This window comes from Cryptomeria japonica, chromosome 2 (assembly GCF_030272615.1).
Source record: "Cryptomeria japonica chromosome 2, Sugi_1.0, whole genome shotgun sequence".
Taxonomy (NCBI): Eukaryota; Viridiplantae; Streptophyta; class Pinopsida; order Cupressales; family Cupressaceae; genus Cryptomeria; species Cryptomeria japonica.
This window is the reverse complement of record NC_081406.1, coordinates 48,194,815-48,266,903: the sequence shown is the minus strand read 5'-3', so window position 1 is coordinate 48,266,903 and position 72,089 is coordinate 48,194,815. Positions and strand designations below refer to the sequence as shown.

General features: G+C 36.0%; 2 protein-coding genes across 2 annotated transcripts; one reads left to right on the top strand and one right to left on the bottom strand.

Annotated features, from left to right (window-relative positions):
- Positions 1–13,742: 13,742 nt before the first annotated feature.
- On the top strand, positions 13,743–36,173 carry LOC131859081 (uncharacterized). Its single transcript, XM_059212609.1, has 5 exons — positions 13,743–13,764; positions 13,897–14,030; positions 34,938–35,308; positions 35,756–35,921; positions 35,979–36,173. The coding sequence occupies exons 1-5, from the start codon at positions 13,743–13,745 to the stop codon at positions 36,171–36,173; spliced, it is 888 nt and encodes a 295-aa protein (XP_059068592.1).
- Positions 36,174–47,630: 11,457 nt separating this feature from the next.
- LOC131046211 (ribulose bisphosphate carboxylase small subunit, chloroplastic) lies at positions 47,631–49,024 on the bottom strand. Its single transcript, XM_057979897.2, has 3 exons — positions 48,791–49,024; positions 48,326–48,457; positions 47,631–48,109 (listed from the first exon to the last, which is right to left on the bottom strand). The coding sequence occupies exons 1-3, from the start codon at positions 48,956–48,958 to the stop codon at positions 47,888–47,890; spliced, it is 522 nt and encodes a 173-aa protein (XP_057835880.2). The 5' UTR covers positions 48,959–49,024; the 3' UTR covers positions 47,631–47,887.
- Between the last annotated feature and the right edge of the window lie 23,065 nt (positions 49,025–72,089).

The following is a 72,089-nucleotide window of genomic DNA, read 5'->3' as shown; positions in this document are numbered from 1 at the left end:
TAGCCTTTGGGCTAATCAAATATCCTGTATCTCCTGTTAGTTTAATTATTACATGAAAAATGAAGGCATCATTGATCCTTTTCAAATGAGCCTTTGCATTGACTAGGGGGAGTTGGGAATAATATTCCCATACCTTCTTTTGTCCTTCTTTTCCCCCTAATCGACCCTCCACCTGTAAGCTTGGGAATTTTCCAGCTCTTGCGGCTACCCAGATGACATAAGACATGAAGAAGAATTTCTTGGTCTGGTGGACCTCCTTCATTTGCTTGCAGATGTTGTCTAAGAGGATCTGAGGCCAATCAAAATATTGTTTTCCCACCAAGATGGTAGTCATGAACTGAAACATCCACGAATGAAAGTGTTTACAATCGAGCTTGCCAAAGGCCCTGCTTAGCATGATAATCAAGTCTCTTTGAGGCTCCTTAAAGTTTTCTCTCAGGATTTATGTTGCCTTTAGGCTAGTTTCCTTTCTTCCTCCAACCAGTTCTCATTCATATGCCTTTTGTTTACAGTGACTTTGGCATTCCATACCTTTAAGTCTTCCTCTTTGGTTGAGAGGAATATCTCATCTCTGGTTGGGATACCAAACACAAATCCCAACATGTCAGGGGACAAATCTATGACTATTTTTCCCTATGCGTCGGTGCACTTTCTTGTGTCAGGGTCGTAAAATTAAGCAATTGTCATTATGAACTTAGGTGCCTGCACTGATTGTGGAAATATGGTCACCTCTACTAGGCCTGACCTTTTAATTCTCCTATGTGGGGCCTCCAATCTTGGCTTATCCAGCTGGGTTCTAATATCCTCAATTTCGACATGGCCAATTTCAGTGTCAGTGACCCATTTGACTTGATCGTCTAACTTTGAGGTGTAATCTTGTCCTTGATAGTGGTATTTCATAGTCGCTGGAAGTAGATCAATATCCTTGCCTCTCTTGCTGGAAGATGAGTCCATTTAACTGCTTGAATTTACAAGAACAAAAAAAAGTTTAAGTTCCTTATCTAAAACATTAAAAGTTCATTCACCCCGAGACTTCGGGGTTCCAGAGTTCCGAGGTAGGAAATTTTCTCTTTTGGAACAGAGATCTCGGAACTCCAGAGTTCTGGGATAGACAACTTTAAAACCGGATTCAGAACTCCGGGGTAAATCTAATCAGTATTCTCAATACTTTTCGTAATCGAATTTTGTCTAGATCTATTGGATTTACCTCCTTCATTCAATGTAATTTGGTTAATTGGGCTATTTGGTGGATTCACTTAGTGAAACCCTAATTCCCAATTTTCACCACATTACATGTTTCCATTACCACAAATAGATGATATGATGATTTTTTTTTGCATGGAGCTAAGCACTTCACAAAAAATAATTTTAAGAGTGGATGTCATCGAATAAGAATAAGAGGAGATGAATGGAATACAACTTTCAAAACAAAAGATGGTTTACATGAATAATTGGCAATAACATTCAGATTGACAAATGCCCCAACAAACTTTATGATATTAATGAATAAGTGTTGAATCCTTTTCTTGGTAAGTTCATGATAGTGTATCTAGATGATATTTTGGTTTTCAATAAGCTTGTTTTGCAAGGGATGAAAGAGGAGTTTAGTGAATTTGAAAAAAGTGTAGTTTCATGATGCAAAAGTTGGTATATTTGGGATTTGTTGGATTTGGAGATGGATTGAAAATGTACCTAAGGTCAAATAAATTATGTATCGACCTTCATAAAGGGGTGTATTTGAAGCTAGAAGTTTATTTGCGCTAGCAATCTTCTATAGAAAATTCATACAAAATTTTAATGGAATTAGTGCACCTATTACAAAGATCATGAATGATAATAGGAAGGGATTTACATGAAAAAATAAAATAAAAATAGCTTTCAATTGTTTAAAAAAAAGGCAATCAAATAGCAAGTGCTGGAATACCTAATTTTAAAAATATTTCAATTAGATTGTGAAGCAAGTGAGACAATGATTGGAGGATTTCTTAGTAAATATGGAAGATTGATAGCTTGCTTAAGCAGGAACTTAAATAAGAAAAAAAATAAAATTTAATGTACAATAAAGAGTTCTATACTATTTTATAGGCACAAATTAATGGGAAATTTATTTTCTAACTAAGGAGTTCATGTTGTATATAGATCATCAAGCACAAAAGTTCATAAAAAATCAAGGTAAGTTGAATCACACACACATGAAGTGTGTTAAATTTTTATAAGGTTATTCATTTGTTTTGAAACATAGAAGTAAAAAATTTAACTGAGTAGTTAATATATTAAGTTGAAGATGTTTGTTGTTAAGTGAATTAAGAGTGAATGTTGTTGGTTTTGATTGTATATAGAAGTGATGGGCATTATTGGCCTAGGATGAATACACATAAGAAAAAATATAGTGTACATCTGTAGAATCTTTTAGCATGCCAAAGGAGTAATACACAATACTTGATTATTGCCTATACTGTTAGAGTAATTAGGACATTATCTAATTAGGTTTTATATTAATTTTTTCACTTAATCTAACTGTTGAACACAAAATACCACTGAGAGGGGGGTAAATTAGTGGTTTCTAAGCTTTTTCTTTTTTTGATCTAACTTCAGAATATCAATTATTCACTTAACCACTAAACAGTCATACCAGTAATACAAGAAAGAAAGCCAAAGAGATCATTCACACATAAGTAAATCACAACACCAGATTTACGAGGAAAACCCAATATGGGAAAAACCTCGATGAGAAAAACTGTTGGAGACTACTGCTCCAATCCAGCCTCACAGGTAAAACACTGACTTACAAAGATTTTGGGCACCAACCCAAGGAGCACCAACCCGTGCACTTTTTAGGGTACCAACCCCTGCACCAAGCTTTAACTTGGCGATGTATATTGAAATACTATTTGAATATAATTAAGGCTTCTTGTTGCAAATGAATTCTACAACTCTTTGATCAAATAACTCTCTACAAGTTGATAGTCTTTTCTCCTCCGCTGAAACTCACACTGCCGGTAGAATCCTCTCACTGGTATGCTTGCTCATTCACACTACAACTTTCTTAGAACTGCTTCTTAAGTTCACTCCTCTGCTCAACCTTCCCAGCAAACTCTTCTTCTATCTTGAGCTCTCTTTTGTTATCTCATGATTTCCTACCAGAACGCCATTCAAAAACTTGAGCGGTAAGGGTTTTCTCTTTCCAACACAATCTTCATGAGATCCAATCCCCCTATCTTGGATCAATCTTCCGTCCTTGAAGGATGCACTTGCACATGGTTTCCATTATCCAATGCACATTTTCTGGAAAGTGGCAATCTCGAATCAGATCTTCTATCATGAAGTCAGTCGACACGTAAAGTGATTTAGAAGTTTCCTTTTTGAGAACATCCTGAATCAGATTTCCTATCCATTGATTTAGGCACCAACTGCTCCCTGATCTTCCTCTGTCATTCCTTCTTCCTCGAGCCACAATCAATCAGATACAATCCCATGATTTGTGGCTCCTTCATTAATGGCGATTATTTGTTCCATTGACCCTGTCGATGAGGCTTCACAAAACACAACATGCTTGCCACCTCTGCTCCATATGGCATCACAATGATCAAGACATGGCCGACCAACACACAATCGGTCTGACAAAACACATACTGGTGTAACTCTTTTGCCGGTAGATCTTTCTTCTTTTGTTAATCGGTAGAGCACTCTATACCAATAGTACATCTTCACCTCTGGTGGTGTGAGACAACTTTAATATTCTGCCTCTTCATCATAAACAAGCAACCATCCTTCAGATCGCTTTGTACTTTACCGGTAGACCTTCATTCTTTATGCTCACCCTTATGTGAATCTCCATCATGTTGGTTGACATCAATGACAACTTAGTGCCAAAATGCCAACAATATCCCCCTTTGGCATTGATGTCAACTTCTCATGATTTACTTCATACCGGTACATTTCTACCCCTTTGACACAATGACAAAGGGTACTATACACTCCTGCTTCGATTCATCCCAGGCCCCCCCTTTGACCATTATCAGCTCCCCCTGAGCTACATTAAAACTTGCCTAGGCAGATGACACAACTCCTAACTTGTGTCGGAGGCACTGAAAAGTGCTTACCGGTAATGGTTTGGTGAAAATTTTGGCTACTTGTTCACCATTAGGAACATAATCCATCCTTACCTCCTATCCTTCAACCTTCTCTCTTAGAAAGTGATACTTGATAGCAATGTGCTTTGTTTTGGAATGCATGACTGGATTCTTTGCTATGTTGATTGCACTTGAATTGTCACACCGGATAAGAATAGGATCAGTGATGTCCACCTGTATATCTTTGAGAGTCTGCTTCATCCAAATCACCTGAGAGCAACATGTAGCAACAACAATGTACTCAGCTTTAGCAGTAGATAGAGAGTCATAGTCCTGCTTCTTGCTATGCCAAGAGACCAACCGGTCACCCAGAAAGAATGCACCACCACTTGTGTTCTTTCTATCATCAATGCATCCTACCCAATCAACATCAGTGTATGCTTCCAAGATAAAATCTCCTTGTTTAGGATACCACAAACCATAGTTGAGCATTCCTTGTAGATACCTAAAATTTTTGCTAACAACATTCATGTGTGACTGCTTTGGTGCAGCTTGGAATCTGTCCACCATACATACTACCTGAACTATATCTGGTCTTGAAGCAGTTAGATACAATAGACTGCCTATCATGGATATGTACAGAGTCTGATCCACCATCGGTGATTCATCATTCTTGCTTAATTTGCTATTGGTCACCATGGGGGTACTTACCGGTTTACAATCTTCCAGTTGGAATTTCTTCAACATCTCCTTTGCATACTTGATTTGAGACATAAAGACTCCTTCATTTTGCTGTAATATCTGCCAGCCAAGGAAGTAAGTCAATTCACCAAGCATCGACATCTCAAATTCTGACTGCATCTGATCAACAAACTCTTTGTAGAGGGTATCCTTGTTTCCTCCAAAGATTATGTCATCTACATACACAACCACAATAATCATGTGATTCCCATCTTTCTTTATGTACAAATTGCTGTCAACACTTCCCTCCTTCAGATACTGATCTAATCTTGAGTACCATGCTCTAGGAGCTTTCTTTAGACCATACAAAGCCTTCTTTAACCGACACACAAATGTCTCATCATCATGTAGCATAAACCCTTCTAGTTTCTCCATGTATACTTCTTCCAAATTTCCATTTAGAAAAGTAGATTTTACATCCATTAGGTATACTTTATAACCCTTGTAGGCAGAGTAAGCTAGAGACATTCTAATTGCTTCTAGTCTAGCCATCGGTGCAAATGTTTCTTCAAAGTCAATCCCCTCTAATTGAGAGTATCCTTTGCACACTAGTCTATCTTTATGCATTACAATCTTTCCTTCTTCATTCATCTTGTTCCGATAGACCCATTTTGTGCCAATGATATTCTTGTCTTCCGGTCTAGGGACTAATTCCCAAGTCTCGTTCTTCTCAATCTGGTGCAATTCTTCTTCCATGGCATCCATCCATTCTTGCCTCTTGCTGGCCTCATTGAAAGTTTTGGGTTCAACTTCAGTCATGAGGTATAGGTTGACTTGTTCATCATTTCGGGCAAGTCTTCTTCTAGTCTGCACACCATCACTCTTATTTCCAAAAATTTGCTCTTCCAGGTGATTCCATTGTACATACCAGTTGGGAGCCTTCTTGGATGCTACCTCTAGTTTAGTATCAAACTGAACTTCATCATGTTCATCATCAGAGTCATCGTACTGATTAGTGTGTGGTTGACATCCTTTGCACATATCATCATCAACTCTTACATGCACACTTTCAACGACTCTTCTTACTCTTTTATTGTAGCATTTGTAGGCTTTTTGTTAGATGAGTAACCAAGGAATATTCCTTCATCACTCCTGGAGTCAAAGCTTCCTAGACCATCCATATCTTTCTTGATAAAGAACGTGCTTCCAAATACTTTAAAGTATTTGACTGAAGGCTTCCGGTCATACCATAACTCATAAAGTGTCATTTTTCTATTTGTTCTTAATTGAACCTGGTTCAAAGTGTATGCAATAGTATGAACAACTTCTTTCCAATAAGTGTTCGATAGACTGGCCTCATTTAACATGGTTCTGGCCATCTCCTTGACTGTCCTGTTCTTCCTTTCTACCACACCATTTTGCTGTGGTGTTCTAGGAGAAGAGTATTGCCTTCTAATTCCATGTATTTTACAAAAATCTTCAAATTCATTTGATGTGAACTCTCCACCACTGTCTGATCTTAGGCATTTTAATCTGTACCCACTTTCCATTTCCACCATCTTCTGAAAGATCTCGAATCTTTCAAATGCTTGTGATTTATCTTGCAGAAAGGTGACCCATGTCATCCTTGAGTAGTCATCAATAAATAGCATAAATTATCTTTCACCGGCAAGTGCTCTTGTTTGAGTTGGACCACACAGATCTGTATGCAAAATTTCAAGTGGTCTTAAGGTGTTGTGCTCCTTTGTCCTAAAACTCACTTTTGTTTGCTTACCTTTTACACATTCATCCAAAATGTGCTTACCAGTTTGATGATGGGTGGAATATTTCTCACACACCCCTTTTTGCTTACTATTACTAAGTTATCAAAATTTATGAGGCCTAATCTTCTGTGCCACAACCAACTTTCATCTACTTGTCCTAACTTACAATGGGACTCATCGCATTCCTTCAGATTATAAACATTTCCATTAGTTCTCTTTCCTTCTGCCACAACTTTACCGGTATTTTCTTTCTTTATTTGGCAACCGGTTGAGTTAAAGGTAAATTTGTAACCTTTGTCACACATCTGACTCACACTCAACAGATTATGCTTGAGGCCTTCCACATAATATACATCACGTGCCTTCAGTTTTCCATCAATGCTTAGAATTCCTTTTCCCTTTATTTTGATGGAGGAATTGTCTCCAAATCTTACTGATCCACCATTCCAATCTTCAAGTTTAATGAATTTCTTTTTGTCACCAATCATATGGTTTGAACAACCACTATCTACCACCCATAGATTTTTCCTTTCAACATGCAAGGTAGACTGTACTATGAGACTTGATTCTGGCTTTTCCTTTTCTTTCTCGACCCAAACTGGTTTTATTTACTTCTTCTTGTCGGCTCCTATAATTAGCTCAGGTTCAGTTACCAGCTCTTGATCTGGATTTACCTTTATCTGCTTGATCTTCCTATTTTTGCATAACTTTGCTATGTGTCCAAATTCTTGACAGTTATAGCATTTTACATTTTCATTTAAGGGGACGTCCTTAAAATTATTGTGAGATACCGGTTTATTCTTTCTACAATCAAAACTCTTATGTTCATATCCATTGCAATGACAACAAACAACATTCATATCCCAGAGTGCATTAAATGGATTTCTACTTTCATAATCCATAGAGGGCTTATTGTTTAACCTACAATCAGCTATTATGTGCCCAAATTTATTACACCGGTAACAGTAACCATAAAAGTTTGAAACATATTAGTTAGGCTATCTTGGTCCTAAATGAAACTGCCTCTTTAGGGGTCTTCCCTTCATGTTGTTAAATCTGGTGAATCCTTCACGGTCAATTCTGGCATTCCTCCTTGGGTCTGCATATTAGTGCAAGAAATGTGGCCTCCAGTTCATTTCTGCATACCAGTTTGAGTGACAATTTCCAACAGCATCTGCATATGTCTTTTTGCCGGTATCCTTGCCTACAGTGAATATCTTCTTTCCTTCACCTTCAATTGAAGAGGTGAATATTATTTCTTTGTTGGATTTATCTTTGTGGGTTGAACTTTGACCTTCTTCAAAGCCTAAACACCAGTGTCTTTGGATTGCTTTTGTTTGCTCAACATCTTATCTAAGGCCTCAGTGCTACCTTCATACTTGCTCCTTATTTTTATTTCTTCCTTGCTTTCTTCAAGCTCCTTTCTGAGCTTTATTATTTCTGCTTCCAACTCTTGATGCTCCTTTTCTTTCTTTGTCAGATTAGCTTTACTAATCTTCTTATTCTCTTCGAGCTATAGCTTCAAGTCAGATATGACTTGACCGGATTCTTCCAGAGACTGCTTCAAAAGATCTTGTTGATCTACTGCAACAAGCTTAACCCTCTTGAGTTCTCTTCTTGTTTTTCTCAATTCTTTAAGCGCACTGATAAGTTCGCTCTCCAAATCCACTTCACCCTCAATATCCTCTTCTTCCTCATCTTCATCAGCTGGTCTGTCAAGTGCCATTAAAAGATTGACTTTTCTGTTGTCCTCATGGTCATCACCTTCCGATGCATTTTCATCATCTGTTGTGTCATCCTCAATGGTATATAGGCCGTTCTAGTTTTGGTAGCCTCTCCTTCTCTGCCAGTAGTCATTTCTTTCTCTTTCTTTGCCGATAGATCTTCTGAACTCTCTTGACTCATCTCCACCGGTTTCTTTGTGAGGACAATTTGTAGCGAAGTGTTCTACCTTCCCACAATTGAATAATTTAAGTGGTAGCTTTCCTTTGTATCGTCTGGATCCTCTTTTGAGCTTCCTGACAAATTTTTCTACTTCTGCATGAGAGTCTTCACTGGATTCTTTATGAGTAACAACTTCTTTTCCCTTTTTAGTGATGTCGAATGCTGCTTCTTTCCTTGAGGAAGTATCATCAGTTATTCTCATTTCATAGGTTGTCAAAGAGTCAAATAGCTCATCCATTGTAAAAGTCTTCAGATCCTTGGCTTCTTCTATGGCTGACACCTTAGTATCATAATTGGGAGTACGAGATCTAAGTATCTTCTTGAAAAGAATCTCATTTGCAATCTCTTCTTTGAGTCCTCTAATGGTATTCACAATTTCATCAAATCTGTGAAGATAGGCTGCAATTTTTTCATCATCTTTCATTTTGATGCTTTCAAGTTGGCCCCTTAGTGTTTGCAACTTAGCTTCTTTGACTTTTGCATCTCCCTCAAACAACCTCTGCAATTTGTCCCATGTCTCCTTTGTTGAAACACAATGCATGACATTGACAAATTCATTAACGAATAGTCCACTCAAGAAAGCATGTTTTGCGTTTGCATTACTCTCATACTCCTTTTTTGCATCCAGATCAGAGGGAGGAGTATTAGGAATGACATACCCATTCTTGACCGACATCCACACATCAAAACCAAGAGACAAAATATAGGTCTCCATTCTTCTACTCCAGAAGGCATAGTTGGATCCATCAAACATGGGGGCTTTTGAGGAAGCAGACTCACTTCTTGCCATTGTGTTCAAAGTCCAGAATCTACCCAAGGTTTTAAAGATAACCGAGAACCTAGGCTCTGATACCAACTGTTGAACACAAAATACCACTGAGAGGGGGGTGAATCAGTGGTTTCTAAGCTTTTTCTTTTTCTGATCTAACTTCATAATATCAGTTATTCACTTAACCACTAAACAGTCATACCGGTAATACAAGAAAGAAAGCCAAACAGATCATTCATACATAAGTAACTCACAACACCGAATTTACGAGGAAAAACCAATATGGGAAAAACCTTGGTGAGAAAAACTACTGGAGATTACTGCTCCAATCCAACCTCACAGGTAAAACACTGACTTACAAAGATTCTGAGCACCAACCCAAGGAGCACCAACCCCTGCACCAAGCTTTAACTTGGTGATGTATATTGAAATACTATTTGAATACAATTAAGGCTTCTTGTTGCAAATGAATTCTGTAACTCTTTGATCAAATAACTCTCTACCAGTTGACAATCTTTTCTCCTTCCCTGAAAATCACACTACCGGTAGAATCCTCTCACCGGTATGCTTGTTGACTCACACTGTAACTTTCTTAGAACTGCTTCTTAAGTTCACTCCTTGCTCACTTTCACTTCTCTTCTTTGCTCAACCTTCCCAGCAACCTCTACTTCTATCTTGAGCTCTCTTTTGTTGTCTCATGATTTCCCGCCAGAATGCCATTCAAAAACCTGAGTAGTAAGGGTTTTCTCTTTCCAACACAATCTTCATGAGATCCAATCCCCCCTATCTTGGATCTATCACTTGTCCTTGAAGGATGCACTTGCACATAGTTTCCATTATCCAATGCACGTTTTCTAGAAAATGGCAATCTCGAATCAGATATTCTGTCATGAAGTCAGTCGACACGTAAAGTGCTTCAGAAGTTTCCTTTTTGAGAACATCCTGAATCATATTTCCTATGCATTGATTTAGGCACCAACTGCTCCTTGATATTCCTCTGTCATTTCGTCTTCCTCGAGCGGCAATCATTTAGATACAATCTCATGATTTATGGCTCCTTCATTAATGGTGATTATATGTTCCATCGGTCCTGTCGATGAGGCTTCACCAACCACAACACACTTGCCACCTTTGCTCCACATGACATCACAACGATCAAGACATGGCCCACCAACACACAATCGATTTGAGAAAACACATACCGGTGCAACTCTTTTGCTGGTAGAGCTTTCTTCTTCTGTTAATTGGTAGAGCACCCTATACTAGTAGTACATCTTCACCTCTGGTGGTGTGAGATAGCTTTAATATTCTGCCTCTTCATCATAAACAAGCAACCATCCTTCAGACCGATTTGTACTTTATCGGTAGACCTTCATTCTTTATGCTCAGCCTTATGTGAATCTCCATCATGCCAGTTGACATCAATGACAACTTAGTGCCAAAATGCCAACAATCTCCCCCTTTGGCATTGATGTCAACTTCTCATGATTCACTTCATACCGGTACATTTCTTCCCCTTTGACACAATGACAAAGGGTACTATACATTCCTGCTTCGATTCATCCTAGGCTCCCCCTTTTACCACTATCAGCTCCCCCTGAGCTACATAAAAACATGCCTAGGCAGATGATACAAGTCCTAACTTGTTTCAGAGGTACTCAAAAGTGCTTACCAGTAATGGTTTGGTGAAAATGTCGGCTACTTGTTCACCATTAGGAACATAATCCATCCTTAGCTCCTGTCCTTCAACCTTCTCTCTGAGAAAGTGATACTTGATAGCAATGTGCTTTGTTTTGGAATGCATGACTGGATTCTTTGCTATGTTGATTGTATTTGAATTATCACACTGGATGAGAATAGGATCAGTGATGTCCACCTATATATCTTTGAGAGTCAGCTTCATCCGAAGCACCTGAGAGCAACATGTAGCAACAACAATGTACTCAGCTTCAGCAGTAGATAGAGAGACAAATTCCTACTTCTTGCTATGCCAAGAGACCTACTGGTTACCCACAAAGAATGCACCACCACTTGTGCTGTTTCTATCTGTACGTTAGGAAATAGGAAATCATCACAAACAAAGATAAACATACTAATCATTAGCTCAATCACAAAAGCACAATTGCAATGATCTATCCTAAACACATTCAATAGAGACATAAAGATGAAACATTCAAAAGTAAATACTATGCAAACCATATGTGGAGGTGAATGCTTCCTTCATGCGGCTCCATTGTTCTTCTTTCCTCTTCAAATAGTTTGGTTGTGGATCTCACCTACAAGTGCACATACATAATTGAAAGCAAGTAGACAAGATTATTGATCAAGAGTACTCGAAATGTGATTGATTAGAAATTCTATAATCTGATTAGCGGCTAGGGGTTCGATTGAAGAAATTCATCCAATTTATAGAGAAATTGGAGAAAAAGATCAAATTAGCATGATTCAATTCAAATGGAAATTGCAAATCAATTATGTCAATTATGACAAATTATGACAAATTATGCACTTTCTATGCAAAATTTGTTGATTGATGATTTATGACAAATTATGACAACTTCTATGTCAAAAATTGATTGATTGTCAATTATGACAAATTATGACAAATTTCTATGTCATTTCCATGAATTTAGGAGAGAAATAGGAGGAAATTGAAATTAGGAATTAGAAAATTAAGAAATTAGAGAATTAAGAATTTAGGAATTAAGAAATTGATGGAAATTAGAAATTAGGTAAATTAATTAATAATTTATCATTTATTAATTAATTCACAAAGAGGAATAATTAGCCAATTAAATGAACATTTAATTGCAATGAGAAGACTTAGGATAAATAAATAATTTATTAATCCTAAAGGGAGAAATGACAAACAAGGTTAAATGATTAAATCACGAAACCTTAGAAGATGAATTAGGTCTTGATGAAAGATAATTGATATCGATCATGATTTTGAATTGATAAATGACCAATGTGATAAATGATTTGATTGAGAAAATGCGCCAATTGATGAGGAACAATGACAAATTGATCCAAATTGACATAATTGAGACAAACAACGATCGATGACAAATCGATCGCAAAATGACAAGATTGGCAAGAGGACAAGAATCGATGACAAAATAGATTGCAAAACAACAATATTGAAAATGACCACGATTGATGACGAATCGATCGCAAAATGACAAAATCGAACATGACAACGACCAATGACAAATCGATCATTAAACGACAAGATTGAAAATGATAAGGATTGATGATAAATCGATCGCCAGATTGACAGGAAGACAAAACCCTAATTAGGATTGACGATGTCCAAAATGATGACAAATAAGCATGCACATTGATGCGATAAGATAAGATCGATTAAAATCATGACTGGAGATTGTTGTCGACAAGACCAAATTCGAGAGCGAGATAAATGAAGAATGTAGAAGAATGACTCGATGCTCGCAAATGATAAAGACCAAGTGCATGACATAGGAGAAATGTTAATATGACACAAAAACCTAAAATGAGGCAATGCGCAAATGTTAAAGTATGACTCCGCAAGCGTTGACCATTTTTAGGTGTCTACACTATCATCAATGCATCCTGCCCAATCAACATCAGTGTATGCTTCCAAGATAAAATCTCCGTGTTTAGGATACCACAAACAATATCTGAGAATTCCTTGTAGATACCTAGAGGACACCATAAACCATTTCTGAAATAAACAACAACAAGGTTGAAGAAATAACTTGTAGGTTACTCTAGAGGATTGCATAAGGAAGAGTGCAAGAAATTAGCTTGTGAAGAGGAGAGGAATATAAGAAGAGAAAAAGAGTTTTGAAGGTGTGTTGCAAGTGTTCAAGGCAGCCATGAGAGTTGCAAGATGAAGAAAAAAATTATATTTTAAAATAATATTGAAGACATGAAGGTGTGAAGAGAAGAGGATGAAGACTTGTAGGCAGGATGTGCCTAAAAACATTGAAATGTTTTTAAATTTTGTTTAAGATTGAAATCTTCAATGAATGTCATTGTTCTTGAGATATTTTTTTATATGAATGTGGAAATGGAAGTTTCAATCATGATATATTTCAGATTTTATTTTAACAAAGTGAATTGGATGATATGTCAATGCCGCAAGATTGGGTAGTTTGATAAGACCCCCTAGCCTTGCCTGCATGAAATGGTATCAAAGCTAAAGATCTAGATTGTGTATATAGATTTCTGAATATGAGGCAATCTACATCAAGACCTTGGGTTTGATGAAATGTGTATGAGGGCATGATGGTTGTCCTCCAACAAGGATTGAAACTAGGTAGAAGGTGCACATAGTTCCTCCACTAAGAGAAAGTGGGTAGAGGAAGTGAGAGGTGTGTCTTCTAAAAGTCTTTGATGGGTAGAGAATAGAATGTGATTTTTGTTACATGTTGGAAATTATACACGAAGATAAAAAAGAGGAAGAATTTGGGGTTAGTTTTAGCTTATCCCTTGGGAATTTTAGTCCTTATCAAGAGAGAAAGAATGTACATGGCTAGAATGAATGACATGGGTATGATGAGAGGCTTGAGGGAGACCAGAGTAGCAATGAAAAAAGTAGAGAAGAAGAAAGGGTATGAAGGAGTCCTATTATTTTTATAACAAATATATGTATTTGAAAATGATGTTGTGTATGTAATTGAAGAGGAAAAGGGAAATATTGCAACTGTATGCCTAAACGATGACACAAAGGAAAAGAGCAAAAGTGATTTTGAAAAGGTTGAGGATGAGAAAGAGGAGAGTGCAATAGTAGATGAGAGTCATTTGGAGGACATGAAGGTATATGAAAGTGCAACTAAGAGAGATGAATATGTTGTAGTAGTGAAAGAGAAAGAGGTAATAAATAACATTTTTTATTTTTATGTTGAAGAAGAGAATGGATTTTATGAAGATGAAAATATTTTAGTATGTAGTTAGAAAGAGGATATTATGACAACAATGGAGGAAGAGATAAAACCATACTTTCTTAAATTTATGAAAGATGATTTTTATGTCAGAGAAGCATGATGTAGTGGATGTAGACAAGGAAAAGAAAGTTAATGTAGAGATGGATTTTTTTAGTACTGATCTATATGTAGAGAAACAAATGTATGGTCTTGCAAGGAATAATGCAAAAAAATGTTGGTGGAGTTGGTTAGAATATGGTTGGTTGGATCTCATGAGAGAAGAGATGAGTGCTCGAGTTGCAATTGGGAGAGGAGTGAAAAGTACATATGGTGGAGAAGGATGGTGAAGGTAGACTTTGGAAGAGGTGAATGAATTGTTTTTTGTTAGACAATTCAAATAACCGGAAGACAATTGAGAGGGGGGGAGGTTGAATCAGTTGTCACAGAGTACTAGAACCTTAAGAAATTAAAACTTTAATACCGGAACCCAAAACATTAATACCGGAATGATTAAACCAAATACTGGAATAGCAGTTAAACCAATTAAGCATAAACAATAATCATAGAATAAATATCATCCACATGACACCAAGATTTGTACGTGGAAAAATCAGTAAAGGGAAAAACCACGGTGGGAAGCCTACCCATAGTCAGATAATACTTCTGCAGTAAGTATGTGAATTATAATTGAGGGGCTTGCACTTGTAGGAAGGCCAACAACCTAGAGCACACTTCTCATCACAAAAGGAGTCTCACTGACTACATAGAAATCCAGACTAAAATCCGAAGAAGAGGTTGAATTGCAAAGATAGCATCTCTGATGCCTGAGTACAGTTCTGATTAAGCTCAATACTGAAGGACTAAATCCTCTTACATAAACCCAATTCAATCTCCAATGATCGACCAAATCCTCTGCCTGAATGATATTACATTATTCACACATTACATATCCATATCCCATTCCCATTATGATCTACAATGAGATCTCACATCTATATATACAAACCCTCGACTATAAACAATCAGGTTAGCCACTAGACAATAAACCAAATACATAATTAAAAAACATGTTAGCCTTAGACCAAACAAATAATATCCAACACATAAGACATCCCAGAAACATATCGAGAGGTGCAATCCACGCGTTACATTAAAACGGTCCATAATCTAGACCAACCAGGACCCGATTAGGTCCACACACTAAAGAAATAATCTCCATCCACCAAGTCTCGATCATGATCACTAACAACATCCTAAAAATCCACCAGATGCTGTACCAACACCACTTATGTATATCATCAAAGATCTTCATCAAAAGCTCTGCCAATGAAACCCTCGCCGGAACTGCAAGCCAAGCTTCCAAGCAAACATGATAGCATCCGATCACCAGACCAAAACCATTTGACTGAATATGAACATGAGTATCATGAATAAACCAATTCCATAACTAAATCATACCGGATCATGCCAGATCCAAACCAACCAAAAACTACTCAACCTACCAAGACCATAAAAGTGCCGGTAAAGTATCCAAATAGCTAGTGTTGACATCAATGACAAAACATCAATGCAACATATAATCAATTCCTGCAAATGGCCAACAGTTTTATGATTCTAATGTAATGATGGAGTTTTCTACAAGTTTTTAACAACTTGAAAGGATAGTTATAATATCCAAATATATTTTGTGAGCCCATGCTCACAAATTTATTACTAATGTGTTTGATGCAGGAGCATCCGGGTTCACAAGCAATCCTACACCACCAAAAAAAAATAATTTATTTTTTATATTCGAGATTTTCATTCTTTAGTGTAGGTTAGAGCTTCAAGAGCATATTTTAGAGTGTTGAAGGATAACAAATTACTTTTATCAAGACTTGGATTTCATTTCAAAAATCATAGGCAAATATGGTGTTTAATGTGATTTTACAAGTATTATATTGCATAATTTCAAGGTTTCAAAGGTTGAAGGGGCTAATTGGCATATTTTAAATTAAAAATAAATTAATTTGGATGATTAAGGAAGTTTTAATTAGGAAAGTTTTCATTGACATTCCATTCTTGTTTCATTCTTTCATTTTAGGTGCCTTAAATGGAGGAAACAAATAGATATTTTTGAGAGAATAATTAAAAACTCTTTAATTTCCCAAAGAGAACAACGAGGTTCACTTTTAAAAGGAATTTACAATAGAAGGTTTTTAGATATATTTTAAAAATATTGGGTGCCATATTTGGGAATATTTAATGAGGAATTTCAAGCAAATACAAAGGAAATTAAAAAGACAATTGGAGAAAAATGAAATATTAGATTTGGGTGCCTCATAAGGGTTATAATCTCTATTAAATTCAGCCTTCAATGGTTCTTAGAGGGAGAAATAAATAACACCAAGGATGGAAAAAGAACTTGTAGGTTGCTCCAGAGGATTGCATAAGGAAGAGTGGAAGAAGTCAACTTGTGAAGAGGAGAGGAATGGAAGAAGAGAATAAAGAGTTTTTGAGGTGTGTTGCAGGAGTTGAAGGCAACAATGAGAGATGCAAGATGAAGAATAAAATCAGGTTTTAAAAGAATAGTGAAGCCATGAAGGTGTGAAGAGAAGAGGATGAAGACTTGTAGGTAGGATGTGCCTAAGAACATTGTAATATTTCTGAATTTTGTTCCTTATTGAAATATTCAATTAATGTAATTGTTCTTGAGATATTATTTTATATGAGTGTACAAATGGGAGTTTCAATTATGGTATGTTTCAAAATTTACTTCCATAAAGTGAATTCGATGATATGTTAATGCTGCAAGATTGGGTAGTTTGATAAGACCCTTCAGTATTTCCTGCATCACTTTTGATTCAAGCACTCAATTAAGCTTATTTTTTTATATTGTGGTGCTTGGAGTTATCGAAATGATTGAAATTCAATTTATCGAGAATTTATCTAATTTTTGGAGCCTCAAAACCCAATTTTAAGAATTGTAAAAACTATTTATTTTAATTTTGCCTCAGATAGACATAATATTGGATGAAATTCACCCACAATATACAAAATTTATTTTCAAAGCTATGGAAAGAAATTCAAGTCCATACATGCTCATATGTAAAATTACTAAAAGTAGAGACTCTACTCAATTTAGTCCTTTTTGAAAACTTGAAAGTTCTAAACAACTCTTTAAGACTTATTAAAGAAAATAAGCTTCATGGTTATTCATCAAACCAAAATAAATCAAAATCAAATATTTTACACCCATATTCAATGTAAAATAGAACTTCTAGTAGAAAAGGTATATCTAAAACTCTTTAAGACTTATGTAAAATAGAACTTCTAGTAGGTATAGATATATCTCCCATATTCAATGTTGTTACTTTGTATAATTATTACGAAGGCGAAACAAATGCATGAGGAGATACATATTTAGATTTTCAATATGCACAAGAACAAATACATTAATTACTTGAGAAGAAAATTGAAGACGAGAAATTAAAAAAAAAAAAGGGGAAACGAGTATATGGAATATTTGGATTGTTGGAGTGCAAAATTTTATCAAATCATGTATTTTCCAAAAGTCCTAACAAAGGGAAGGTTGAAGAGTTCAAAACATCGATGATTTGTCAAAGTGTGTTCTTTTTAGTCATTATTTTGGTTTTTAAATTATTAAAATCGCCAAAGCTATTATGTTAGTAATTATTTTAGTTTTTAATGATTTTGAAAATTGTTATTTGGTGATATTGACTAGCAATGTTTTATTCTATAAAAGTTGACAACTGAATTGAAGTTTAAAGGAAAATTGTTGTGTTTGATGGGGTCAATTCTTTTGGGAGAAATATTTTAGATAAGAATTTTTGTAAATAAATAATATTGAGATATTATTTTGTACTTTTGATGATTGAGTGCTATCAAATAATCAAATAATTTAAATATATTGAGATTGTAGAACTTGTATTACCATAAATTTTGTGTTGTGGCTTCCAGTATTGATCATTTGATAAGATTTAGCATTCTAGTCTATATTAAGCCATTTTAGTCATTTTTGAATAGAATAAAGAAACATATTTCTCCCTTCAAACTAAATTAATCTTAAAGTAGTAAAGAAAGAATCATTTGGTTAGAAAAAAAGAACATTTAAACTAAAATAAAAATTCTCACTTTTACAATTAGTATGCAAAGTAACATATTTTTGCTTAAAAGATAGTAATGCATAATAATTTTAATATGGACCCTAAAACAACAAGTTTTTTTTTTAACATAAAAAAATTGTCATTTCAAAATGTCTTTGATTAATTGATATTTGACAATAACTATGTTGAAATGTAATATAAAATTGTATTTGTTTCATATCTTAAAAAATATAGATTTGTCAATCGATTCTCCTTTTTATAGTTTCTTTTTGATTAGGTGAAACCCTTATGTACTTTTTCTAAATTCTCCAATTATAAATTGTAAGGCTTTGAGCATGTCTTTGTCTTTTAGTGCAGTCTACCAAAGAATGCTCATAGTTCATTTATTTGTTGGGATCTCCGAAACTTTTCACGTTTTAGGATATATTTCATTATTATTCTATTTATTGTAACAATATTTATTTGTTTAATTTTTTACTATAATTGCTATAATAACATACTATGTGTAGTATTACTATCTTTGGTGCATGAGGTCATAACTATTATTTGGTAAATATTTGATATATATTTTTCATTATATATATAGTGTATCAAAATTAATATTTTTTATATGTCAACAAAGAGTTGACATATATAAATTCCATTTAAAAAAAACAAGTGCATTCAAGAATCTTATGACTCATTGGTTTTAAATAATTTTATCTATTTCAATTAAAACAATTTTTTTTTTCTTCCAATTTGCGAGCCTATAGTGGGAAGCAACCTTTGTTGAATCATCAATCACAACTATCATCAAAGGAGAACTCTGCGGATACTTCAGGTGACACTCGTAATCCTTTGATTCCTAACCCTAGCTTGGAGGTTGGTGGGACGCATAATGTGTGGCTTCTTGTTCCCTTGATTGATGCAAGTGCTAATCCTTTGGATAAGAAGGCTCACGATCTTCATTCTCTTGCAATTATTATTCAGATTTGGAGTGATAATAATAATCTTTCAAAATTGCATTGCAAGATCCATAAGCAGTTGTATGGCACCTTATATTTTCAAGTTTTGTTTGCTGGTTCTTTTATTGTTGTCTTTGATTCAGAGGAAGCTAGGAATAAGGCTTTGGAGGTTCCTTTCTTTTGGTTGGGTAAAAATTTAATCTTTGTTGAAGCTTGGAAACCCTTTTTGTGCCCTCTTGGATATCTTCCAAGTAGATACCGACTTGGTTTAAGCTGCCTAAATTGCCTTTTGAATTTGCGGATCTTGATATTTTATAGAAAATAGGGGATTCTTGTGGCAATTTTATTATTATCATATTCGGTGTTTGAGGATGGTATGTTCCTTGTTACAATCTATGTTTTGGTCAATTCGAATACTAATCTTCCTCGGACCTACAATATTAGGTCTGCTGCTAGTATTCGGTGCCAAGATATTGTTAAGGATTTTGATTGGTTTGGCAAATCTTCTGTTGTTATGGATTCTGCTTTGTTTTTAAATCTTAAAGGGTCTCTTTTGATAAGTTCATTTCTAAAGATAAGGAATCTTCTCTTGGTAGCATGGATAAAAGTTTTGTTAATTTGGAAACTCTTTCTTGGCTTTATATGAAAAGTATATTAAAGGGAGCTAATATCCCCACATCTGTTCAACCATACCTTGTGCCTCCGCCGCCTCCTCCATGTGTGGATGTCCCATTTGGGGCTAGGAATAGTTTGGGTCGGGGCAACAATTTTGGTCCAAAAAATCCTCTATTTGTCCAAGATGATAAAGAACCACCCTCACAAGCTAATGTTTTTTTATAATATGATTTTGGCAAATCTAACTGTGTGAAAGACATTTCTGGTTCAATACCTAATTGCAATAAATCTTTGGATAATCCTTTGATTGCCCTAGATGAACATCTCATTACTTAGGTTCAGAATCTAGTTTACAAGAATAATATTACCCTCGATTTTGATACAACAGATAAAGTGATTACTTCTATTGATAATAATCTGGTTAATTTGAACAAGGACTTGTCTTTACTTCCTACTGGTAATCCCTTTGATGTGCTCTATCCAGATAAGGAGGTTGATAAGGTGAATTTTCCCCTTGTCTCTGAGCCTCCTTTGGCTTGCCTTTGATTCAGTCTCCTCTCTCTTTAGGATCTCCGTTTACTTCCCCTTTGAGGAGGGGTAGGAAACCAAAACATGTTAAGACCCAATAGGAAATTGATGCTGGAATTCAAACAACTCTTATTTTTTCTCCAAATTCTTCCAAGAAGAAGAAAAAAAAGAAGCCATTTAGTCCACCTGTTACTCGATCTTTGGCTTCTAAGAGGAATCTTCAAAGTGACTTTAATGAGGGAAATATCTCTCAGATTAATGATTGTGTGAAGAGGGGAGCTTCGTCCTCCCCTCGAGGACAATGAGGATCATTTCATGGAATGTTAGGGGCTTAAATGCCCCTAACAAAAGGCGCTTGATTAAATCCCAATTGGATTTAATGAAGTGTGATATTTTGATGGTGCAAGAAACCAAATTAAATCTGTCTTCTGCTGAGTCCTTGTTCTCCTCTTGGAAATTATGGAAATTTTGTGTCTCTCCCTTTGAGGGGGCTTCGGGAGGGCTTACCTTCCTTTGGAATGATTTTAGTGTAGACCTTTCTTTGGTTGCTTCCTCTTCAAACTAGATGTTAGGTTTGGTTAAAAGCAAATTTTCCAGTGCTATATTTTGGCTTTTCAATGTCTATGGACCTATAAGTATTGTTGAGAAGAAGAAGCTTTGGGAGAGGTTGTCTGTGATTGCATCTCTGCTTAAGAATAGTGTATACACCTAAAAATGGTCTGAAGATAGTTAATTAAATACACAATTATTTGATTAATTCCCCTTCCCAATTAATTGAATTCACAAGCAATTTAATTAATTTCTCTATTCATCTACTAGTAAATAAATCTACATGATTTATTTATATAATTCATTTCATATCCCCCTTTGATTAATTAATGTCCCCCCATATAAATCAATTCTTCTAATCCCTAATTAAGATTAACAAACTCAACTTTGTTGAGATTAATTATCATTTTCAATTATTTGAATTTCTCAATTCAAATGAGCACATGGCTCCTAACTTTTAACCACCTAACCTAACCCATTCCACCTAATCTTGGGTTTAACTAACCCTATCATATCTTGCACATCCTAAACTCCTTATCCTAACCTCCTATGGTGTGGATATTCTTCCCTTGAGACACATGACACTTTTGCCACATGTCTCCCCCCTTGGACACTTGCCCTCTCATGAGCAAGGCTCCTCGACACTTGTCACCATAGAGATGACAAGTGTCCCTTCCTCCAACCTCTTCTCCAACTTCCTCAATCTTAACCCTTGATATCTTCAGATCAGATCTGGATCATCGATTCCTGCCACCTCAACTTTGGCCTTGGGATTCCTATTGTCATGCTTTGTGAAGTGTACCTATTCCTACAACCACAATGCACTCAATAAATCATTACAAGCAATGGTTAGTAAATTGAAACAATGAAAGACAAACTATAGCTAATCGACTTATTGCCTCCTAGTAAATGCGAGTATGAATTTTGCTCTCAGATCTTATTATGCAAATTCCAGTGACTTGACTACACTTAGATGGAGGATTTGAATGAAGAAAATGCATGATCTAGCAAAGAATAGCATGATTAAGCTACATGATTTCATGATAATTCTAGAAAATAAGCTAGAATGAAGATGCAATTAAGCTAGGATTTGAACATGATAATAATGCTTGAAATGATAAGCTATAAACTAGATGCCTATAGTAATAATGCTTGAATGCAAATGATATGCAAAAATCATATGAAATTGGGACCCTTTGAGCTCCAAAATGAGGTCTATTTATAGGATTTCCCAAGGCTAGGGGTGAGGTGGCAAGAATCAATGGTCAAGATTGATCTGAAGATATCAATGGTTAAATGGGAGGAGGATGGCAAAGGGGGTTGAATTAAAGGGAACATCTGTCATCTCTATGGTGACAAGTGTCAAGAGGATTCTAGAAGAGTTTAGATGAAAGGGAACACTTAGTGACAAGTGTCACAAGGTTCTAGAAGATGTTGGATAAAAGGGGACATGGTGGTAGGTAGAATGGGTTAAGTTTAGGAATGGTTAGGTTTAGGAGTGGTAGAAGTTAGGAGAATTTGAATTTAAAAATCCAAATAATAGGAAAAGGCTAATTAATCTCAACAACTCATGAATTGATTTTTTTTAATTAATTATGGGGTTTAGAAGAAATGAATTTGGATGGAGGGAATTAATTAATTTGAATTAATTAATCAAAGGGGTGAAATGAACCTATTATAAAAATCCTTAGATTTATTAATAAGTAGATGGAAGGGGAAATTTAATCAAATTGCTTAGTGAATTCAATTAAATTGGGAAGGGAGATTAATTAAATAATTGTTTATTTAATTAATTATCTTCAGACCATTTTTAGGTGTATACATTTTGCCCCTCTTTGAAGCGAGGTGTGATGACGCGTTGATTCAAAGAATAATCTCATTTTAATGCTGATATTCGTTTGATAGGATACCCCAGCTCTTTATTGCTAAATTCTGGTACGATGATGCCCCCTCAGGAGATGAATTGAGATAATTGATCTTTGGAGTTTTGCGAAATTGATATCCCGATAGATTTGATTTGATTTCTGCAACCGTGGTTTGATGAAAGTGTGAGTTCTTTGATTAGCTTGATTGCTTAGATTGGTAAGATTGAAAAATCTTGATTGATTAGATTCAGTCTGGTTTCAGGAAGGATTCATCCTGTATAAGACAACGATGATCAAAGCGTCTAGTTTTAGGAAGGATTCATCCTGTATAAGACATGATCAGAATATCTGGTTTCAGGAAGGATACATCCTGTATAAGACATGAATTAGAATCAGATCATCTGGTTTCAGGAAGGATTCATCCTATATAAGACATGATCAGAATCGATTAGGTTTGATTGATTGATTTGATTTGATAAGGTTGATTATATAAAGAACTGACATTTTGTTGATATCAAGTTGTAGAAATATTTGGATATGCTGATTGTTGCTTCTATTGAGAGAGATAACATAAGATTTGATAATATCATGAGAGAGATACGAGTCATTATTCTGATTGCGTATACACTTGTGATGATACTTTGATGATTCCTGCAATGATTTAACCTTGGATAAAAGGAGCTTGTGGGATCCCATGCAAGAATGAAATGCAAGCTAGAATGCAAATGAAATGCAAACTATGACTGAACCAATCACTGGATTATTTTGTGCTTTTGTCATCATTGAGCTTTTGAAATATGGGAAGTGAGTGCAAACATTAATGGTATAATTAAACCATGATGACTTGAGCACTTCTTTCCTGGATTTTGATATAGCAAGTTAACACAAGCATCGAGGTATAATTGAATTGCGATGACCTGAGTGTTGTTTGCATAAAACAAGCAATATTAATCATTTTAATACGCAAATTGGAAATATCTTCAATGATATTCTAATGATCATGTCTCGAGACAAATTTGCACATATTAATGATTAATTTTCAGACAACAGACAAGAAAAATATCATGTTTTTTCCTTGTTCCTCTAGTCAAAGACATCCTAGAGTCACTCAGAAATCATGATAGCGAAAATCAATATAAAAAAGTTGAATCAATCATGTTAAAATCATTATCCAAAAGATATTATTCACTGAAAAGTGTGTGATGTGATTTGATTGATTTCGTGATAGCTTGATAGTTGATAGTTTGATCTTGGGTTCAACATTAGATGTGTCTCAGTTTTTGCTTGATAAGAGTTGTCTAACTATTTGGTTAAGCTCAAAATGATCAAGAGTTTTGCCACCAGCTAGGTGTAGGATTTTGCCCCAAGCCTAGAAACAAAGTTGTTATGATATATCCAATGATCCAAACCATGGTAAGAAGCCACTTGGGATGCTTGCGTATGTACAAAGGATTTATGATGATCTGCGCTGATGGAAGATGAATGCAAGCGGGAAAAAAATGCATGAACTAATAGATGGAAGAGCCAACCGACAGATAGCGCCTGTTTGCCAGGTTTTCACCATCTGTTTTTATTGCACTTTTTCTGATATTTGATTTTTTTTTTCTTTTTTTCTTTTTCACTTTTTAGGATTTTTCTGCTTTTTCACTGTTTTTGTTTTTTTTTCTTCTGATTTTTCACTATTTTTGATTTTTTCTAATTTTTCACTTTTTTTGATTTTTTTTTCTTATTTTTTTACTGTTTTTGATTTTTCTGATTGTTTAGACATAGAATTTCTTCAGGTGCATGCTATTGATAGGTTCCTCTAGCCGATCTCCATCTTGTATTGATAGCTGATATGCTCCTGACCCAAATACTGCTGTGACCACAAATGGACCTAACCAGTTTGGTTCAAACTTTCCTTTCTTTTCTCGATCTGCCTGGTTGTGTGGATTTTCTTTTAGCACTAGTTCTCCCACTTGAAATACTCTTGGTTTAACCTTATGAATATAACTCCTGCACATTCTTTTCTGATATACCTTTAGATGATCAAAGGCATGTTGTCTTCATTCCTGGATTAGTTCTAACTCTTGCAGTCTAGATACTCGTTGTTCTTCATCTGGGATGAGACCTTTTAGTGATACATGTAGAGAGGATATCTCTACTTCGATTGGCAATATGGCTTCTGATCCATATACAAGAGAGAAAGGTGTGGCACCTGTCGGTGTGCGGATACTGGTGTGGTAGGCCCATAGAGCAGGGTTCAATTGAATATGCCAATCTTTTCTAGCATCGTTCACTATCTTTTTGAGGATTTTCATAATAGTTTTGTTAGATACTTTTGCCTGCCCATTTCCCCATGGATAATATGGTGTGGAGAATCTGTGCTGGATTTTGAACTTCTCACATAGCTCTTTTACATCTTGATTCTTGAATAGTAGCCCATTATCAGTGATAATGGTCATTGGTATTCCATAGCGACAGATGATACAATTCAAGATAAGTGTAGCAATTTGTTTTCCTATGATATTGATGAGAGGTACCACCTCAATCCATTTTGTAAAATATTCTGTAGCTACAAGGATAAATTTGTGACCATTAGATGAAGAAAGATTTATCTTTCCTACTAGATCAAGTCCCCATTGACAAAAAGGCCAAGATGTTGCTAAAGCATGTAGTTCTTATGCTGGTGCATGGATCAAATTCCCATGGATTTGACATTGTTTGCATGCTCTTGCTATTTTAAAAGAATCTCGTTCCATAGTCGACCAATAGTAGCCCAAGCGTATGAGTTTTTTCGAAAGGGTAAGACCACTTGAATGAGTGCCACAAATGCCATTATGGACTTCATGTAAAGCCTTCTCAGATTCTTCTTGTTTGAGACATCGTAAGAGAGTACCATCTAGACCTCATTTAAATAGAGGATTGACGAGTAAAGTTTCTCTTTTGGTTTTTTGATAAGTCAGGAGGTAAGATATTATCTTTCAGGTATGTGTAAGTTTGGCCATAGTGGGAGGAATCGTGTCCAATAAATTGACAGATGGTTTGGGAATCAGGACAATTAAAGGCGGGATGAAACAACTCTTCAACCAGAAATTCATAACGCTCTTGATTTTCCTGTGTCTGCAATAGAGAAGCAAGTGTAGCCATGGCGTCTGCTACTTTGTTGTCATTTCTTGGGATTCGTTCAAAGTTATTTCTACAAAGTACTTCTTGATATCATCCACTATATTTTTATAAGGCATTAGTTTGTCATCTTTTGTTTGATAGTCATCATTGATTTGATTAATGACAAGCCGAGAGTCTCCAAAGACCTGAAGTTGTTTAATGTTCCATTCTACAGCCATTTTGATACCTGTAACTAATGCTTCATACTTTGCTATTGTTTGTACGCAGAAAGCTTAATTTGTATGCTTTCAGGTTTGTATGCCCTTGTGGTGTGATGAAAATAATTCCTACTCCTGATCCATGTTGTGTTCCTTTATTGATGCTTGCTACTGGACTAATATTCGGGTGATGTATTGTAAGATATGGATTGAACCCTAGAATGTCTGTATATGAACAGGTATAATTGACTTGCCATCTTTTGAATGGTTTCAAGTTTTTTTGTCTTGCTAGTTCTGATAGAGAGATTGCTGGATGTAGATTAGTTGTGTCAATGTTAACTGCCTTTACTGGTTTGATCAAGATTGATGACTTTTCTTGATAGTATTCAAGTAAATTGTCAAATCTCCCCTCTTCCGACACCTCGAGGAGGTTTTCACCGTTAGATGCATCCTTTAATTTTACTTTTTCTCAATCTAATGTTGCCGATGAATGGTTTTCAGCATTAGACCTGATGTTTTTTTTCTTTATGTTCATTTTTGCGACTAGGAGATTTGGCACCCACTTGACTCAAAGATACGTTAGTGGAATCCCTGGTGAAATTTGTTGTGGGTTTGATGTCATCAAGATATAAGGATATGACATGGTCATTAGGTAAGGTATCAATAGTAGTATGTCCTTCATTTTCCCAGTCCATAGGTTCAGGATAGCTTAAGGATGAAGGATCTTCAGGTTGAATAGTTTCAAAGATATTAGGGGTCATGATAGAGATGTCAGATCTTTCAGTATGTATTTCCATGTCTAGAATGATACTCTCATCAGAATGACCTCATATAAGAAAATCCTGATCGCCCTCGGTTAAGTCCATGTCAGTTGAATGTGATTCTGATTCAAGTGGGCTAGTTCATAACGTTTGTCTCGTATACGTGTGAACTACATCGACTACTATATCTTCTTCTTCATCCCTCTCAATTTGAAGTTGCTCTTGTTTGTTTTTCCATGATAGAAAATATTCTTCGGTCCCTTGATCTCTTAGCAGTATTTATTTTTCCATGTTTGACAAAATTGATGCAAACAATTGTTCCTTGGATTGTGTGCTTGAAGATGCCGCCTCTTTGTTATGTGAAACAATGACCTCTTGAGCTGTTTTCAGATTACTACAACACTGCAATGGATTTGAGACTACTGAGATAGTGGTTCCCTGCCCATTGTAAGTAAATTTTAAGCATTGATGACCTGTTGATGGTATAGCCTGTATATCCTGAATCCATGGTTTCCCCAAGAGTATATTGTATGGTATGTCCAAGTCTAAAACTTGGCATGCTGTATCTTTTTGCAAGGGTCCCACTCTGATAGGTAATATCACAATTACCTTGGAGTAATGTTCTTCTTCACCAGATGCTTTGATTTTTATCCTTTTCTGGGGATCAACTGCATCTTCTGAATATCCTAGAGCATGGACAAGACTCAAAGAGCAAATGTTCAAGCTAGCTCCACCATCTATCGGGACATGTTTAACAAGCATTCTATGAATGAGAACTTCAATTTTCAAGGAAGTGTTATGGGGATTTTTCAATGAATTAATGCTTAGATATGAAGGAGATGAGCTTTGAATAGGATCCTCTGAAATAGGCTTGACGGGTATATTGTTTGGTAAGGATGCTATGGAAGATTTTTGCAAGCTTTCAAGAGGTGTAGGAGTAGATGCCTTTGGAGAATCAATTTGCTTATGGATGGATGGATCATTGTTAGATATGGGTGCATGATTTTGATCTTCTTTAGCCAAATCCTTTAGGGATCTCTTTAAGAGGTGCATAAAAGAGCCACTTTTCTTTTGAGATGTATTTAAATCCTTGTGAGGTTTTAGCATAGTTGGATTTTGATTTTGAACTTGTTTGATTGCTCTGATATGTTGGTTTGTCATGTTTTCTTCTTGTGTTTTGCTTTGGTATGCCATGTTACTATGATCTTCAACTATTTTAAATGTTTTTGTTTCCGTTTAAGGGGTTTTGATTGTCTAAAAGTTGTTTTGGGTAAGTAATCAATTGTCAATTTCAAGGCAATAGAGTGATATGACACTAAAAGAGAATTCAAGTGTTTAAAAGTTTGCAAATTTTTTGATCTTCGGTTTTAGGAGTGCAATGATGATGATTTGATAAGAACCAAGTCCAGTAGGAATGATATATCCTACGATGTGGGACAAGGTTATCCTGACCAAACATTTCAGTTTTGTGATAAAGGATGATTGATCCTGATGAGAAACTAAGTTTGAGTGATTAGTGTATCAAAGAGGGTGATAATGCACTTTGAGATGTTTAGATTTTGAACTTGTTGAGGGTGAGCACTTGAAAATATTGAGGTGTATATATTCTAGAGTCTGATTTTGACGGATGATAACTTGACCAAGCAAACCAAGCAGACAATCTAAGCACGAATTGACAGATAATAGGTATTTATGCTTACTGCAAATTGATCAGGCAGAAATGATAAATCTGAAACAGGCATGCAGGACATAGCTCTGGATTGAAAAATGTAGTTTCATACGACATAAGATTCAACTTAGGACAACACAAGATACATAGTTATACGACAAAACATAATTTTTCATGTAAAAAGTAGAGGCTCGTACGACACACTTTTCTGAACCATACGACAAAACAATTGACTTGTACGACACAAGATAGTAGATAGTACGACAAATGATTTTATGCAAGTTAACTCGTCTGACAGAGATTATGACTCGTGCTACAGAGAATTAAAACTCGTTTGATAGGTTGCAGAGAATGGTAAAAAGTGTTTATTTTTTTGATTTTGATCTTTGAATTCTGATGATGTTTGGATGATGTTTTCTAGTTTTTAGGTGTCTGATTTTCTCATTTAGGGATGAATACACAACAAACACATGATGTGATAAATGACTCCAATCAAGCTAAACCCTAAGGAAGTTGGTTGAGAATGAAAACCTTTGCTTGCTGACTTAGGTACACACCCAATAGCTAATCAGAATACGGCCACTGAGTCTCACTCAATGAATTCTCAATGTCGTATTATCCGACTCCAGCTAATGGGGGCACGATATGGCAAGGGTCTTGGGAGAGTTACTATCTATCTTGCACAAATATTATCACCCTTTTGAAGGTGAATCAGGTAGCTTCTATTTTAACCGACACTAGTAAGGGATCCATTCAACGTGTTAGGGTATACACTCAATTAAGAGGTCTCCCTGTCTTGAAAACCAAGGTTTGATATACCCGAAGGTACGGAGAAGAGCTATTCCCGAGCACTGCCGTTGCTTTGATTTTCATCAAAAACACATTTATTTTATAGTGGGTTGGATTACTTAGCGTTAGCCATTCCCACTTAGGTTGTTCCCCTCTCACCGGCCTTAAGGGCTAAGAGTTAATAACTCCTCGAGAGGGCAGGCCTGCTAAAGAGATGCACTAATAAAAGTAAAAGGATGAGTCTAGCTTTTTGATCACCTAAGAAAGGTGAGAGCATACTCGCCTATCATCAAAGACATGAAATACATGGTTGTTCATTTTTAGCCCAAAATCAAGTGTGCCTAGAAATTTAAATGAATACACCAAGTTTAGTTGAATTCATAGGCAACCTACATTAAATCTGTTAGTAGTCATGATTGTGTTTTGAATTATGTCTTTGACAAGCGTATCTTCGTAAATCGTCCTATAGAAAAGAGTTAGGTTGCCAAAAATCTCACAGACATAATAAGATTAGCATCAGTGATCCGAACTATGAAATTTAAAAAAAAAACTATATGAAATTTTATCCTAACTTCAAATAGGCATAACTTTCTACTCGGGACTCGAAATTACAAGCCATTTAACTCATTGGAAAGGTCTCCAAGAGTTGTAGAGGAGATTTTGAAAGAACATGCCTAGAGCCACTTTCAAGGGCTAAAATGCCCAGAAGACCTTCAAAAATGCAAATTACCAACGTATAGACAAACTTGAAAATTCTAACTTGCAGTTTGTGGAAAAACACAGAGGCAGAGAGTCGTATGACACAGATTTATAGGTCCTATGATTTTTTTTTTGACTTCGTTCGAGTGCAGAGACAGACTCGTACGACATAGGATCATCCTAGTATGAGTAAAGAATTTTCAAGAAATAGACTCGTACGACACAACTTTAGTCCAAGTACGAATAAAGAATTTTCAACATAAAAGCTCGTATAATGCAGAATTATACCTAGTATGAGTTAGGATAAGGTGTCGTCCTAGGTTGAAAAGGAGTTCATACGATCTGAAAAAGCAACTCGTACGAATATCTGAACCAGAGCCGGACAGAGATGAAGTTTGCTGAAGATTAAGAGGCCAAAAATGATGATTTCTGCCCCACGGTGGGCGCCAAAATGTCATGCTCTATGAAGTGTACCTGTTCCTGCAACCACAATGCACTCAATAAATCATTACAAGCAATGGTTAGTAAATTGAAACAATGAAAGACAAAACTATAGCTAATCGACTTATTGCCTCCTAGTAAATGCGAGTATGAATTTTGCTCTCAGATCTTATTATGCAAATTCTAGTGACTTGACTACACTTAGATGGAGGATTTGAATGAAGAAAATGCATGATCTAGCAAAGAATAGCATGATTAAGCTATATGATTTCATGATAATTCTAGAAAATAAACTAGAATGAAGATGCAATTAAGCTAAGATTTGAACATGATAACAATGCTTGAAATGATAAGCTATAAACTAGATGCCTATAGTAATAATGCTTGAATGCAAATGATATGCAAAAATCATATGAAATTGGGACCCTTTGAGCTCCAAAATGAGGTCTATTTATAGGATTTCCCAAGGCTAGGGGTGAGGTGGCAAGAATCAATGGTCAAGATTGATCTGAAGATATCAATTGTTAAATTGGAGGAGGATGGAAAAGGGGGTTGAATTAAAGGGAACATCTGTCATCTCTATGGTGACAAGTGTCAAGAGGATTCTAGAAGAGTTTAGATGAAAGGGAACACTTCATGACAAGTGTCACAAAGTTCTAGAAGATGTTGGATGAAAGGGGACATGGTAGTAGGTAGAATGGGTTAAGTTTAGGAATGGTTAGGTTTCAGAGTGGTAGAAGTTAGGAGAATTTGAATTTAAAAATCCAAATAATAGGAAAAGGCTAATTAATCTCAACAACTCATGAATTGATTTGTTTTAATTAATTAAGGGATTTAGAAGAAATGAACTTGGATGGAGGGAATTAATTAATCAAAGGGGTGAAATGAACCTATTAAATAAATCTTTAGATTTATTAATAAGTAGATGGAAGGGGAAATTTAATCAAATTGCTTAGGGAATTCAATTAAATTGGAAAGGGAGATTAATTAAATAATTTCTTATTTAATTAATTATCTTCAGACCATTTTTAGGTGTATACACCTATAAATATCCCTCATTTTGGAGCAATAAGGATCCCTTGCATTCATATTTTCAGCATCATTACTATAGGCATTTTCATTTCAATTATCTAGTAATTAGCATTGTGGATTAATCATAGCATGTTAATTTAGTTTCTTATATCATGCATTTCATATCATTTGCATAATCAATCATGATCAAATAGCTACTCAACTCTTGAGTTGCCACTTTGGAGGTCATTGCTCCGCTGAGAGCCAATCAATCCAACACCTTCAAGGTCCTCAATAATAGAGGAAAATGGGACATTTCAAGGAAGGCTTATGGTTTGCATCTTTAATTTAGTTTTCAGTTAAGCTTTCCATTATGTTTTATTGTCTCATTATATGTGTATGTCTTTCTTATCTACCACATTTTTAGCATCACAAATAGATTCTTAATATTTGAGGGGGATTTCAATGCTATTTGAAGCCTTGAGGAGAAATCAGGGGGTATTATCCCAAATAAGCATATTATAGTTGATTTTTTTCATTTCATTAAGGATACGTGTCTGGTTGATTGGAAAATTCAGAATGGCCCTTTTACTTGGACTAACATAAGAAAGGACCTTTCTCAAATTATGGAGAGATTAGATCATTTTTTGGTATTTGAAAATTGCTTTAACACCAATTTGGAATTTTTTTCTTTAGTTCTTCCTTATATTGGATCGGGCCATTTTCCCATTTTGTTCTCTATCCTTGAAGATAGGGCTTGTTGGAGTTGAGAAAATACAACACCATAGGAGCCCAAATGATCTTTGCAAGTTGAAAAACTTGTTACAAGAAGAAGCGAGGAAGCAAATCACAAAAGAAAGAAATACATGGAAAAATGCTCAAAAAGAGAGAGCTCAATATTCACAAAATGTGTAATGTAAAAAACCATCTTCTTCATACAATGAAAAGAATGAACTCAACCTTTAATAGGTCAAAAAACCCTAAAAGGGAAAACCTAGGTTTGCACATAATAATTAATAAAAGAATTAATTATTATGCACCTAAATTTAGCTTAAGTGTTAGAGTATTCGGGTATTTACTTGATTAATTAAACAATATTTGTTTGATTATTTAAGTTCCCTTTATCATTTGATGGTACTCATATATATTATAGTCTTCTCTAGCTGGTCATGTTCTATTTCAGTGGAGGTTCTTCAGATCAACGGTTATTCTTCGACAGAGTTTGCAGGTTCTTCATGCTTCAGTGGTGTTCTTTTCCATCTCTTTTTGGAGTAGAGTTTTGTTCCCACATGGTTTTCTCTATTTCTCTAGTTCATAGAGATTTCATTATATTTGGGTACCTGATCAGGCCTTGTTGTCGGGACCCATCTTTCTTGCTTTCAATAGCTGTTCTAGGTTTTAGCTTCTCCCTAAGTCTAGCTTAAGGGGGGTTGGGTGTTAGAGTATTTGGGTATTTACTTGATTAATTAAACAATATTTGTTTAATTATTTAAGTTCCCTTTATCTCTTTTACACTTGAGCTAACTTTAGGTGCATAATAATTAATTCTTTTATTAATTATTATGTGCAAACCTAGGTTTTCCCTTTTTGTTTGTCTTGTTGGTTCTAATGCTTCCGTGGTTCGATTGATTAGCTCTTCAGACTTTGGTGTTTTCATGCCATCTGTATCTTTGATTTTAGTTTTTTGCCTTGTTTGCCTTCTAATTCGAGTAGTGTCATTTGATGGTACTCATACAGATTATAGTCTTCTCAGCCTGGCTTTGATACCATGTTGGAGTTGAGAAAATACAACACCACATGAGCCCAAATGATCTCTGCAAGCTGAAAAACTTGTTACAAGGAGAAGCAAGGAAGCAAATCACAGAAGAAAGAAATACACAAAAAATATGCTCAAAAAGAGAGCTCAATATTCACAAAAATGTGTAATGTAAAAAACCTTCTTCTTCATACAATGAAAAGAATGAACTCAACCTTTAATAGGTCAAGAAACCCTAAAAGGGAAAACCTAGGTTTGCACATAATGATTAATTAAAGAATTAATTATTATGCACCTAAAGTTAGCTTAAGTGTAAAAGAGATAAAGGGAACTTAAATAATTAAACAAATATTGTTTAATTAATCAAGTAAATATCCGAATACTCTAACACCCCCCCTTAAGCTAGACTTAGGGAGAAGCTAAAACCTAGAACAACTACTAAAAGCAAGAATATCAGTTACCCAAATACAATGAAATCTCTATGAACTGGAGAAATAGAGAAAACCACGTGGGAAAAAACTCTACTCCAAAAAGAGATGGAAAAGAACACCACTGAAGCATGAAGAACCTGCAAACTCTGTCGAAGAATAACTGCTGATCTGAAGAACCTCCACTGAAATAGAATATGACTAGGTAGAGAAGACTATAATCTGTATGAGTGCCCTCAAATGACACTACTTGAATCAGATGGCAAACAAGGAAAACACTAAACTTGAAGATACAGATGGCATGAGAAACCAAAGCCTGAAGAGCTGATCAATCGAACCATGGAAGCATTAGAACCAACAGGACAAACCTCCCCATAATGCTGAAGAGGGAGAGGGACAAGAACAGTGAAAAAAACAACCAAGAAGAACTGCATGATGAAGAACCAGGAACATCAAAGGTGCTGAGAAAAGTACAGGGTGTCATGGAAGGAATACTCACTTGACACACATCATGAGGTGAATGTCATGGAAGGAACACTCACTGGACAAAGGAAGATGGCAAACAACAGGCAAACATCAACCTCCTCATGGCACTTTATAAGTAGTGCATGTAAAATAAGGCACAAGAGATGCAAGATTCCAAGTAAACAATGCATGATGGCACTTTATCTCAGTGTGTTTGCATAAATACAATCTACAATTATAAAAATACTGGAAATAGAAACGAGAACCAAAATAGAGACATCCTACCCAGAGAAGAGATCCCAGGACTTGAAACAACCAAGATATCCACTAGAGTGCTGAAAAGCAAAAAAACTGAATAAAATATGCATGAAGCAGAATCTGGAAATAAAACTCATATGGATGGAAAGTACACAACACACTCTTTCCAAAAATATAAACTTTTTGAAAAACGGAGGTCGGATGCTCATTTTACGGCTCCCGGAGTGCAAAAACAAGACCTCACGTTGACTGGAAAAAAACACAGTCAAACAGAAAAATTGGAAAAAATACTAACACCGTGAGGTCCGGCTTGGAACCAAATTTCCGATGCCTATTCGTTTTTGAAAAAATGACTCCGTATGCCCAAGATATGACCAAAAAACCAAACCCCCCTTCAAAACAAGAGGAAGGGGTAGTCTAGTGGTTGTTCGGGCAGAGGTGGCTAGGGAGTGGCACTCCGGTGGCAGGCTGGTGGCTGGGCAGCGATGTCTGGGTGGTGACCGAGCTGAGCGATAGTTTCTGGCGCTGGCAAGCCGTGGTGGCTGGGCGGCGACGCGGGAGCTGGGCCGGGCGACGACTTAGGTGACCAGAGTGTCGGTTTTCGGTAGCAGGCCGAGTTGCTGGCGAGGAGCAGCAAGGATGGCTGGAGTAGTGGTGGGGCCGGGGACCAGCAAGCAGCGAGGAGTCAGGGACCAGCAGGCAGTGGTGGGGCTGCAGGGAGGCTGGAGCAACGACGGGGCCGGGGACCAGTAGGCGACGGGGAGCCAGGGACCAGGGAGGAGGCCGACGGCAGGGGCCGAGAAGTGGTCGATGAAGGTAGGCGGTGCCGCTGGGCCACCGAAGGTCGTAGAGAGGCCGACAGGGAGCCAGGCCGGTGGGGTCAGAGGGAGCTGCCAGCGGGGGCCGGGGAAAGCAGTCGGTGGGGGCTGGAATGGTGCCGACGACGGTTGTACGGGGCTTGTAGCATGGCAGGGGCCCCATGGTACCCTCCGTACCGTGGGAACCCCCCCCCCCCCCCAAGAGATCCCAAGACTTGAAATAACCAAGATATCCACCAGAGTGCTGAAAAGAAAAAAATTGAACAAAATATGCATGGAGCAGAATTTGGAAATAAAACTCATATGGATGGAAAGTACACAGCACACTCTTTCCAAAAATATAAACTTTTTGAAAAATGAAGGTCGGATGCTCATTCTACGGCTCCCGGAGTGCAAAAACAAGACCTCACGTTGACTAAAAAAAAACACAGTCAAACAGAAAAATTGGAAAATTACTAACACCGTGAGGTTCGGCTCGGAACCAGCTTTCTGATGCCTATTTGTTTTCGAAAAAACAAATCTGTATGCCCAAGATATGACCAAAAAACCAAACCCCCCTTCAAAACAAGAGGAAGGGGTAGTCTGGTGGCTGTTCGGGCAAAGGTGGCTAGGGAGTGGCACTCCGATGGTGGGCTGGTGGCTCCCCGGTGGTTGGGCGGTGGTGTTCGAGCGATAGTTTCCAGCGTTGACGGGCCGTGGTGGCTGGGCGGTGGCGCGGGAGCTGGGTCGGGCGACGACTTAGGTGACTGGAGTGGTGGTTTCCGGCGGTGGGCCGAGGTGCTGACGAGGAGTAGTAGGGATGGCTAGAGCAGTGGTGGGGTTGGGGACCAGCAGGCGGCGGGGAGTCGGGGACCAGCAGGCGGCGGTGGGGCTGCAGGGAGGCCAGAGCACGATGGGGCCGGGGACCAACAGGTGGCGGGGAGCCGGGGACCAGGGAGGAGGTCGACGGTGGGGGCTAGGAAGCGGTCGGTGAAGGTGGGTGGAGCCGCTAGGGTGCTAGAGGTCGCAGAGAGGCCGACAAGGGGCTAGGCTGGAGACTGGCGGCAGGGTTGGAGGGAGCTGCCAGCGGGGGTCGGGGAAAGCAGCCGACGGGGGCTGGAACGGTGCCGTCGGTGGCTGTACGGGGCCTGCAGCATGGCAGGGGCCCCATGGCACTCTGCGTACCATGGGAACCCCCGCCCCCCCTCCCCAATTTTAAAAAAAAAAAGCTTTGCACTGTTTTTTATTTATTTTTGATTTGTTTTTCTGAAGATTTTTGATAAAAAATCAAAATCCGGCCTGCATGCCGTAAAAAGGCAAAAAATATTTTTTTTCTCGAACTGCTGCCAGGGTTGTACACCCTGGATCTAGAGAAAAAATACTCCCAGAGGTTCAGGAACCAAAATAGGTCAAATTTTATATGACTATAGGGGTTTTTGGGTCTTCTGAGCACGATGGTGAGGTCCTTTAGGCCCAAAGTGCTCAGAAAAAAAGGCCTAACCCTTAGCACACAAAAAAATTATCTGAAACCCCAGATCTACTTCCAATGCAGAAAATCTCAAAACAAGAACAGATAGCTACAGATCTGACGCTCCGATACCATATTGGAGTTGAGAAAATACAACACCATAGGAGCCCAAATGATCTTTGCAAGCTGAAAAACCTGTTACAAGGAGAAGCAAGGAAGCAAATCACAGAAGAAAGAAATAAACAGAAAATATCCTAAAAAAGAGAGCTCAATATTCACAAAAATGTGTAATGTAAAAAACCTTCTTCTTCATACAATGAAAAGAATGAACTCAACCTTTAATAGGTCAAAAAACCCTAAAAGGGAAAACCTAGGTTTGCACATAATAATTAATAAAAGAATTAATTATTATGCACCTAAAGTTAGCTTAAGTGTAAAAGAGATAAAGAGAACTTAAATAATTAAACAAATATTGTTTAATTAATCAAGTAAATACCCGAATACTCTAACAGGGCTCCCCAGAAGCTCCCTTTTAAATTTGAACCTATGTGGTTTAGAGACACATCTTTTTTGTTCCTTTTATAAGATTGGTGGATGTCTGCTCCTTATGTGAAGGGATCTAGGATGTATCAGATTGTTAAGAAGCTTGTTTATCTTAAAGGAAGGATTAGAGAATAAATTTTCCTTCATTTTAAGAATATTTTTGGGGAGAAGGCTAGGATTCAAGGTAAAATTGAATATTTGAATGAGTTTGTTTTGAATAATGGCATGGATTCTATTTCCTTTAATAAACATAAATCCTTGAAAGCCCAACTTGAGGAGGTTTTAGCTCACGAAGAATCCTATTGGAGACAAAATTCTAGGGACTTGTAGCTGGCTAAAGGGGATAGGAATACTAATTTTTTTCATTCCTCTACTAAATTTAAGAGGCAATGCAATATAATAACTTTCATTCATGATTCTAATGACAACTGCCTGGTTGATGAAGGTTCAATTGCCTCTGAGGCTGTTAGGTTTTTTAAATCCTTGCTTACAACTGACAAAGTTGTTTTGGACAATAATTTTGTTATTTTATTCCTCCTCTCATTAAGGAAGAAGATAATAAGATTCTCATGGCTTGTTTTACCAGTCTTGAGCTAAGAGAGGTGGTATTTTCCATGTCCTCAGAGAAGGCTCTGAGCCTTGATGGGTTTACTACTTTGTTTTTTCAGAAATGTTGGGGCTTTGTGGGGAACAATGTCCTTGTAGCTCTTGAGGAATCTAGGTGTAATAGAACTATTTTAAAAGAACTTAATACAACTCTTATTGCGATTATCCCTAAGGTTGAAAATCCTAAATCCTTTTATGACTTTCGTCCAATCTTATTATGCAACACCTTGTATAAGATCATCACTAAGGCAATTTTAGTTAGGCTTGCTAAGCTCATTCCTAAGATTATCTCTGTTGAGAAGGGTGGCTTTGTACCTGGGAAAGATACCTCAGATGGTGCTATTGTGGCTCATGAGGTCCTTCACTCTATTTCTTTATAGAAGACCCTGACTATGATTCTTAAACTAGATATGATGAAAGCATATGATCGGGTGGATTGACACTCTTTAGTTTTAGTTTTGTGATAATTTGGATTTGGGTACAATTGGATTAAGTGGGTTTACTATTGCATCTCTTCTGCTAGGTTTTCAGTTTTATTAAATGGGTCTCATTCTAGTTTCTTTTCTTCTTCCCAGGGTATTCAACAAGGTGATCCTCTGTCTCTTTTTTTTTGTTTATTCTATTAGCCGAGGCCTTTAGCCAGGTCACTTTAGCCAGGTCATCCATGTTGCTAGATCCTCAGGTATTTGGAAGGGAATTAAGATTGAATGTTTTCTAGTTCCCCACTCTCATTGTCTATTTGCGGATGACACTCTCCTTTTTGGACATGCATCTTTGGCAAAGGCTAGATTTATTAAGAAAATTATTACTGATTATTCTACTTTCTTGGGTCAAAAAGTTAATAGCACGATATCTAAGATCTTGTTCTTGAATGTTTTACCTCTTGTTTAGAATAGATTGACTCAGTTTTGGGGATATGAAGTGGGATATTTTCCTTGTAAGTATCTAGGCATTCCCTTTTTTGTTGGCTCAGAAAAGCACACTTTTTGGGACAAAGTGGTTTCTGTGGTGTCTTCTAGAATTTTGTCTTGGAATCACAAATGACTTACCTTATTTGGTAAGATTCTTCTAATTAAATCAATGCCTAATGCTATTCCCATTTATTTAATGTTTGTTTTGAAAACACCGAAGAAGGCTGTTAATGAGCTTCAGTCCTCTTTGAGATCTTTTCTTTGGAATGATAACATAGGAGGTAAGGAGAAGATTCCTCTTTTGGCTTGGGATAAGGTTTGTCTTCCTAAGGCTCTGGAGGGATTGAATATTAGAGATCTAGTGAACCAGAATTGAGCCTTGGGTGCGAAATTAGTTTGGAAGCTCTATAAAGAACCCGCAAGAAAATGGGTCTCTCTTATGATTTCTAAGTACTTGGGTGGGAGCCCTAGAGAACGGTTATTCACCGATTCCTCTCTTCCAAAAGGATATTCTATTCGGAACTTCTTGGATAATTGTAGATCGATTATTCTTCCTCACTTATCTTGGGTAATTCATAATGGAAGAAAGGCCTGGTTTTGGGATGAAGTTTGGAATGGACATGCTGCTATGATTAGTGTCCAGGACTGGTCCGAGCATTGTTAGATATTCTTAAAGACCATTGGGGTTTGTTTGTTGTTGATTACTGTCATGTGGATGTCTTGGGGCCCTATCTAGTGTTTCAATGGAAATCTATAGACTCTTTATTGGTGGATCAAGAACTTAAAGATGCTTATGTAAAGGAACTTAAGAAGAGATCGCTTGTTTATCAGGAATCTGGATGATGAATTGGTTCGGACTAAGAATGTGTTAGGTTCTTAAATAGTAAAAGATGGGTATATGTCTTTGTCTCCTCCCTCTTCCTTTTACTCGTGACCTTCTGGCATTCGGCTTGTCTTCTCAAAGCTGGATCTTTTGCCTAGTTAGCAGTACAAAATAGAGTCCTCATTGGGATGAGATTAGATAGACTTGGGATCACAACTATGTTCCTTGTGTGTTTTGTGGTTTCTTCATGGAATCTTCAGATCATCTGTTTGTTCACTGTCCTTTTGCTTCAGATTGATGGTATTGGCTTTTCAGCAAGCTTGGTTGGGCTTCTGCTATTTGTCCTGATCTTTTGTCTCAATTCAAGGCCTAACCTTTGTTGTATTCTTCTTCTTTCTATTCATGTCTCTGGATTGTTGCCCCTTCTATTGTTATTTGGAATATATGGCTTGAGAGGAAAATTGATTTTTCAAGAAGAAATTCTCTTCCTTGATTGATGTGGTGGGTAGGATTGAACCTTCTATATCAGAAGTGGTACTCTCCTTTATTTATCACAATTGAGACCATTTGTGTACCTTTTCACACTAGGATAATTGGGTCACTTGGAATTGGAAGGCTCTTCAAGTCATTCCTTCTCATGGGTCGGTGTCCTTGGGGATATCCTTTGTTATTAATCGTAGAAATGCTAAATGCCCCCCTCCACATTTAAAATTTAAACTAAATTATGATGGGGTTGCTATGGGTAACCCTGACAATTCAGGGATTGGAGTTGTCATTTTTTATCATAATTCAAAAATCATTAAGGCTGCTTGTAAATATATTGGTATTGGGACTAATAATTCTGTTGAATTTCAAGCTTTATCATTTGGTTTGGATTTAGCTATTTCTCTAAATATTAAGGATATTGTAATTGAAGGTGATTCTATGGTGGCTTTTCATGCTGTCTCCAATAAGAAATGTTCCTCTTGGCAGTTACAATACCTCTTAGATCGAGCTCGACCTACGGTTCCTCGACGGTTAGCTCTGTCCAATTCTTGGTCAATTAAAGTTTTTCAGTTCTTTTTCTATTTCTTGTTGCTATAGGGAAATTAATTACATTGCTAAATTTCTTGCTAATAAGACAATAGCTGAGCAAATAGATTACTTGGAGATTGTCTCTGCGGATATTCCTTCCTCTTGTATAAAGTTTATATATTAACATGGATTTGGTGGGCATTTCCCTTAAGGTTAGACACCCTGATGGCTAGTATTGGGGCAGTGCTTTTTACATATGTCATGACTTTGTTTTGGCATTTTCCCTAATGCTAGTCTTCCAAGTGTGTAAGTGTGTAATATTGGGGGTGATGCATCCTGTGAGTATGTTGTGTGATTCTTATTTATTACTTTGATGTTTGATGATTATTTATTATGAGCTGCGTTTCTTTTTTGGGAAGGCTATGTCATCATGATTGGAAGTGATGTTTACTATTTCTTGGGTACTTGATTGTTCTGGCATGGTATTGTTTAGTCATCTCTACGTCAGCATGTTATACGGGAATGGATCTCATGTCTTGTATTAGCTATCCTTTGGGAATATTTGTATTGGATACTCCATGAAAAATTTAAATTTCTTCATGTGGGTTGTTTTTATCATCATTTGCATTGGCGACCTTCATTTGTTTCTCCCATACTTGACTATCTTGGAATGTAAATTGGTATCATAGTATCCATCATTTCGCGTTTGAGGTACATTTTCCATATCTTGTCATTGCTATTATTTTGGAGATTGCCTGATGTCATGGTGCTGTGTTTATGTTTCACTTGGGTTGGCCATATCTTTGAAGATTATGTGATTTAATTTTTTTATTGATATTCGATATACTGCTCGAGTTGACTCTCTTGACTTGTGTCGGATGTCATGCATCACTTCCAGATAGTATATTTTAATATGATGTCACCTTTATGAGATCTTTATTATATATGCTTGGGAAATATGAACCTTGTGGCATTAGTGGTTCTTTCAGTTATGCGATTTTTATTTTTTTTATGTCGCTTGTTCAGTCAGAAGGTTGATACAAAGTCTCTGTTCCTCCAAAGTTTGGCAATTTTTGTGACTCTCATGCATACGACGATGAGAAAACTGGGTGTATTTTTAATCTATGTTCTCCGTATGTTATTTATGTAATTAGGAAGGTGGTGTGTAAATCTTGGTTGGTGGAAAATGCAGATTCTAGCATATTTGAAGTGGTTTCTCATTTTCTCACTATTTGCATGGATTTTCTTTTGGATGATCCTATTTAGGGCTTTGGATGATACCTTCTTGGTCTCATCATTCTATTCTTCTTGTGATGTGGATTATGCTCCATCTTTTTACAGTTTTGATTATGGTTTGCTCCCTTATGGTGGTTTCATGCCTCTTACTGAGCTTCTTTCTAATGGATGGAATGGAGAATTTTTTTTTGTAGCCAGGTGTGGACAAATTGGTGTCTGCTACAATGATACAATTATTCAATTTGAAAGATTGATTGATCACGCTCCTCCTCTTTATTTAGCTGCTGCACTTGATGTGTTCACTAGAATCCATTCTCTCTTGGATATTCAGGTGACTGTTTCTGGCTCTCCTCAGTTGTTTCCTCCTTCTGCGGGTGTTGATGTGGTTTCTCACTCTTCTTCTTCCGTGCCTCCAGAGGAAATTTCAAGCACATGGCAGTTTGAGTCATGGTATAGATTATCTTATGGGTTCTTCTCTATTGTAATTTTGTGGCTTGTCCATTGTGGGGGGGGGGTTTATACAAGGATTCTTGGTTTTGTTATGGGATGGGTTTTGGTCTATTTCCATGTAAAACTTTTATCTTTATATGGTTTTTTTTATCAAAGGCTATAACCAAAGGTTTTCTTTGCCTTGTTTTTTCTTGCCGGTATGCCTGTTCGAACCAAGTTTTTGTAAACTGTTTATGTTAATAGAATTATTCAGTGGCTTTTCCACTTTTATCCATTTTTTTTTTTACATGGAATAAATTAAGAATAAGGAAGGCAGTTTGCACAAGAGAAGAGAGGTAGAGTGTGTTGAGAAATTAGCAACAAAGGCATATAAAAATAAATTTGTTGTTTGAAAAATTTCTAGGGAAGACACAAAGACAAGTATAAGCACATGAGAGCATATGAGAAAGTGTTGGTAGTGAAGAAGAGTGCGTAGGGAGAGGGTGAGTTATTGAAAAGAATTGTAGTTGAATAGAGAAAGAAAGGAACATAGAGGAAAGCTTTTGGGTATTGAAAGAAGATCTAGATAAAAGTAAAGAACGAAGATGCGTATGAAGTGAGAAAGATGCCAGTAAGTGCACCAAGCAATAAGTAAAATAGTTTTTTTTATAAATAGTGCAGAGTAAGCATACAATAGAGAGGGAATTACAAATAAGTTGGAAGTGCATAGAAGAGGAAGGTAAATAGAGAATGCATCGTTGATGAAAAAAACTAAGAAATATTGAGGTAGGATTAAATCTCTGAAATAACACAACATACAATTTTAGTTTACTTTGCTATCTATGAATTGAATTTGAGTTCATGTCTTAAATTGGGTTTTGTTTATCAATAGAAAGAGCTTATTTTGTGAATGTCTACATATTTCATCATTTGGTATCAAAGTTAGTTGGTCTTGAGAGTGTAGAGGATATACTAGGACCTTTGGAAAGTGTGAAGCAATTGTGAAAAAGCTTGTGTGGGCTGTCACAGGTGAGAAAGGGAAGGCTTGAGCAATGAGAACTTGAATTTGTTGATTAAAAAGTGATAGAGATGCCACCTTGAAGAGGAGTACCTGGAATAGAGGAGGTGTTGGAACAATTTTGAGAAATGATATCAGAGATGATATAAGAAATGAGGTGAGATTAGTTGTTGGAAGTGTAAGAGATCCTGTGAGTGAAGAAGAAAGTGAAGTGGAGGAACAAGGAATAGAAGAAGAATAGGTAGAGGATGCTGGAGATGAAATATTTTTTAGGGCTCATTTGAAAATCACAAAGAGCAACAAAATGGATGTACCAATTTTTTTGAAATGCCAAATCTGAAAGAGTTGATTGATTGGATAGGAGAGATGGAAGAGTACTTTGAAATAGAGGAAAATAGAGAACTGTAGAGGGTAAAGTTAGCTCAAACAAAATTGAAAGGGCATGGTGGATTATGGTGGAAAGAATTGCAAAGAGAGTGGATAGAAAATGGAGATCCTAGGATGATAAGGTGGAATCAAATGGTGACTAGGTTGTAGAACAATTTTATTCCTAGAGATTACGAAATGGAGTTATTCAAGAAGTTGCAAAATCCAAAATAGAAAGTCATGAGTGTAAAATATTAAACAAAGGTGTTTTACAAGTTGGCCATTCTACTAGGAAGACATGAAATTGACAAGGAAAAGACAACCAGGTGTGTGAATGGCTTATGATTTAACATTCAGGATGAAATGAGCATGTTGAAGATTACCTTGGTGGAAGAGGCACATTAGTAGGCATTGAAAGCTGAGGAGAAATTGACGAGGAGACAATTAAACAATTCCAAAAGTTGTGGAAGATTTGTAGTAGAGAAAGGACAAGCAAGTAACAATAAAGGAAAACATATTGAAGAAGAATCCAAGCCCAAATGGCATAAGGAATATTCCTTTAAAGGTGCAAAGTAACAATAGGGTAGAGAGGGAATTACAAAGAAGTTGGAAGCGCATAAAAGAGGAAAGTAAATAGAAGAATCATTATTGATGATAAAAACTAAGAAATCTTTAGGTAGGACTAAATATCTGAAATAACAAAATATACAGTTTTATATTACTTTGCTAGCTATGAAATAAATTTGAGTTCATGTATTGAATTGGGTTTTGTTTATCAATAGAAAGAGTTTATTGTGCGAATGCCTACATATTTCATCAGTTTGGTAGGACACATGAAATTCCTCTTGCATCACTAATTTACTGGATTTTTTTACAATTTTTTTTTATTATCATTTTTCTTCTCTTCTTTTTCTTTTTTTGGATTTAATGGATGATAGAGGATTAATTTCAATATTTTCACCTTGAGAGTTTAATTTTGTCCTTTCACAAATCTAGCTAATTTATTCACTTCTTTTCTCTCTCTCAAGTTAGAGCTTCTTAGGTGTTTGTCTCTTTATGGATTTTGCCTCACAATTCACAAATATATAATCATTATATAAAATAATTAACACAATATGAATGTTCTACGAATGTTAGAAGCATAAGAAACATATAAAATATTCAACTATCAAATAATAACAAGAATTTTTTTAGAAATAAAATCAATAATTTGTTATATAATTATACTTGACAAAAGTACAAAAATTTTGTTTTATGAATGTCCTAGGAATATAAAAAGACATAAAAAGATGTTCAATGTCAAACAATTATATGGAATCTCTCACAAGAACAAAATTAGGCATTCAATGATATTGACAAAGCACATAAGATAATTTGTGGGACCAAACTTGTGATATTTATTTTTTGCTATATTGTATTAATTTTTTTTATATGAAACATAATGTGATTTTTCTATAATGCAATTGTATTAAAACATGAGCATGCTTACTTTTCTTTTTATTGTAAATCACCAACCCTTGGACTTAGATTTCGATTGGATATGCAAGCCTAAGGGTTGAATTTGCTTATTATCTACCAAAATTTATGTTTTACAATATATGTTAAAAACCATATGAATCTTGAGCATGCTCTCTATCAAGTTCACATATTTCAAACCATTATTCTTAAAAAACCCTACTATGACATCAAGCCCCACCTTATCTTTCTAACAACCTATTTAAAAAAATTGAAATAGATGAAGGTTTTGATCTTTAATTACTTTTATTAATATCTCCAATTTTTTCAAATACACATCTTGTTTTTACTATGCAATTTTTGATCCATTTATCCAAATTTAAAAAGGTTATGTTTTTACATTTTATGTTCATTCTACACATCAAATTTTATGCTATATTATTTTTCCCAAAACTCGTGAGGAGCATAGTCGCTTTTTTTTTTTTTAAGGATTTGTCGTTTACAAATTATTTTAAAAATGCAATCCAATATGTGAAAAAGGGGTTCTACTAATACATGATATAAGTTGACTTTCCATTGAGTAGGTTTGTAAAATAAAATTAAAAAATTAGTGTAGGACACATAAAATTATAATACCACTTCATGTGTTCCCAAAATTTTCCCTCTTACTATCTAGCAATTTTTTTTAATAGAGTTTAGAAACTAATTTTTGAGCATTAGTATTCTTGTCCTTATCACTTTCTCACATTTTGAGCATATGTCAAATCACTTATTGAACTTTAATTTGTGTTGATTTAAGAAAATGACTACTTTTGACCCCCTCTTGGCCCTCCCATTTATACGCACTTATCGTTATTGTTTTATCGAACCTTCACTTTTATTCCTTATTCTTATTTTTTTGTTGTTTCAATTTGAATGTGCATCAATTAGTCAATTGTTCATTGATCCCTTCTAACTTGTGTTATTTCCTTTCTATATATCTCTTTGCTATACAATTATTTGTGAATGAGATGATGATAATTTGGATAATGCCTTGAAAGTGATTTGTTATATTGGTTTTTTTTTCCAATTTCACCTTAGTGTTCTTGCAATTAATTATGAATAAGGTCATAAGACTTTTTAAAAAAAAGAGCGCTAAACACTTTTGACTTGAAACTATGAGTTAGTGAGGTCCCAAATAGGGGACCTCATCCCCAACATAAACATTCAATAATAACACCTCAACAAAGTTTTAACCTTGATGGCTAGAACAACATCACCACATTTAAACCATCACACTATGCTCATACCAACATAAGAATTTTGATTGTGTTCTAAGTTACTATTTATATGTTTTTTTATCAATCTCTTTCTTCTTATAATTGATTACAAATGAAGTTATCAATACTTGGTATTTGTGCTAATTGATTGGTTCCATGATGTTTCTTTCTATGCATCTCCTTCTCTTGTAATTTCTTCTTTCTTTCTAATTTTTTTGTTGTTTCTCATATAGTGGCTATATTAGTCAATCCCAAAAATATATACACTATAAATAACATTAGACATGTAATATTAAATAATAATGAAATAATATATTCTTCTAGAATTTAATTTATAATTAAGTTTTGTATAGTAAAATTAGGGTTGAAATATATTTTGGGAATATGGAAAAAACTACAATACAACTTATTATCAATAACTGAGAAATAATAGTACTATGTATCTTATCTTATTTTCCTCATGGAAAAACATATGATACTCATTCAATTATGATATTATAACTGTATATTTGATACAAATATAATACATCTAAGATTAAGTAGAATGCACATACTTACAATTAATAATTCTAAATGAATGGTTTAATAAATAACTTACATCCTTTGAAATTCATTAATATATATCACTTACATACTTGAACAATGTAAAATCATGCATAGTCAAGCTAAAATCAATGCTTATCTCTTAGACTAATAAAAGATTAAATGTATTTAATGCAAGTTCTAAAATCATCATGTATAGTATATATTTCGATTTGCAAAAATAATTCATGATCATAAAAATAAGAATCACATAACACAAATTAATGCTTCAAACCAATTTAAATGAGCCTTGCAACACACCATGTAAAACGAAAAAATGCATAATATGTACAACTTAAATAAAATATTTTTTTTTCACAAAATGATAACCCCTTCTCCCTCTCCCTCTCCCTCTCTATCAATCAAATAAAACTTTTTAAATTTATTCTAAAATTAAATAGCTAGAAGATAATTTTAAAAACTAAATAGCCAATATTTCATATTTTTTTTGAGCCAAGTTTAGATAAGATCATATTAACACACTACCTCCATTCACAAATAGTATATATTATAAAACCAAAAAAATAGTTCAATCATGCAATTTTAGATCTTTATTAGAAAAATTGGGGTGTAAATTTGTATGCTTATTAGTTTATAAATAAACTCATTTAGAAATACATTTAATATTTGAAAAAAATATTTCATAAATTTACATTTTTGTTTGGCCTAACTTTTCAAAAACAAGAAAGATCTAAATTTTTCTCTTTCTTAACTAAACATATAAACATACACATTTTGTTTGTTTAATTAATCATGAGTCTAATAAGAAAATTCATGTGCACACATGACAAACAAAATCACAGTAATAACAAGATACACAAATTTTATTTTAAGAAATTAAATGATAAGAGAGATAACAAAGATTGGAGCTCTTGTCCAAACACAACATAAAATAAATAAATAACTGATGTCAGATCAAGCTCCTTAATTTTCTCTCTCAACTCATTCACATGGGATCCAATTTAGCAAATGAGGAAATCCCACGTAAGCAAAATTATTAACACCAACAACTACATCAAGAAGAAAGCCACATGTTCTTTCAAGCTGATTAGTATCATGGCTTTTGTGCAATGAATGAGATACATTGGACTTGGCGAATAGAGTCGAATCCAATGATGCGAACAAAGGCCTTGGGGTATGCCTTTGTGCACTCATTGATTTCTCTCATCACTTGCCCTGCATCATTGCAACCAAACATGGGTAGTTTCCACATGATCCAATACCTTCCATCATAGTACCCTGGGGTTGTACCATATTTCCTATTGATTATAGCATCCTATACAAACACCACATTGTCACCGTCAACTATATATATAAATTGTCATAATAGAAAGGACTATCAATTATCTACTTTATAATTTTTAGAAAATAAAAAAGATAAAAATACTTATTTGAAGTGTGGATTGAACAATATACCTATTAATTAGTTAACTACACAATGTTATTTCTATAAGCATAGGTATGAATACATGTAGAAATTTATTTCACTTACCTCATCAAATTCAATGCAGGGAACCCAATTGTTTTTCAATAGATAGTCAACTTGCTTCATAATTTGTTCTGGAGTTAGGGATGGTAAGTATGACAATGTCTCCCATTTCTTGTTATCATATGGATTCCACACCTATACCCACAAACATATAAACAATGCATATATGTTAAATATGGAGGCCACACCTATACCCACAAACATATAAACAATGCATATATGTTAAATACCCACATCTAATTAATGCATATATGTTAAATACCCACATCTAATTTAGAAACTTGAAAAGAAAACTCGTGCCCATCTACTCTTTTCTCCTCTACACAACAATTGTCCCATTTCTCTCCCATGAACAAGCTCTCAAGAACCAGCTAGTTCATGAATACCCACTTCCTCCACGAAGTGGGTACACTTAAAACTTGGAAAAGATAAGAGAAAGAGGAAGAAAGAAGAGATTGGGATACTCACTTGCATGCAATTCACTCGGAGGCCAGCTGCTCTGCTCTTGGAGGCCTTACCAGATGAGCGAAAGGAAGTTCCAGAGAATGGGGTGGCCAAGTTGAGTGCAGCAATGGTCTTGGAGGGGGCTGTGGCTGCTGCCATGCCTGCAGTAGGTCCCGTGAGAGACAATGCCATTGTAGTTATTGTTGCAGAATGAGAATGAAAATGGTGTTACGCAGTGGGCGATGTGAAAAGGAGGAGAAGGGAGCATAGATAAAGAGGGAGGAGGAGGCCCCTATGTGGTCGAGATGAGAGATAAGTTATCCGCGCAGCTGGGCCGTTGGTTTTCACCCCGCCACATCTAACAATCATGTTCGTTGGGAATGGATTGGATTGTTATCCTTTTTTGAGCCTTGCTAATTATGAGTAAGGAAAACTATGACAAAGATGTGAAGTGGTTCCTTGATAGAATTCACATTCAAGACTAATTTCTACCCCTTATTCTCCTCAATCTTCTTTGAGGATGAGTTTGAAATTGAAATATTGAGTTTTTTTAATAAATATATGAATAAGTATGGGCATAACTTTTATATTTATTTTGAAATTAGCTTATGAACATTTATACGGTGACACAGTCTTAGGTTCAGGGTATTTAATAAATTATCAAACCAAGTAGCTATTCAAACTCACAAACATACTAATTGAACATTCTTTTATTAACATGTTGTAAACACATTACAACAAGGGTATAGATCATTATAAAGATATCACAACTCAATATTCATTCATTCCTTCACATTGGCTTTGACATTTAGCCTTACAATCTTGCATGTATCGACTCTAATAGCTCATTTCGCTTCCTCAATGTCCTTCATTGGAATATTCTTTTGGTCATTGCCAAAAATCCTAAATCCTACTACATGGTCGTTATAATCACATGATATGCCAGAGCACATGTCAAGCCCTTATCTGTGCCATCAATTCCACTATTTAGCCATAGTAATTGCTTCTAACACCTTTTGTTGTTCAAGGCACCACTAAGTCCTTCATTAGGGTTTTGGGCCTCATTAGGAACCAAGAATCTCCACATAGTCAAGGGGTTCCTAGTGTTCTAAGAACTCCTAAATTCCCAAAACACACAATTGACAACTCTTTGCCGATGATTCCTATTGTCATAGGAACTTTTAAAATCTTGAACATTTAATTGACACCTTCTTGTTGGGACTTTAAATAAGAATTGGAACCGTCGAAGGTTCCAATAGTTCTTGAAACATCTTTGAGCTTTGACTTCGTTGAAAAGGCTAAGTCTTGAAGACTCATAAGTGATCTCAATAGGACTATGAACATGTAAGTGTTTCCAATTGATTGCTTGATTATCTCTATAAAGTAGTTATATTTAATGTTCAAGACTCTCAGATTAGTGGCTAATCAACAAGAGAAAAAATATTGTTCTCCTATGCACTTTAGGATCTGTTGGACCTAGGGGATAACCCTTATCACAATATCTAAAAAATGTAGCCCTTATATGCAAAGATATTTATTAATCATAAATGTTCTCACAAGTTTCACTAAGATCTGTACGATTATTACATAATTATCTAGATCCTTAGTAAGTCTTCATTACAACATCTTGAGAACATGAATAAATTACCATAACTTGAAAAATATGAAAATACTGAGATTGATTTTGTGTTTATAGGCTTTTTTTTTTTATTTTGGACTTTGGACCTATTGTATCTTTGATTGATGCCTATTCTAGGGTACAAAGTAAAATTATCCCATGCAAGTGCCTCTTTCTGACATCCAAACTTCTAATACAAAGGATTCAAAGTATCACTAGATGATGCAGGAGCATCCCCAGTCTATGAGCAATCTTGCATCAACCAAAAATATTTCCTTTTAGTTTAGTGTGCAGTTTTTTGTGTTCTTGTCGGTATGGTCCAATAGTTGCTTGCTTTTCATTGCAGATTAGATTTTCATTTTCTAGGCTTGTTCATGTGCTTAATTCCAGAATCTTAGTTCATTTGGATTCTTTTCCGGCAAGATATTCTTCCGGTTTGACTGTTTTTGGGTTCCAGAGCAGTTTTGGGCTTACTGGTTGGTTTTCCTTCTTTTTGGGAGCGGTTTCTTGGCGTGTGGATCTATTTTGGGGTCTTGCTCGATGTTCTTTGGTGTGTGGCCGACTTTCTCGTTGATCCGCACTTCTTGGTGGTTCTTTTCTAGAGGATTTTTCTTTCATTCTTGGGGCCGAACTATTTACACATTTCGTTTTCCTGTCTTGGAAAATGTAATCTTTTGTGGCCGACCCAGATATGTTCTGGAGGGTATATATGGTTTTATGTGATCATTTGTAAGGAGGTCGATCAATAGGTGATTTAGATTCATGATTAGAGTTCGAGATGGCTCTGAGGGTTCTAGATGGAGTGTAATTTTGCATGTAGCCTGCTTGTAACCGGTTGATTACTAGATGTTCTATGATGAATGTATGAAGATAACTGGTTGGTTACCAGATGTTGTAAGGTGATAATATGATCTGATTCTGTGATCTTTCTATGTTTTATTGTTGCTTCCATTGTGTTGCTCTTGCTACATGAGCCGGTTAGTTCTCTTTGAGGATCCACCGGTCATGGCTACACCACTAGATCTTATAATGACACATCCAAGAAAGGGTATTATCCACAACTCTTCTTAACAATCCCTAATGTGGTACACCACCCTCCATATGTCATTCAAAGCATTTTAATCCATTATTTGAATAAGAGAAGTAAACACGATACACAATGCAAAAATTATGCACTAAATAAACATAGAAACCCTTGATTTCTTTATATATTCAAGTGGAAAATTGTATAGAACACACTGAAAGTGTTTTCATATTATTCAATTTGAACTGAAAACATGTCATACAAAGATTTTCACTTACATGCAAAATTTGTTCTGCAATCGAAAATATTTACTTCTCACTCGAAACAATTGAGCCCAAAATTGAAATCTCTCTAGGATCTAGAATTTAAAATTAGAATTAGAATCAATATCAAAATCCTTTTTATAACTACAACTCTCATATGTAGAAAAGAAAAAACATGTTAGCCTAAAAACCTAATGACAACTTTCAGTTACATTTTAACTTTTCATTTAATAAAAGTCACTTGGGGACTTGTGCCCATTACAAAATTAGGTATGGATTTGAAATAATCTATATGGTTCACATGTTGTTGATGAAAGCCTCTCTTGATCTTGAATTGCCTGTTAAAGCCAAGATATTGCACCACCTGAAAAATAGTCAAAATTAGGTCACTTGCTGATTTGGATTCAAATTGTCATGGATTGGTTACCAATTGAAATGCAAACATACCTAATAATTATATTTCTCTTTCCAAGATACACATATTTTCTCTTAAGACCATTAGAAAGAGAGCACTTTAGACACTTTGTCATTGTGTTGCATGTTTTGTATCCAACATTTCCGCAATTTACTAATTGAAAGTATTAAAAATTACCTGTAGGGCAAACAACTTATTCAATGTGGTGTTTAGCAAGCTCATGTTCAACTCTTCATTAACACACATAGAGGACAAAATACTAGGGCCAACTATACCAAATTCACCCTTCCATTGATCTAGGGATTTGACTTGTTCTTGATCATCTAGAATATCTAACATAATTCTCTTCTCTATTGCTTCAATCAATCTCATTTTATCTTTGATATTCTTTTCAAGTTTCAACATTTATGCGACAACTTCTTCAAGTATCAACATATTACTTTTTGCCCTTATTTCTCTAGGAGCCTCCAGATCAAATCTGATACATTTAAATACTTGCCTTATTATTGCAATTTTAGGCATCTATTTGTTTGTTATTGCTTTGAGGTTACTGTAAAGCGGAAAAATCAAACCCTAGTTGTTCTCCCCTCCCCAACTCCAAGGAGAGAGAAGGGAGAGTCACTAGGGTTGATGGTTTTCACTTAGGAGAGACTTTACATTCAAAAGAGGGGTTGAAACCCACAAGATCCAATCCCACGCAATGCAAGATTGGATTCTAAATGAGTTTCAAGGGTTGTGACATCAAGGATACCCTCTTTTGTAAAGAATGTAGATAGAAAGATTGAACTAGGAATGTATGTAGAAGCAAGAAAGATTCACTTATAAATAGAGATAGGGATATGGGATGAAGCTGCGGACCTGGAATTAGCAGTAAAATGTCGAGACGGTGCTGTTCTGCAAATTTGAGCGAAAGTTGATGGGACGATGGCGCCCGGCGTGCACACGGTCCTTCGAAAAATCCGCGAAACGAAGGGGGATCTGTTCGTCTCTGCACAAGGATTCCAGATCTTCAATTACAGCCGTGTACCTGCAACCTACACACAGAAAAGAGAGGACGATTGGGGGGTTAGGGATGGGGGGTTTGCCTTTAGGTCAAACCCCAGTTTTGGAATTAACCAAGAAATGAGAATGTTGTAAATGTAAATGTTTGTAATGTAAACAAGTATTGATACCTTGTTGTAAGAATGTTTGTATTCTTACATGCGAAGGTGTAATGTATGAAGTATGTTGTATGTTGTATGTGATCTCCTCTTCAATGGTTGAATCCTTGTCTTGAATGCAACACTTAGCCTTGAATGGAGACTTAGAATGCTCAATTGCTTGAAGGAATGCTTGAATGCTTGAATGTTTGAATGTCGCTTTCGCGTCTTGTTCTTGCTTATTTTCTTCCTCTTTTCTCTTACCTCCTCAAATGGGAGGGGAAAAGTAGTTTATATACTTGTCAATTAGGGCTAATAGACTGATTTTCCTGACCTTAGGCCGACCAGGAAACATTATTTCCCGAATTGCAAACTTAAAGACTCGATGCCCAAAAGAGACCGGGCCCAAAATAGGGCCAGGGACCAGGGCGCTGGGCGCCATGGTCCTGGGGGACTAGCACGCTGGGCGCCATAGTCCTGAAGGACCAGGGCACTGGGCGCCATGATCCCACCTCCCGGGACAGCAGGGTGCAAGGAGGGATCAGGCCAGGGTGCAGAAAAATGCAGTTTTTGGTGTCGTAAACAGGTTTCAGGGTCTCCATTCAGGTTCAACGTTGTGCCGCCATCGTGAAGACCCAAATGCAGTCAAAATTGCAAGTGTCACAATTTTAGGATGCTACATTTAGCCCCCACTTTAGCGGGAGTATAAGCGTACGCTCATACTTCCGGTAAAGTACAAGGAAACAACATTGAAAAACTTTCACCACATCAAGGAGGCAAGATACACCAAGCCCCCAGTGGACTAAGGATCTTATGACTTCGATTGACAAAGTAAAAGGGAAGATCATGAGGGAGAACCATGATTGTCAGTAGTAAGGTTCCCTCACTATGAGTCATGCAAGAAAGATATCAAAAATTTTCAAGGCAAAGCTAAATTTGTCAAGAAATTTTCAAGTATCTTGAAAAGATATGGACGGGATGTATGCCCCCCTACGTTAAAGCAATCGCACACGCCTCACCGGGGGTGATTGCTTTAAGGTAGTGATACATATAAGAAATGAGAAAGGAGCACGTTATCACAAGGATTTAGCCCCCAAGTGTGAGATAAGCCCAAGGATAATAGACACACAACACAAAGCACAAGGTGACGTCGCTTTCCTCGGGGTCAGTATGCTGTATGATAATTCATGTATATCATATGTATGTATGCATAATTGTTCTTCATTCCCCAATCAAGGAAGGTCACCTAGAAGAAGGGAACACATGTGTCTTTTGAGTCAACATGAGAGAGACCAAAAGAGATCTCAATGTTTTGCATCGTCCTCAAGCAGACAACACTAAGGACAACAAATAGAAGAATGAGAATAACACATAGAAGAAGTAACAAAAGAGATCAAGAGAGGAGGAGAGAGTCTGCTATGCTAATGAACTAGTCTAGCACGTCATCTACCCCCCGATCTTGCTGATCAATATTTTGGGAAGGCAGGAAACACGCTAGAGGAGGAACATCCAACACAGCAGATGGAGCTATCACAAGATCCAAACAAGGGCTATGTTCATACCCCAAGCCACGTTGTTCTTGTCTAGGAGCTAGGATAAGTGCTTTAGAAAATTCGTTAGATAGATGGTTATCAACATCAACATATTCATATTCACTATCAGAATGAACAGGAGTAACATTTTCATCATGAATAATATTTTCATCTATATCATCATCAAGATTTATAAAAATAGGATCTTTAACTCGCACAGGATCAATACCATCATGCATCTTATGTTTAGGAGCTTTCGGCTCAATCGTCGGCTGAGGAGAAAATGGAATAATACTGGTTGAAGGTGTTTTTGGGGATTGCAAAGTTTGAGAAGCAACTGCCTAAGCTCTAAGACGACGCTTTCGACGACATTCACGTGCAGAATGATTTTGTCTAGTCTTAGTAGGGAGTTGAGAAGATTGAGGAGGAGGAATGTTCTCATCCTCATCACTTGGGTGTTTAGGTTGTGGTCTCTTAGGTTGAATAATAGGAGAAGAGGAAGGTCTCTTCTCTCCATAAGAGGAAGGAGGAGGAACTGCTCCATATAAGGGAGGAATATTTGGTTTAGGAAGGAGACCAAGCCCCTCATGACGAGGAGGTATAGGTCTACTTTTAGGAAGTTTATTAGATATAGGCATAGTCACATTCATAGGAATGGGTTGGGAATCTTCTTGAGGAAAGACATTAGTTTTATCTTTCAAAGGAAGAACTTCCTTCTCAAGAACGATAGGAATGTCAAGTTTGGGTGTTCTAGGTCCACTTAGAGATAGGATCATATCTTTTTTCCACTTTTGATAAGATTTGAAAAGATGATCACTTCGCGGAGGAAGAGATTGGAATTGTTTAGGCCAAAAGTAATCAATAGGAACGCTAGAAGTTCTTTCAGCTGGTTTAAAGAGACTATGATTGACAGTAACAACTTCACCATTATGGGGAAATTTCAAACACTTGTGAATAGGAGAAGCAATAGCTTTCATGGAAGATAGCCAAGGATAGCCTAGCTTCACACGAAATTGTTCGGATGATGGAATAATAGCAAAGTCCACATCAAGGGATTTGTTATGGACCTCAATAGGTAATGTAATAGAACCAATTGTAGGAGAAGAAAATGCATCAAATAGTTTCACGACCACATTTGTTTCGTCATAGATCACTTGATTCAATTGCAAAGTAAAAAGAAATTCTTCAGTAATGATATTAACCATACAAGAAGGATCAACTCCACGGCAAGGTGTATTCTTGACTTTTGCAACTATATATAAAGGACCATCAGGTGCCCTGATAGTTTCACTAGAATCAAAGGTGATGGAAGGCTCTTTAGGGATTTTCTGCTGCTCTACAAAGTTAATCACATTCGGAGTCGTGGACACAAGATCATCAGGTGAGACAGAGGAATCAGTAGTATCAATCGCATTAGAGGTATGAGAAGGCAATGGATCAGTAAAAATATGAAGATTTTGGTTAGGAGGAGCTACAGATGTGTTGCCTTTATCATTCACGCCAGAAACATAAATAGTATTATTATCAATCAAATCTTGAATTTTACCCTTTAAAGCAAAACATTTTTTAGTATCATGCCCAGGATGACGATGAAATTGACAAAAAGATTTGTTATCAAAATAAGGTGAATTAATCTTTGCAGGGTCTATTTGCCTTATGGGAGGAAGAGTAAGCACATTTTGTTCCAATAACTTATTCATAATACTATGCAATGATTCATTCAAAGGATTGAACTTTCTTTCTTTCTTGAAAAACTTAGAAATAGGAGGCACACCTGATGCCGCATTCACATTGTTGTTGATGATGTTTTCGTTGAATTTAATGGACTCTCTGTTCGGTTTAAACTTCGCAAATGGTTGTTGACTACTATCACCCTTATCACTCAAAGCCATAGGATATGCTTGTTCCATTTGACTCACAGTCAGTTGATAATTGTGAAGAGTTGCGCACAACTGTTGGAAAGAAGTAAACTCAGAAAATAGAAGTTTTTCTCTAATATCTTTTTGTAAATTAGAAATAAAGATTCTTTGAATATCATTGTCAGGTACTGGAAAAGAAATTTGAGCATACAAATGCTTATATCTACCAATGAAATCAGTCACTTTTTCTTTAACACCTTGTTTACAATGCATTAAATCAATCAAAGTAACTTTAGGACTTATATTGTTTTGAAATTGTTGAATAAAAGCATTTGCAAGTTGTTCAAAAGAAGTAATAGAATAAGAAGGCAATGAGCAATACCATTGTAGGGCTTTATCTCTTAATGTTCTAGTAAACAGTTTTGCAAGCAACCTTTGGTCATAAGCAAAATCAGTACATATTGTTTGAAAGGTCTTAACATGTGTTAGAGGATCACCCTTACCATTATAAAGCTCCAAATGTGGAATTTCAACATGTTTAGGGGGGATAGCTCGAACAATGTCAAGAGAAAGTGGGCTCGCAACATCAAATGTGGGCACACTAAACTTAGATTGATTCATAGAGGCAATTTGTTGCTGTAAAGAAGAGACAGTTTGTGCAAGATTGTTAATGGTCGCTTCAGTCGAAGAGTTCATATTAGACGTGTTAGATTGTGATGGAGGTGTTATGTTATTGAAAGAAGGTAGAGAGTAAGGTGGTGGGACACTATGATAGTTAGTCATAGGAGATGATTGGAAAGGAGGAACACTACAAGGAGGAATGGAAGGGTTAAATGAATTGCCCCCTTGCGTCATGTTTATTTGTGGAGATATAATAGGAACACTCATTGAAGGAATGAATGAAGAAGTCGGATTGAATGAAGGAAGAGGGTTGATTGAAGAAGAAGGATTGCCCCCATGACTGGTGATCATAGGAGGAATGTCTTGTATTGAAGTAGTCATTATGTTTGATGTAAAAGTGGGTATACTAGCAATAGGAGTTGTCAAAGGAACAGAATGATTAACTTGAGTAGGAGGTTGTGTATAACCTAAAGTTTCGGCACAACTCTTCATAGGCATCACATTTGAATCCACAATGTGTGCAATACCACGCAGAATATCAAGTCCATTCTTATCACTTTGAACCATACGCTTTAGACCCTCAATTAATGAAAGAGCTCCACTATCAAGGTATTCTTGAGACATCCATTGTCGAAAATCGTCAAATTGGTTGTCCAATTTCGAAAGTTGTTCTACAGAAACCTCATGGAGAGCTTCTTCATCATTAAGAGGATTAGAGGAATTACCTGTGTCCTCGTTAAAAAGGCCATTCAAATTAGGTTCCATCTCCTCGGTAATTACACCTTGGAAAGACTTAATTCTAAGGCTTCGTCTAACGGGAATAGTGTAAGTAGGGCTTATTGTTGCAAAACTCATGCACTAAAGAAAGAGAGAAGATTTTGAATTTTAGAGGTAGCAAATCTCAATAAAATCAGCCAATCTCCTAGATTTAAGCTGTTAAATGCAATCAGGACAATCTACCGAAATTTCGGAAAAAATGTCCGGGACCGTGGCGAACGGAGTGCACACGGTCCTCGCAACTTTTTTCGAAATTTTTAGGGATGAAAGTTATGATGATTTTAAAGCTAATCTGAAAAAATTGAGTGATTTTATGATCTGTAGATAGGCCAAATTAAAGTTGCAATCTCAAAATTGAACCCTACCAAGATTGTTGAAAAATGTAAAATTTGAATTTTGAAAAAGAGAGGGAAACTGAAATTTTGAATTTTATGATTTTAGAAGGAATACTGAAAGCAATGCAAGCTTTGAAATTTAAAAATTGACTCAATTTCATGCAAAATTCAAATTTGAAAGCGGAAATCAGAGTTGTTGCAATTAAACACTTAATTTCAAAAGTCACAAATTGTAAAGATTTGAATAACACACTGAAATTTCGAATGAATGCCAACCCACTTTTCAGATTTAGTACAGTAAGGAACACAATTTTGATATGAATTTTAATTTCAACAATTTTTGAATGATTAGAAGCCTCAATCCAAGCAATCGCTAGACCAGCTTTGACTTTAATTTTGAAAGTGTTAAAATTGATAAAATCAGCCAAAATTCTGGATTTTAGTAGAAAAATACAGTAAGATCTAGCTCCCGAAATTTCGGAAAAAATGTCGGGGACGAGGGCGCTCGGGGTGCACACGGTCCTCGCAACTTTTTTCCAAATTTTCAGGGATGAAAGATATTATGATTTTATTGCGGAATCCAAAGTTACAGCCGATTTGGAGGTGTTTTGATTAGTGAAATTATCAGTCAAAGGTTGAATCAAGGAGGTCTTAAAAATTAGGGTTTTGACATTTAACCACTTAATTTTCAGAATTAAAGCACAAATATGAATTGACAATTTGCAATAGAAGGGTAGATCTGAAACAAGCATTAACAATTAAACATTTCACAAGTTTAATTACTTAAAAAGAAAATTTTAGGGTTTTTATGCAATCAACCTCTAAAATTTGCAAAAGATCAAACATGGAAATATAATTAGGAAAGCAAAATTTTCAGATCTAACCATGAATAATCAGAATTAGGATGTTCACGTCGGGTTCACCAAAATGTAAAGCGGAAAAATCGAACCCTAGTTGTTCTCCCCTCCCCAACTCCAAAGAGAGAGAAGGGAGAGTCACTAGGGTTGATGGTTTTCACTTAGGAGAGACTTTACATTCAAAAGAGGGGTTGAAACCCACAAGATCCAATCCCACGCAATGCAAGATTGGATTCTAAATGAGTTTCAAGGGTTGTGACATCAAGGATACCCTCTTTTGTAAAGAATGTAGATAGAAAGATTGAACTAGGAATGTATGTAGAAGCAAGAAAGATTCACTTATAAATAGAGATAGGGATATGGGATGAAGCTGCGGACCTGGAATTAGCAGTAAAATGTTGAGACGGTGCTGTTCTGCAAATTTGAGCGAAAGTTGATGGGACGATGGCTCCCGGCGTGCACACGGTCCTTCGAAAAATCCGCGAAACGAAGGGGGATCTGTTCGTCTCTGCACAAGGATTCCAGATCTTCAATTACAGCCGCGTACCTGCAACCTACACACAGAAAAGAGAGGACGATTGGGGGGTTAGGGATGAGGGGTTTGCCTTTAGGTCAAACCCCAGTTTTGGAATTAACCAAGAAATGAGAATGTTGTAAATGTAAATGTTTGTAATGTAAACAAGTACTGATACCTTGTTGTAAGAATGTTTGTATTCTTACATGCGAAGGTGTAATGTATGTAGTATGTTGTATGTTGTATGTGAGCTCCTCTTCAATGGTTGAATCCTTGTCTTGAATGCAACACTTAGCCTTGAATGGAGACTTAGAATGCTCAATTGCTTGAAGGAATGCTTGATTGCTTGAATGTTTGAATGTCGCTTTCGCGTCTTGTTCTTGCTTATTTTCTTCCTCTTTTCTCTTACCTCCTCAAATGGGAGGGGAAAAGTAGTTTATATACTTGTCAATTAGGGCTGATAGATTGATTTTCCTGACCTTAGGCCGACCAGGAAACATTATTTCCCGAATTGCAAACTTAAAGACCCGATGCCCAAAAGAGACCGGGCCCAAAATAGGGCCAGGGACCAGGGCGCTGGGCGCCATGGTCCTGGGGGACCAGGGCGCTAGGCGCCGTAGTCCTGAAGGACCAGGGTGCTGGGCGCCATGGTCCCACCTCCCGGGACAGCAGGGTGCAAGGAGGGATCAGGCCAGGGTGCAGAAAAATGCAGTTTTTGGTGTCGTAAACAGGTTTTGGGGTCTCCATTCAGGTTCAACATTGCGCCGCTATCGTGAAGACCCAAATGCAGTCGAAATTGCAAGTGTCACAATTTTAGGACGCTACAGTTACTTTATCTTGTTCATGCTTGTAATAATCTAATTTTAAGTCCAAATATGCTTTCCAAGTATCATAAACTTTTCTAATTATTTTGGATAACACACAATCAACCAAATCTACAATCAATTTGCTAATTGTTTGCATATTATCCTCCTTCACTCCCTTCATTTTCTCCTTCAATTCTTTGATCTTTGCAAGCAAGGCTTTTTTGTCTAATGGGAAAGGTTCTTTTGAACTTGGTGTGGTGGAGACAATTAACACTAGTGAACTTGAATATTCTAGTTGAAGAGATCTCAACTAATTCAATTCTACAACCACCTTCATATATTGCTCTTGCAATTTGTCAAAATCAGCCTATTGTTCCTTAACTATGGCATCATTGAATAAAGTTGGATTCCTTGCCAATGATGTAGATTAACGAACAAGAGTATCTATTACTATCTTGATAATCAAATCTCCCTTCAATTCATGAATAGTTTCAACCACCTTAGGCTTATTTATATTTGGGGTCATAGCCCATATCGCCAAAGTCCTAAATTTGGGGCTAAAACTTGATCTTGAGAAGGCTTGTTCTACTTTACTTTCAGTAGAAAATACTTATTGATCTTGTCTTATTATTGTTTCTAAAGAAAACTTATAAATTATATCCAAATCAGGGAGCAATATGGGCATTATACACACTAAATTCCTTCCTTCTTCAAGAGTCATTTCCCTAACATTTGAATATACTTCATGCAACATATTTTGAGAAATTTCATCCCACTAGGAGGGATCTACATTATCCTTTACTTCATTAACTTCCTTTTGATACTCATCTCTTTTTATCCCAATGACAAAATCCTTGAACTTTTGGGTTTTGATGAATTTATTTTTCATGAATTACTGGCAAACAAAGGTCCTTATGTCATCTGTATCATCACTAGAATATTTTAAATTTACCTCCATTATACTCCTCCATTCTTAAGGGATGCATGTACCCTTATATGTCAATGTGCCATCTAGATACCTTTGCACCTAGAAGACACCTACATGTCTAATAGACGACATTGTGCCATCTAGATGCCTACACACCCAAAAGATTGTTGAACACACAAGAGTATTAAAGAGGAGGGGGGGGAGGGGGGGTGAATCCGTACATACACATTTATTTAATTTGATCAACAACAATTCATAAAATATAATTATCTAATTGCATGAAGAGAGACACATAAGCAATCACCCATAACACCAAATTTACGTGAAAAACCCAATAAGGGAAAAACCATTGTGAGAAAGCTGCTTGGATTTACTACCCAATTCTAGACTCATAATGATATTAAAAAAAGTTACAAATTTGTTTTAGGGATACAACCAAAGGAAGCTACAACCCCCTAAAATATAACTTTATTTTAGGGCTTCAACCCAAGGAGGCAACAACTCCTTCAAATAAAATTAATAGGATTGGAATATGACTGATTTTGATGGCTTAACTCCCGTGGATAGTCAACATCGATTAGCTCCTTAACATTAACTGCTTTTGGATCATAGCCTTTAACATTCATCTAATCATTATCTCCACAAACACTTACATTTTCCAACAACCTTGATCTTCTATATATACATCCTCTACAATGATAAAAAAAATCAACTAGGTCAACTTTAGGATAATGTATGGATGAGATACATATCAATTCCACCAATCGACCACATGATATACCCTCTGCAAGTATTCAAAACATCAATTAGGTCAATTACAAATGAAACATGTAGTGCAAAATTAGTCGGCCATAAAACACATATGTCAAGAGAGATTATATTTCGTGGTGCAAAATAAGATTCAATTGGGCCCCAAAATTTCTTAATGCAACCTCCAAAGTGGTGTGGATACAAAGAAACATGGCGCAAGCTCGAACAATCTTCTCTCAATCAGCCCATCAACCATTAGTCACCTAGAGAAATAATATTGAATAATTTGCAAAACTAGAAACATGGAGAACCTTCATGAACTTCAATATATAAGCATTTATAAGATATTTGGAGAGTCTACATGGGACCATCTAGTTAAGATACACAATATTCTACTAGTGCAAGCACATAACTGCTTGTATAGGTGAATGCAAACTATACCAGTTCAACTGTATCACTTTGACAAATTGAAAAACTAAATTTGTGGTTGACCAAATCATCTAAAACTTGAATTGAACATACCTTTGACATCTCTAGCCATGACCTCAAGATCCCATTCAACCATGCAATCAATATGGTGGAATGCAGTCTAGTATATCCCTTGAGATCCTTTACATTGTGTTAGCATAGTCAGGTATAGTCATTTCTAACTCTATGGAAGGACTTGTGACTAGAAACTTTGAATATAATACCTGTAGTCACATAAATATGTCCTTTTTAATTGAATGGATATTTCGTATTTATTTGATTAAAAATCCACTAGCCATCAGTTAATTAAATTAATATTTAATTAATTCATCTTCAAACATTCTCCTATTGATTAAATAAATTATTCAATTTATTTTGATTAATTCACTATACCAAATTCACAATCAATTAAATGAATAAACTCTATTTATTTAATTAAATCCCCCTTTTCCTCTTTTAAATAAATTAACATTTATTTAAATCATTAAACTCCCCCCCCCACCCCCCCCACTTGCATTTTCCTACAAATGCAACTTGCACACATTTATTGAAATAAATGAATTGTATTTTAATTAAAATCCTATTTTAACTCACCCACCAAATCCACTTGCATTCCTAAACCCCCTTCTAGATTCTTCTAACCCCTTCCTAATTAGCCTAATCCATCCCCTAATTATTGTCACATTCCTAAGCAACTTGGAGTCACTTCTCAAAGACTTCAAAGTCTTTGAAAAGCATTTAATGCTTTGTGTGTTCAACAATTTAACCTCCAAAGTCTTCCAAAACCACTAATGGCTCTTACATGACCATTAATGGCTCTTACATAGCCATTTATGGTTATTTCAACTTGCACTCATGTGTCTCCTCAAGCATTTATTGCTTTGACCATGGTTATCCCTTTTGCCTTTGCACAAGAGTTTATCCATTGGATAAAGGCTTTATTCTTTGAATAAAGAATTTATTCACTCAACCCAACCTTGACCCTAACCCCCAAGTTAACTCCCAGGTCATGTCAAACATTTAATGTTTATTCCCTCTCCTTTCAACCTATCTCACATTGACACTTGTCATCTTGGGATTGGGTTGAAAGCCCTCACATGGATTGAATTTCATTCAATTCTGACCCTTGTTGAGATTACTCAATCTCAACCATCCATTGCTCGATTTTTCCTATAAAGAGCACCCATTTCTTCATAATCCAGATCCTGAAAACTTGTATGCATTTAATCTATAGTGAATTTTAGAGAGCATTTAGCATAAATCACTAATATATTGTTATCTTGGACTAAAATAAATCTTAGTTCTTTTGTCATAATATGTTTAATTAGTTTGTTTTACACTTGCATAGCATAAGCTTGAGATCATCTACAATCTTGAATCTCCATAAGCATCCATAGTGCAAAAAGTTGCTAAGAGCTACACAATTTTGGAACTTGGAGAGGAGAGGAACAAAGGAGAAGGAGCTAAGAACATGTTAAGAGGCATTTGGAGATTCCTTCTTATATTTGTGTCATTTGTTAAATATATTAGCATGATCTTAGTATCTCTTTTGATATGCTTGCTTAGATTAGTTTTTGGTTGAATAACACTAACAATTTCTTGTGTGTTATATGACCACAGGTTCCAGTCTAACCTTTGGGTATTTTACAAAGCATCATTTGGTGAACCCGATGTGAATCCAAACACCTAAAAAAAACCTCTTTTTTGACACAACTAACTTGTTTGAATGTTGAACTTGACACACAGGTCACACTTTAGCGCTTTTGATCGCATTGTAGCACTATTGCAACTTGACATTCTAGTGCTATTGTTTTTACAATAGCACTATTGTACCAAGTTTGGCGCTATTGACCTTTATTGAACGCTTTTGTTATTTTTTGGCACCTTTGTGCTTGTTTTAGCGCAAAGGTGCATTTGCTGTCAAAATTTTACTTTTAGCGTTGTTGTGTCTGTATTAGCACGTTTGTGTTAAATAGCACTTCTGTTCAAACACAGAGTGGCGCTATTGTAACAGAACGTTGTAAAAAAAGACCTTGTAACCAAAAAATTGAAATTTGTTAGGCTTGTAGAAGCCCACCATAAATTCGGTTTTTCCTAACTGTTCATTTCTTGTGTAGGTGTTTAAAACTAACCCTTTTTGTTGCTAAAAGTTAATTTTTTTTCCATTTTGGTGCTCTAAAAATTGAACAAAACAAATTTGTTTTCTTGCAAGATTAGGATCATTTGCATTTGGTGCTCTAAAAATTGAACAAAACAAATTTACTTCCTTGCAAGTTAGGTTCATTTTATTTGGTGCTTAAAACAAGACAAGACAAATTTCTTTCTTGCATCAAACTAAAATATCACAATCCACACTTCCATTTTGGTGCAAATAAAATTCACAATCAACTTGTTTCAATTTTGCAAGCGGTTTACTTCGTGCATACGTGCTTTCAATTAAGTTGGCTAGGATTTTCAAAATTCTAGTTTACTCAAACCTTTGCCTTTGAAGTTAAAAAGAACACCATGATGGTTGGAGCAACATCTCCAAATAGTTAGATCACATTGCGATGAAAATAAGTTTAAAAAAACAAGTGCTTTTCGTGTTTGGCACGCTTGTGCAAAGAGTTGGTCGAGTGGTCCTACCTCTAACACACACTATCCTCTCCCTTGGCTTTCGTGGTCCTAGGTGCAAGAGAAAAGTGTTAGTAACACTCAATTTTTTTTTTTTTAAGAGAGGCCTGCCAAGAGACACATCAATCTTGGGAACAACCTCGCGCAGTAAATCCTTCGAGCCACTATAGAAATCAGGTGAGAGTGAAAGCTGTAGCCTTGGGTATAGTTGTTCCTATAGTGTAACTTGCCGAAAGGACAAATGGGCCCCACCACAAGTTACAAGGCTCTTAAGTGAGTCACTGCAGAATGAACTTATGTCCAAAGACATTGAAAATGACTCAACACCTTTAAGTAGTAGCCCACTCATTCTATTGATTGAGAATATTTGAGATACAATTCAATGCAAGAGAATAGATGGTTTTGCTCCCAAGATACTCACCATAGATATTTCCTTGAGTAGAAACATAGCTTTTTGAAAAGTCACTTGTGACTTGATAAAAGTGGTGACTCCCCCATCATAGGGATAATCTATTTGTTATGCTTGTGCAAGACTTAGTATATCACATCCTTAGCTGCCACGACGGGATTCATAAAGTATGTAGTACCAAAGTCGAAGAAATATCAAGATGTGGGCTGAATTTATCGCAACTAGCCATTTGACCTTAGGGATACAAAGTGTTTGAAATGTTTTTGTTTTAGTCATGACCAAGTACAAATTGAGCCAACTTTAGGCTTTGGAAAGAAAAACACCTAAAATACACTTAAAGGCAGTTAGTGACGAATATTCGCCAATGGCGAATTTTTCACATCGGCCTTGTCGGAAATGGCAAATATTTTGTACCGTCTGGGGGTGGCCATGTCGCCAAAACATTATCAATTTCTGTCAACGTCACGGCCTGATCGCCATATGTTTTATGCAATTAAATGTTTCTATGTGATGATTTCACCAATACAATATATGGTGGACACACGATAAATTTAATTATTTCACCTACACTCTTCGAGGTCGCCTTAACAGATGACCTTAATTCACCTATAGGCATGTGAAGATTTGTTATCAAGGGGGACCCAATTCGCCTGACATCTTGTCGACGCGTGTCTCTAGTCACCCCAACTTTCACCAACTATATTGTATTCACTATTCGCTTATTACTTGGACAACCTATAATCGCCTCGAAAATTACGTAAGTCGTATTTGGACGACCTATAATCGCCTCAAAAATTACATAAGTCGTATTTGGACGACCTATAATCGCCTCTAAAATTACATAAGTTGTGTTATAATTACATGGGATTCACCAAATATTTGTATACTGGTAAATTCCCGTGGAATTCGCCATATAAGGATTGGTATAAATACATGCAAAGATCAGATCTATCTCAACACAATCTGGTGGGTTCTAGGCTCTGAATTCTTATCAATAGCGAAGTTTCAGACCAAGGAAAATCATTGTTGTTGACTGTATTGGCGACTGCTAGTTACCTAAAGCCTAAAGGTAAGCGATCATATTTTTGAAGTGGTATATTATACATTATAGTCTATTATTGCTTCTTCAGCAAATTGATATTTTTTTGGTAGCCTTTATTTCGTTGGAGATGTCAAACAGGAAGAGGGGTAGGAAACCTGAATGTGGGGAAGACCAGGAGAGGCCAACAAAAAGTAGAACGTTGTCTTCGTACTTTGGCATTGGAAAAGATTGTGGTACTGGTGAAAATTAGGAAGGTACATCATCACAAGTACAAGTACAAAATTCGCCACCTGCACCGCATGTTGAAGATGGCGGCGAACCTGATATCTCAGGTCAGGATGATCTTGAAGAAGATTATCTGGTAGATACCCAAGTTAGCCGGAATGATATAATCGACTTGGGTGTTAATTCCATTGATGATAATGCACGAAAGGGGAAAAGAAAAGCCATATCAAAAAACGGTGAACCACAATCAAAAAAGGATCGGGAGTGGGATATGTCAGTGAGGAATTTTCAAATTGATTGGGCATCAAAGTATCCATTCATTGAACCAGTGGAGAATCCAGTTGAAGGCGAGCCTCCAATAGAATGCAGGTGTAAGATTTGCACTTGGAAAAATAAGAAGGAAATTAGGTTGCAGCTAAAATTTGACACCATAGAAAAGCATATGGGTAAAGTTTATGAAAAACAAATGATAGACGGGGTTGAAAAATCAGTGATAAGATGGAAAACAAAGGATGAATGTAAGCATGTGAGGAATGCCGAATAGTATTATTTTCATGAGAAATTACAGACGAAGTCTGCTGAAGTTAAAGGTTCTATTGAAGCTATTTTTGGAAAAGCAATGCAAATAGAACAACTGGGAAAAGTTGTCCAGTTAAGCGTTGTTTTTCATATTTTGAGTAGAGGGCGTGCTATGACAGATTTCCCATCAACTAGTGGTTTATTACACTTTTTGAAATTTCCTAAGTATCCTAATAGACACTAGTCAGTAAATAGTGGATGAGAATGGGCAAGTTGTCTTGCTGAGGTTGAAAAAGAAGATGTACAGGAAAAAATAAGAGAGTCAAACTTCATTGCATTTTCTTTAGACGAAGTTATAGCAGTAGACAATACTTCATGGGTATGCATGCATGTTTATACTGTAGAGAATCATACCCGCCAACCTCATCTACTATCTGTTGCTAAAATGAAGGAGAGTACAACAATGAAAAATTTATTTCAACTAGTAAAGAGAAGTTTAATTGAATATGGAGGTATGGATGACATGACGGTAGCCAAAACATTGGTTTGTGTTGGAGCAGATGGAGCTTCAGTAATGCAAGGTCACAGGAACGGTCTTTGTACAAAGATTGAAACTTCATTTGCACCGTACATTACTGCAATTCACTGCATGGCTCACAGAATGAATCTAGCTTTTGGAATTGTGAGCAAGTTTGCTTCGGTTAAAAAAATTGAAATTTTAATCAGAGAGCTCTACTCACACTTCTGTCGAAGTCCCAAGCGATTTATGGAATTTCAACACTTTGCTGATGGATTAACTGATGGGAACAAGATTCTCAAGGATAATGATACTAGATGGATCTCTTTGGATGGTCTAGTGCATCGAGTGTTTTTAGAATATCCATCCTTGATTGGACTATTTCACACAACTCGCGACGAATTAGATCAACCAAAATTTACTGAACTTCTTGGCAGGTTAAGTAATTTAGAGACACTCTTAACTTTAGCAGCTGTTCTGCCCATGCTAGAGGAAATGAGGAATATTATGAAGGCTGCCCAAAAAAGAGCTCTGTATATTGCAGAATATGCTACACTGTGTAAGATGACATGCATGACCCTCGACAATCTCTATCAAAATCAACCAACACTATCTGATGAAAAATTTGTTAAGTGGCAGACGCTCACAGATTTGAACAACCCTGATAACTTTTTACAAATCGGTGCAGACGGGGAGGTATGTGCCAATGTATGGGGAGTTGAGATACCAATGCACTTCTCTGCCATGGTTGACCCCGAGGAACCAGGAAAGCGCCCCAAGAAGAAACTAGCAAGAGTTACAAAGGAAGATTTTGACAATATTGTTGAGACTGTAACTACTTCTGTGAAGAAAATTGCATATGATCTTTCCTCAGAAATTAGAAGTAGATTCCCTCTTGACAACCTACTCGAAGTCATGTCTATTGTGTTTCCTCATTATTGGAGCCTCAACAGTGCATCTGATTTTCGAAGTAAGCTACTGACTTTGATAAAACAATTTTGCATATCCAGAGAATTGAATAGAGTAACTATAAATGGAATATTAGATGAAACTCATCTTTGAGAGAAATCATCTCATTTTGCATACACTATGAAACAACAATATGCCAAAATGGAGAACCCCCGTGAAGAGGGATCAGTAACAAGGGTTTGGAAATATATAGCTGAGAACACATCCTTGCGTGATTCAATGCCAAAATATGTGAAGCTTGCTGATTTATGTCTTACCATGATATTGGGTTCAGTGGAAGATGAGAGAGTTTTCAGTGCTTTGGGGTTCCTAAAATCAAAGCTAAGAAACAAACTACACAAAAATTTGGAAAATTGCTTGAGGCTCTATACATCTAGGTATGATGTCCACACTTTTCGTTACGATAGGGCATTGTAAATCTGGAGGTCCAAATGTGAAAGAAGAGGTTTGGGCAACAATTCAAACCAAAGTGCCAGTGGGACTAGTGGACCTACTGGTAGCATTGAGATGCAGTTCGGCGAAGATATGCAGACTCAGACTCAGAGTAAAGAAACCACAGATGAGAATCAAGAAAGCACTGAATTTGATGAGGATGAATGGCAACTGTAAGAGATTGGTATTTATTAATCTTATTACTGTATCTCATCATTCACATTACAAAAGCATATTACTTTTTGCAATTAGAATTTAATATTGATTTGTAATTTTATTTTTCAACTTTTTATTTCCAGATTTAAAATAGCATAATAAAAAAAAACCATTATGTGTTTATTGATACAAAGATGTTTATTGTTTATTTATACATGTTTGAGTCTCAAATCTATGTGATACATTTCAGAACCATATGATAAATTTCATTCATTAGTAATACACATGTCAAGAACTTAGATTTTCATTAATTCTTTCAAAATATAGCCATATGATACAATTCATTCAATAGTAATACACCAATCTGTGTGATTCTCCATGCCAATTGTAAAAGTGAATACAAAGTTTCAGAACCCTTTGCAAATGACCCTGAATTCCCTTTTATAGAAATAAGAGAGCAACAACAACTCCTGTGTGATTCTCCAATGTCCATGCAAAAGTGAATACAAAGTTTCAGAACCCTTTGCAAAATTGCAAATGACCCTGAATTCCCTTTTATAGAAACAAGGGAGCAACAACAACTTCAGGTCAAATTGCAAGTTTGCAACATGTGAACACTGAACATCAAAATCACAAACTCAACACATATTTATATGGCCATCACAGGCCGCATTAGCAATTTAACATCTGCTACATGTTTGATGTCTCCTGTTCAAAAAATAGAGTTCAAAATTAAATATTAATTCACACCATGAGTCATGACAAATTAAACATAGATAATAGCTACAACAGTGCCTAAAACCTACTAATCAAAAATAGAGAAATGCATAAATGTTAAAGCAAGGGAGAATTTGAGAATACAAATTTACTGGCTGAAGTTTTGCATTGTGCATCATAGATTCATAGGCTGGATTAGCAAAATAGCAATAGCGAGTGCTATTTTTTTCCTATTCATAAATTAGATTCATAGGCTGGATTAGCAAAATAGAAAACATGAAAAAAAAAACCTTGAAATTAAGAATAAAAGAAGAAAATTGTGCAATACATACTATGATTCTTAAGAATTCTATGCCAGTTTTTGTAGGGTGCTCCACTCTTCGTCTGATGGAAGGTCAATATTCTGTAAACTATGGAAAGTCAACTCCAACTTCGTCAACATTCCATATTTAGAAGATTTACTTGACATCACTATTTCATCCAATAGCGAATTTAGAGTTGTAAATGGTTGGATGAATTCCAGAAAGCTTTTGGGAGTTGTGTCCTTTGGAAGCAAGTCTAAATCAGACTTCATTTTTTTCTCCATGATTTTTTTGTAAGCTTCTTCTCCAATGAATTTATTTTCTATGTCAACAGGCTTAGGCAAACCAAGTTTAATCAAATTATTTTTCTTTTCTTGCAGCTTCATTATCTTTTTTCCACAACTGTCCATAACTTCTGATGTTTCCCTTAGCTTCTGGCATTTTTGAATGATAGATGATGTCTTAACTGTGGCATCAATGCGGCTCTTAATTCCCTTGGATGCCAAGTAGCTGTCACTGGAACTGTAGACTACTTTTAGAATCTTTTTTGCCATTTCCTCTTTTGAATAAACATGTGTGCTCTTCTCATAGTGCCCTTTGATTTAAAAAAAAAATTGTCTCATACTTTCAGTCAATTGAAACCATTCACACAACTTCTCACTCCTCTGCATTATTTGCCACCAAATGTTTTCTTGTATATACTTCGTTGTATTTTTCATATTATCTTTCAATCTATCATCCAAAGTTTTTATTTTATCATTTGCATTGTGCAGGTTTTCTTTCATTTGAGCACATTTTTTTCTTTCTTCCTCTACTTCCTCTTGCAAATGTTTTTCTTTTTCATTTCGGCGGCAACAGACTCATAATTTTTGTATAATTTTTGAAAACTAGCTTTTTCCTCAACAATTTTATTACTGCTTTTAGCCAGTTTTTTTCTAGGTCCTGTAATTTTTTCATTTCGGCGGCAACAAACTCATAACTTTTGTATAATTTTTGAAAACTAGCTTTTTCCTCAACAATTTTATTACTGCTTTTAGCCAGTTTTTGTGTCAGGTCCTTCAATTCTGCATCTTTCTTGTCCTACTCTGCAGTTTCTACTGCAGAGCCCAAATTTTTTATCCTTTTCTGTAATTCATTGCACTTGCTATCTGCTGCTTTCCTCCTTGATTTTTTCATTTTTCAGGTCTGCCTGTAACTTTTCTATTTGTTTCTCCAGTTTATTTTTTTCTCTCTCCACCTTTAGCAGTGAAGTGTAGACCACTTTGTTAGTCCTTTTTGACACACTAATTTTGTCCACATTATGTACTTTGGAGAAATCCATTTGGAGGGTGCTAACTTGAAATTGAGAGGGATCTATCTGACTGTGTGGTGGATTTTTATCTTTAGATGGGCCTCGGGGCATAACAACCATGAACTCCATCATATCTTTTTGTGGGTCATATGTTGGAAATACCCTGTTCCTTGCAGGCTGTTCATTTACAACTTCAGACACAGAATTCCTATGAAATGCTTTATT

What these genes read in the sequence shown, in the direction of transcription:
- LOC131859081 (XM_059212609.1), top strand. Translation starts at nt 13,743, where the DNA reads ATGGCTAGAATGAATGACATGG. An exon ending in GTCATTTGGAGGACATGAAG is followed by an intron (nt 14,031 to 34,937) that starts GTATATGAAAGT and finishes TTTCGGTAGCAG; the next exon opens with GCCGAGTTGCTGGCGAGGAG. An exon ending in AGCATGGCAGGGGCCCCATG is followed by an intron (nt 35,309 to 35,755) that starts GTACCCTCCGTA and finishes AAAGGTGGCTAG; the next exon opens with GGAGTGGCACTCCGATGGTG.
- LOC131046211 (XM_057979897.2), bottom strand. Translation starts at nt 48,958, where the DNA reads ATGGCATTGTCTCTCACGGGACCTACTGCAGGCATGGCAGCAGCCACA. An exon ending in TCCGAGTGAATTGCATGCAA is followed by an intron (nt 48,458 to 48,790) that starts GTGAGTATCCCA and finishes TTGTGGGTATAG; the next exon opens with GTGTGGAATCCATATGATAA. An exon ending in CCTGCATTGAATTTGATGAG is followed by an intron (nt 48,110 to 48,325) that starts GTAAGTGAAATA and finishes GTGTTTGTATAG; the next exon opens with GATGCTATAATCAATAGGAA.